The sequence below is a fragment of the Trichosurus vulpecula genome, chromosome 9 (genome assembly GCF_011100635.1).
Source record: "Trichosurus vulpecula isolate mTriVul1 chromosome 9, mTriVul1.pri, whole genome shotgun sequence".
NCBI lineage: Eukaryota > Metazoa > Chordata > Mammalia > Diprotodontia > Phalangeridae > Trichosurus > Trichosurus vulpecula.
In genome coordinates this window covers 28,846,556-28,918,644 of record NC_050581.1, presented here as the reverse complement: position 1 = coordinate 28,918,644, position 72,089 = coordinate 28,846,556, and the positions used below count along the sequence as shown (strand labels likewise).

At 39.1% G+C, this 72,089-nt stretch overlaps 1 protein-coding gene across 1 annotated transcript; it reads left to right on the top strand.

Moving 5' to 3' along the window:
* The first annotated feature begins 11,671 nt into the window (after window positions 1-11,671).
* Window positions 11,672-69,786, top strand: LOC118831978 (methylthioadenosine phosphorylase). Its single transcript, XM_036739460.1, has 8 exons — window positions 11,672-11,793; window positions 26,971-27,057; window positions 28,636-28,694; window positions 31,683-31,850; window positions 56,154-56,256; window positions 62,674-62,913; window positions 65,396-65,518; window positions 69,162-69,786. The coding sequence occupies exons 1-8, from the start codon at window positions 11,761-11,763 to the stop codon at window positions 69,198-69,200; spliced, it is 852 nt and encodes a 283-aa protein (XP_036595355.1). The 5' UTR covers window positions 11,672-11,760; the 3' UTR covers window positions 69,201-69,786.
* The last annotated feature ends 2,303 nt before the right edge of the window (window positions 69,787-72,089 follow it).

The following is a 72,089-nucleotide window of genomic DNA, read 5'->3' as shown; positions in this document are numbered from 1 at the left end:
ATTACATTTCATCACGTGTCTCTCTGCCTTTGCACAGATTAACCTCATTTCTGGAAGTTACTTCCTCTCCACCTCTGCCTTTTAGAATCTCTAGCATAATTTGAAGTTCAACTTCCTACTTGAAGCCTTTATTGATCTCCCTCAATGTTATTACTTTCCCCCATAATTATCTTGCATTTACTACATTGTGCTTACTGAACATAATACTACCTTGTATTAACTTTGTATATATTTTATAATCTACTTAGTACCATGCAGCCCCCTGACCCAAAATACAATACAAGCTTTTCAAAGGTAGAGATTGCACTTATTTTTATCCTTGCACCTCCAGAGCCCAGCAGAGAATCTGGCACAACAGAAGAACTTAATAAGTGCTTGGTGATTGATTTACCTAGAAGAAGGTACCTCATGGTGGCTTAACCATGAAATCCGGGCAATGGAGAGGGGACAATCAGGGCTGATGGTCTGGGATTCATGTGAGGTAGTGGAAGGGAGGTCATTTCAAACGTCGGGGGCTGGAGTACAGGAGCAGTGGGTCAGAGAACCACCAGAGAGAAGACTCATGGTTCCTTGGACATTAGATACCTAATTGACATCAGTTATACTTACTTAAGGAGTACAAGTGTTGTCAGCACTTTCTAAATTTTAGTATATTGGAGCGCATTGGAGCCCCTGTTATCTCACCCTAGTTATATCTCTGGAGGTGAAATTGTTCCAGACACCAGGAAGGTGAAGTCTTGGCTTGCAAGTGAATTGGATTTAAGTGAGTCTGGGCTGTGCAAAGTCATTAGCCTTACTCTCTCCTCCAGTCATCAGAGTCCAGTGGCAAGACATAGGTCAAGACAACTGAAGATTGCTCCTGAAGGTGAAATAGAAAGGAACAGAAGGGTAGAAGACCTTGATTTGAGTGGACTTTTCATGCAGAGGTGAAATAAAATGAGCAGAAGTCTTTAAGGAGGCAGACAGTAACAAAAGGAAAAAAAAGTGATTTTTGCCGTTGTATCTGGATCAATGTTTTATCTGTTTTATGGTTCATAATGGCCAAAGAATTCATCAACTACAGGCCACTGCACACTGATCCTCAGACAACAGATGTTCTGTTGTTGTTGTTGTTTGTCCTTTGTTCTCGAAGATGACCAATGACTTCAGGAAGGTGATGTCTCGACTTGCAAGTGAATTGGATTTAAGTGAGGCAAGGCTGTGAAAAGTCACCAGCGTCACTCTCTCCTCCAAAGCCATCTGGATCCAGTGGTAAGACATAGTTCAAGATGACTGGAGATGGCCCCTGATGCAGCAGGAGACCTTGGGCTTTTTAAGCTAAGGTCTTTCCCAGGTCTCAGTTTGTCTTCAGCTATACCCATTCAGTGATTAAGGCAAAAGAAGGCCTCTTATACCTACTGAAAAAAAATCAATGCAGGGCAGGGAGACCTTCAGGATTTCTGGCCAGACCAGAAACAATTGCTATTTACACTCACTGAGCAAATAAAACCTAAACAATGACCAACAGAGGCTGGGGCTAGGACTTACTGGACAAACTGTGAGATCCAGAGTGACCTGGGTTTAAGGCATACCCAAGTAGCTCCATTTGAATCCCAATGGGCCTTACCAAAGTCTGTTTTTTCAAGAAGTCTACTTTCCTTTAAGCAGAGCACCCACATGTAAGTGTATGATTCCCTGTGTGGACAGAGGGAGGAAAGAAGGGAAAAAAGGAGGAAAGAGCATCACTGCCTGACTGGGTCCCCAGTGGGGCAACTACTACTACTCACGGATTATTGTTTGTCCTTCATTCTGGAGGAGGACCAATGACATCAGGAAGGTGACATCTTGAATTGCCAGTGGATTGGATTTAAGTGAGGCAGGGCTATGCTAAGTCACCAGCCTCACTCTCTACTCCAGAGTCATCTGGGTCCACTGGCAAGACATAGTTCAAGATGAATGAAGATGGTCCCAGATACAGTGGGCTAAGCTAAGGTTTTTTCCAGGTCTCAATTTGTCTAGGGCTACACTACACCCATTCAGTGATTCAGGCTAACTTAAAGCTTTCCATCTTAGTGGAGCCTCCTAGAGTTTATGATCTACTGACATTTCCTTCCAGAACCTGGAGTTCCTTGTGTACCATGGTGAGGCATGATAGCACACAGGGTAGAGAACTTTAAAACCCTGAGGCTAGCAAAAAAATTCAGTCACGAATGTAAGTAAATGAATGAATAAGAAATATTTATCAAGTGCTTACTATTTGTTAGGCACTGTGCTAAGTAGGGGAGACACAAATGCAAGCAATAAAGACATTCCTCGACCTCAAGGAGCTTATATATTGAAGGGGAAAGACAACACATGAAGGAAAGAGAGATGGTGGAATATGTATACACTTTGAAGATGGCCAAGAATTGATGTGGATGCATGGTTCTGGGTCAGATAGGAAAAAAGCTGATTTATCTGAGTCCAGGGAAAGGCCCAGGACCAGAGTCCTGGTTGTAATGGGAGGGAACTGAGGAAGATGGTTAGAGATCAGGCAGCACGGTTAAGAAATGGCCAGGAAGTGAGGTGATACATCCAGAATCAATATTGTTTGTCCTTCATTTTTGAAGAGGACCAATGACATCACAGATGATGTCTTGACTTATGTGAGAATTGGATTCAAGTGAGGCAGTTGCACAAAGTTGTCAGCCTCACTCTTTCTTCCAAAGTCATCAAAGAACAGTGTCAAGACGAAAGTCAAGACTAGCTGTGGCTCAGGATGCAGTGGATGATGTTGGTGTCTGCAAATGTCTGAACGAGCTCTAAACTGTCCACAGCCTCCTTTAGCAGACTTCGTGGCCATTGGAACAAATTGTTCTTGTCTGTTCATTCTGCCAAGAGAATTCTTCTCATGCCTTGGGTAGACACCCTGCCAAGAGAATTCTTCTCACGCCTTGGGTAGACACCCTGCTAACTCACTCACTCATTTGAAGCCCATTAATTACTCTCAACCTAGTTCAGCCTTTCTGCCAAGATGGTTTACCAGGGTGTGGCTGCTGTGCATGCTACAGCTTCTTGGAGTCATAGGTGAGAGTTGAGTGACAAGTGGACACCAAAGGTGGATCATCTCAGAGATGTTAGTCCTCCTTGAATACCCCATACACCTCAATCTGTGGAGAAGGGGCATATCATCCACCAATATCAACTGGCACTACTAGGACACATAAACCAGTTTAGATAAAGCAGTAAGGGATCTTTAGGAAGAGATCAGAGGCATGCCAGGTGGGTCAAACTACTGCCACCATATCCCCTCAGACCTTAGTAGAGACAGCTCAGACCTTAAGTGACCTCTTTGAAACTGAAGACTTTGCTATTTTTTCTGTATGTATTCCTAGCACTTACCACAGTGTATTCAGAGTTATAAGCACTTAACACATATTAAATACCTAAGAAATGCTTTTAAACTCATATATTCATTCATTCAAAAGTGTTGCAGTCTGCCTACTTTATAGAAACTGAGAAAATGTTCTTTATTAGTGATTACAGTCAATGATTGAACTACAGAATGAAGGGGGGGGTAAATGTGTAGATTTAAAGTTTATTATAGAAGTAGAAAATTTGAGAAACAGAATGAAAGTAAGATGATGCTCCAGAGCATTGCTGGTGAAAGTTGCAAAATTATTGTGACCAAGTCCAACATGAAATATGGTGCACTGGAAAGAATGCTGGACTTGGGTTTATAGGTTTAAATCTTCATTTTGCTTCTTACTACCATAGACAAGTCACATAAACTTTCAGTCTCAGTTCCCTTATCTATAAAATTGAGGGGGCTGGTTGTACTAAATGACCACTGAGGTCCCTTCCAGCTCTAACAGCTTGTGAAATTCATTCTATATTAATTTCAGCTGGGTTGATTATTGCTATGCTACGTGCAAGTGTTTTCAAGAAACTTATAACATTCATTGTTGGGTTTACTACTTGTTTATTCCTGCACACTGAAAACCGTCTTCTATTCTACTCTATTGAAATTCCTCTCTCAAAAGTAAAGACCTCCTAATTAACTGTTGTATCTTTTTAAAAATTAATTGCAATTTGACCATTATTAAGAATTTAATACCGTTGACTATTCTCTTCTTCTTAATATTCCTTCTTTCTTCCATGAAACTTCACCCGTCCAGTTTTCCTTTTGTTTCTCTGACTGCTTCTTATCTATCTCTTTTGCTTCCTCCTGAGCCCTAAATGTGGGTCTCCCATAAGTCCTTGTATTTAATCCCTAGTTGAGTGACTCACACAGCAGAAATGCAGCAACCAAGTGGGTTTGATCAGAGTTCCAAGAGAGGAGAAAGGGCCTCGGGGTCTCCTGCCGTACCAGCATTTTGAATTGCCTTGGCCACATGAGTTCCTATTGCCTGTGCCTTACTATCATTGTACCCTAAGATTGGCCTCCCTCTTTCAAAACATGGATACTTTGTATATCCCTGGGAGCATGTGCCCCAGGTTTGTGGAGTACATGTTTTGTAGTTATTACTCTATTTAAATGAATGCTTTGGGCTATTGTACTAGCTGACCATTGATGAGAACCATACCATTGGCATTTTGTGAAACATAGTTTTAGAAGTAACTACCTATAGGGGATAACCTATAAGTTATCCTCCCCTCCCCTACCCTAGAGGAACTCAACTTTGAGTATGAATCGGGAAAATATTCCAGAGAAACTATTATGATTATCTGTACTCTTTTCTTTAGCAATTTCATTTCCCATGGCTTTACCAACTGCTTCATTATAGATGACTCCCAATTCTGTCTTTAGTTTTTCACCTTTCTCCTAAGTTCCAGACACAACTCCAGTTGTATACAGAAGGCTATCCCCAGGATGTTCTGCCAGAAATTCAAACTCAACATGTCCCAAACTATACTAATTATCCTAAGATTGTAGGGGAAGCAAATCCAGGGATCATCTGGTCCCACTCCTTTATTATACACAGGAATTAACTGAGGCCCAGAGAGGATAAGTGACTTGTCTAAGAGAGCACAGGTAATTAAATAACAGAGTCATGTCCCAAGACTTTAAATACAGCCTTTTTCTCAGCTGTACTGTGATCCTCTGTTTCTAAAAATATACTGCTCCTCCTGGCTTCTCTATTTTTGTTCTTGGTACCATCATTCCATCAGTATTCAGACTAACAATTCAGTTAAATTTAAAAAAAATTAGTAATCACTTAATAAGTATGAAAGGCATTGTACTAGGCACTGGGGATTTAAAGACAGGAAAAAAAGTGTCTGCCTTTAAATATATATATATATAAAGTACTGAGGAAGATAAGACATACATAAATAAATATAATACAAGTTAGTAGACTAAGGACTTGGTATTTTCTCCTATAAAAATAACAGGGGAATGACATGGTCACAGCTCTGTCTTGGAGAGATTACTTTGGCAGTTATGTGAAATATAGACAGAAGGCGGCAGAGTGTAGGCTGCTACAATGTGATTAAGGCCAGAGTTAGCGTGGTTGTAATGTTTATGGAGATAAAAGGTATTTATGTTGTCCTGCTTTCACTCAGTCCTCAATACTTTGTAGTTTGGTTTTCAACTTCATTACTCAAATTGAAACTACTCTTTCCAGAATTACCAACAATCTTTTGTTGTTGAAGTTTTTTAATCATGTCTGACCCTTTGTGACCCCATATATCAAAAATCTGGCTAGCAGCTGCTACTGGGCATATAAGACCCAACAAGACCAGCAACAAGAGCTGCCAGCACAGGTTCTTTGATCTTCTTTACCGAGGAAAGTAACTTTAAGAGGTTAACAATCTCTCTTCAATCACACATACAAATACCATTCACTTAGTTCTGGATGAAAAGCCAGCAACCAGAACTCCAGAGCAAACACAAACAAATTAGAGAGACGATATAAACAGACCAGATTACAATTCATAGCTACCAAAAAACCAATGAGTCTGGGTTAGCAAAGCCAGGGGGCAGTTACAACGGCTTGCCCGGAGCTCCACGCTATTCTTCCAGTGACTGAGAGCACCCAAACAAAACATCTGGGTTTCTTCAAAGTGGAGGGGCTCTTTAACAATGGCTTCCCAGAGTCTCCATGTCAATATTCCTCCACTGAGTGAGAGTCCCAGACAAAATGCTAACCTTTGAGTTTTTATATCTTCAGGGCCCAAAGGATTCACACCTAATCAGCAAAAGGATGTGAGCCTGGGGCTTAGTACCTAGTTAGCAAAAGGGCGTGGGCCTGGGGCTTTGCACCTAGTAAGGCTTAATCAAAGGCTTTGATTACTTTAGCATTTCTAAAAGGGAAAACAGTAAAAAAAAAAAAAAGTCCCACCTTAATTACGAATACACCTCATTTGGGGTTTTCTTGGCAATGATGCTGGAGTGGTTCTGTCATTTCCTTTTCCATCTCATCTTATAGATGAGGAAACTGAGGTAAACAGGGTCAAGTGACTTGCCCAGGATCAGATAGCTAGTTGGTATCTAAGGCTAGATTTGAACTTGGAAAGATACGTCTTCCTGACTCCAGGCCCTGCACTTTTATCTAGTACACCATCTAGCTACCAACAATATAATAATACTAAAATCTGAGGGTCCTTTCTCAGTACTCATCCCTTTCTGCTTATTTCCTGCATTTGGTGCCATTGAGAACTCTTTCTTCTTGGCAGCTAGAGGGATCAGAGTGGATAGTGTGCTAGTTCTAGAGTCAGGAAGACCTAAGATGAAATCCTGCTTCACAGACTTAGCAGCTGTATGACCCTGGGTGAGTCAATTAATTTGTTTTTCTCAGTTTTTCATCTATTAAAGGGGCATTATAATAGTACCTACCTTCCATGGTTGTTGTGAGAATAAAATGATATAATATTTGCAAAGTCCTTTGCAGACCTTAAAGTACTATATAAACATTAACTCTTATTTTTAGTTATATTCTTTCCTCTCTGGGATCCTGGAACACTATTATCTCTCCTGGTTTTCCTCCTACCTCTATGATTGTTCCCTCTCAGTTTCCTTTGCTGGCTCACACTCGCAAATTATAGGTGTTCCTCAAGGCTCCATCCTTGAAACTTTTTTTTCTCTTTCTATACTCATGTTTTTTGTGACTTCTTCAGCTCCCATGGACTTAATTGTCATTTTTATGAAGATGCCTCACAGGAATGTATCCAGCCTTTCTCGCTCCTGAACTTCAGGCCTGTATCAACTACTGCCTATTAGAGGCTTCTAACTGGATTTCCCCAGATGACATCTCAAACACAATATGTCCAAAGCAGAAGTAATCTTTTCATCAAAATGCACCCCTCTAAAATGTACCAATTTCTGTCAAAAGGCATCACTATTCTTCCATTCTCCTAAGCTCAGCCTTATCTTCAACTCTGCGTTAACCCTATATGCCCAATCAGTTGCCAAATTTTACAGTTAAATCTTATTTCAACCTCCACATCTTTTGCTTCAGCATCTTTCTCTTTACTCACAAAGCCACAACCTTACTTCTGGCTCCTTATCACTTCTTGCCTAGATTATTGAAAAATCCTCTTAATTGGTCTCCCAGCCAGCAGTCTCTCCTTACTCCAATCCATACACCACACAGCTGCCAAAGTGATTTTCCTTAAGGGAAGATCAGATCACATCACTTCTTGCTATTCAATCAACTCCAGGGACTTCCTGTTGCCTAGAATATAAAATGATAACTTGGCCTTTATCTTTCCAATCTCATTATCAATTCTGCCCTTTCTGCACTTTACATTCCAGCCATGCTGGCTTTCTCTGTGTTCTTCACAGAAGTACTACTGTATTTCCCCACGTATAAGACGCACCTTAATTTGGGGGCCAGAAATTTGAAAAAAAAATGTATTACATAAAGTAATTGAACTCAAGTTTTATTCACCATAAAACTCATACAATAATACGATGAAATTCAAGGACCTTCTGCTCATAGTTTTAAGGGATCTTTTGGGCAAGTCTGGTGCGTGTACGCATGCTTAGTCCATTCCGTTTCATAAACCTGAAGCTCCAATTGTGTCCTCCTTTGAAATCAGTAACTTCCTTTTCATCAACAATTCTTCTTGCCTCATGCTGAACCATCTTTGTGGACACAGGAATTCCTACTACCCTTTGCTCTTCAATCCATATCTTCAATTCCCTCTCTAAATCAGGCCATTTTGCTGACTTGCCTCTCAGGGCCTTCTTCTGCCATGGTGTTTTCAGTAGGGTTTCTTCTTACGTAGCCTGTCTCAGATTGTTTTCTCAGTTGGAGGAGGACCAAACTTACATTCAGCAGCGAGCTTTCCATTCACTTTTGCAAACTGGATCACTTTTAACTTGAATTCAGCACTGTACGAAAATCTTTTCTGAGCCATTTCTGGGCAGAACGTGGCAAAACATAACCTAATATACCGATAACAAATGGGCAACAATGAGCGCAAAGACAACAAGCATGAAAAAGCGGGAAATGCAAGTAAAAAAATCTACAACCACTGTATAAGATGCACCCAGTTTTTAGACCCCAAATTTTTCACCAAAGGGTGCGTCTTATACATGGAGAAATACAGTATATCTTCTGTTTCTGGGCCTTTCTACTGGCCATTCTTAATGTCCGGAACACATTCCCTCCTCATCTCTGCCTCACAGAGCCCCTCTCTTCTTTCAAAATACAGCTTAAGCACCCCCTTCTACACAAAGGCTTTTGATCCCTCTCCCCATTTCCTCCAATAGCAAGTATCTTCCTATAACTAATTTCACTACCTTGTATTTATTCTGTAGATGCTTATATAAGCATGTTTTCCTCCTTGCTGGAAAGTAACTCTTTGAGAGGAGGGACTGTCTATGAGATTTTTTTTTAATGTTTTTTTTTTGGAGGGGGGAAAGCAGAGCAATCGGGGTTAAGTGACTTGCCCAAGGTCACACAGCTAGTAAGTGTGTCAAGTGTCTGAGGCCGCATTTGAACTCAGGTCCTTCTGACTCCAGGGTAGGTGCTCTACTCACTTGGTCACCTAGCTGCCCCTGTCTCATTCTTTATATTTATATCCCCACACTTAGGGTGACTGGAACATAGCAGGTACTTTAATAAATGCTTGTTGAATGATTGATTGCCAGTGGCCTGGATTTAGTTTGGGCTTCTGAGAAACTCTTTCTTGTACAGATTCATAAACATACAAAACAGTGCCAGTGTTTCTTAGACTAAACTTCTGATTTAATCCTTAACTCTACTGAACCAGCCTCCAGTCTTAAAGCATACTGTAATTATAGTAAACAAGGTAACACATACAGTACCTTTTTTTTTTTTGGTACTGCATATATTAGGGTATCTTGCAGCTATAAGATGAGCCAGTAGGTAATTGCCTAGGGCTGAAAAAGGCCTAGCACACTCTTTCTAGAAGCTGAATAATGATTGGGGAGAGATCTAGAATAATAAGTGGAGAGGATGGAAGAATTTTTTTTTTAAGAATGAAAAACTGAGCCTATTTATAGGCAGCGAGGAAGGAATTGGGGGAAAGAAGAGAGAGAGAGAGAAGACAGAGAGAGACAGAGAGAGACAGAGACAGAATGGTCAATGAAGCAAGCTCAAAGGGGAAGTGTGAGGTTCAAGGGCAAAGGGAAGGAGTTAGGTTTGGCAAAGAGAAGGCCCACTTCATCCTGAAACTGAAACAAAGGAGGAGAGGAGAGGGAAAGACATGGATTTTTGGAGTCTGAAGAAGAAGAGATAGAGAATCTTCTCAGCAGAGTACGATAACAGGTCTCCTTCCTGGGAGAGACTTGGACTGAGACTAGAGTTGGGAGCTTGAAGAAATAGGAGTCAGTATGGCTTGAGTGGGGAATATGAAAGAGTGATGATCAAAGGTGAATAAAGGAATTGCTGTCGCACAAGATGGCCAACCTGAATGAGACAGCATGAGTTTGTAGTGGACCTAGAGGCTCTGATTTGGAATAGGTTAGAAGGCTTGAAACAGGTACTGCTAAAAGTCCTAAAGCCAGAGTGAGTAGTTGAAGAAGCACTGCTTAAGTGTGAGTAGTTTAAGAAGCTAGTAATGAAGCAGATAGGCAGCTCAGTGTATAATAGAGTGCTTAGTTCATAATTCTGCTTTAGGCGCTTACATTAAGCCTGGAGAGTCATTTAACCTGTCTGCCTCAGTTTTCTCATCTGTACTACGGGTATAATAATAGTACCAATCTCCCAGGGTTGTTAAGAGGATCAAATGAAATAATATTTGTAAACCTCAAAGTGCTATTTTTATTACTGTCATTATTCCAAGGAACTTACCACAACATAAATCTCATAGGAACCAATGTAAAAACACTTTACTTTCAGGTAATGTAACAGCTATCAGCTGGTTCTGGGTTTGAGATCCCTGTGCTCAGTTCTTAGAGTGGGGATTCTTAACTTTTTTTGTATCACGGATCCCTTAGGCAGTCTGGTGAAATCTAAGGACTCCTCAACATAATTTGTTAAATGCATTTAATAAAATACAAGGAGATCACAAAGAAAACTGATTATTTTGAAATGAGGTTATCAATATATTATCCCCACAAATTCATCCTTTTCTTTAGAGCAATATGACAGTATAGAATGTTAGACTAGAAGGAACCTTAGGGAAATCAACTCCAAACCTTGCATTTTACAGAAGCACACCCAGGCCACAGAAATTAAGAAGTTTGTCTAAAATTATACTGATTAGAAATATGAAATGAAACTCAAACTTTACTTTTTTCCTTGTTCCTGAACAAAGGCTTAACTTTCTTTGAAGACAACACAACCAACCACTTGAATTTATGCCATCTTCAGAGCAAGACTACAAAGAACAGTTCTATTTCTTTTTAATGGGTAAAATGGCTCCTGGTGAGGGAAAGAGAATATTACAGAAGATACTACAGAAAGACTTTTGGAAATTGAAAAGTGTGCTTACTCAGCAAAACAGGAAATTTAAAAACTAACAGGAGGTAAGAAGAGTCAATTGTTCTAGCTTCTGGAAGTAATAAAAAGTAATTTTAGCAAGTTAAAAGCTACGTAGTAACTAAAGATTTCCATTTCTACTGTCTAATCTTAATATTTCCACTCAAATTCTCTTGTCATTTTTTTTTTCAAAGCCCTACTCTTGAATAACAAGTCCTCAATCCAGAAGGGGCACACAACCCACAACATTGAGCTGTCTTTGTATGCATTTGTTTGCATGTGATCGGCTTCTTTAGACCGTAAGCTTCTGGAAGGCATAGACTATCTTTTGCCTGTTTTTGTTATCCCAAGAGATCAGCACGGTGCTTAGCACATGGTAGGCACTTGATAAATGTTTATTGATATGAATTGAATTTTGGCTCTTTTTGTATCCCAGTAGGTACTTAATAAAAAATGTTTAATGATTAATTCTCTTGCTGAGGATGGAAGGGAGGAAGTAAAGAGAGGCTTGGTTTCAAGACTCACTAGGTCTAACTAGGAATACCCTTCCTGGGACAGAGATTTCTGCTTTAATGATTTGGAACAGGAGAAATATGGTGGAAGAGCATAAGGAGAAGGGTCTATTAAAAATTTTATATTTAAAAAACTTAGGGGGGGGTGACGGTGTGGGGAGGCAGGGACAATGGCTCCGAGGTGGGGTGAGGACAATAGCTCGAGAGGGTGGGATCCCACTCAACCAACCAATTCAACTCGGGGCAAGAAATAGGAGGGGCCAGAACCCTCTCCGGCGGTCTCTGCTCTGTTCCACCCTCAGCCGCTAGCGGCGTCGGAACCCCGCCTGCAGTCTCCACTCTGTCTGCGTGTTCCGTGCCTGCCCTCCTCTCTCCCGCCCAGCTCTCCTGCAAACATGGGCCCTGTAGCCGCCGCCCCGCCTGTGAAGGTGAGTAAGAAGCACCATAGGGGCTGTAGCTTAAACTCCCAGAGAGAAGGAGAAGCCCAGCAGAGGATCTGAGATTGGGACCCCCGGGCGATCTCCCCATGCACCCCCGGGAGACTGACGTGAACTATCCTGGGAGGAGGGGAAACTAGACCCTCTATATCGCCTTCCGCGCTGGTGGACCGCGCGTGCTGAAGAAGCCGCCCTGCTTCGGGGCACCTCTGCAGCAGTCCACACCCAGGCCTGGACTCCTGGCCATGAGCCGCGGTCAGGCGTGGGCCCTTCGTATCCACCCTTTTGTTACGGATTGCAGTGAGTGTGGCCTGGGGTTTGGGGGGTGGGCGTGGGTTGGAGGGGGAGGATTTGTAGTTTTCAAGATCTAGAGCACCAAGGGGTCTTAGAGGTCATTTATTCTAGACCAGAGCTCCCATTCTACATTAAAAAAAAAAAAGCACCCCTGGTGGGGATCCGGTAAAATCTTACATATCTCTTGCCCTGCTGGACAAGTTACAGTTACTTCCTTCCTCCTTTTCTCTGCTCCTCTTTTCCGCCCACGTGGGTAGTCGCGTTCACATTTACTATGCAGTTGGCTGAATACGCGGGGGCACCCCCAGTTATCTGGCGTCCCACACAGACTTTTAGATTTGGGGAGCCCAGTGCCTTGCAGCTGCATGAAATCTGTGAAATATGATTTTTTATGCTTTTTTAAATGCTGTTTTTTTTTTTAAATTCTCTCAGTAAAGAGGCTTTTTGCATTAAAGTCTCTTCCTCTAGGCCAGATACTGCCTTGAGATAGTCTGGCTTAAAAGAGGTTTTGTCTGTTATTGGTGCGCACATTTATCACTTGCGTAACTGTGTTTTGTGTAGTGGGAAGTTTTGGCCTCAGAGAAGGTAACTGATCTTTGGCAGGAGTGCAAATGTCTTCCCAAGGGCTTTTAGACATTTATTCCTCTGATGGTATCATTAGAGAATGGAGAATTACGCTGCATATATTTTTAAATTTAAAAAAGTCATGTGGGATTCTGTTTATTATTAGCCAATAGCATAGTTAATGTCCTCCAACCGAAAATGACTTATCAGCACTTCATTCGAGAAAATGTTCTCTTTTTTTTCACAAGTGCTTAATTTTTTTTTTATTTCTATTCACTACAGCCAATCCATATACAGTGGTATTCCTTCCCTTCCATTTTACTCTCTGGAACCCCTTCCCCTCCCACTATATCCACATTTTTTTGCAGTCATGCACTGGCTCCCAGGTGTTCAACCTTCGTTTCCTAGGAATTCAGAACTTGGCTCTTCCTCTTACGGAAATCCCAGTCCTCATGGTTAGGTGGCCCCATAAACACATTGATTTCCCCTTTGAAAAACTGGGAACCCACTGTTTCCCTCAATTTTCATTCCCTGTACTTCCATTCTACCTCAGACACACTCAGGACTTGTCTCATCTATTCTTCATTTTACCATCACCATGATCCAGAATTTTGAAATTCCTTTCTCTGTACACCTTTCATATCCTTCCATTTCTCCAACTGCCTAAATTATTAGACCTATTTTTGTAGTCTGACACTCCTGACCACTCTTACCCCCCTTCTCAGTCTTCACCCTACAATTAACTAATTGGGCTATATTCAGACTATCCCAAAAGTCTTAGTGCAAGTTTAAGAGTTTTAAGCTCAAAACTTAAGTTTTAAGGGCTGTTACCCCAACCACCTACTTATTGTCTCCATACTTGCTTGAGTGCTGCTGAATTCACACTGGAAAAAGACACACAACAGTGCCCATTGGGTACACTACTAATTTATGTTTTCCAATCTCAGCTAGACCATCACTAGTGCAATACTTTTATCCCTTTATTATCTTTATCATTTTTCCCATAGCCATTCCAACCCCTATTTACTCAGCTTGGCATTGTGGATAGACTTGAAGTATATAATTATATGGTGCTAGACTTGAAGGCAGGAAGACCTGGATTCAAATCATACCTCTGCCTCTCTTACTACCTGTGTAACAATGAGCTAGTAGTTTTACCTTTTTGAGCCTCAGTGTCCTTATATTTAAATTGGGGGGGGGCGGATATCTCACAAATTTGTTGTGAGGTTAAAATGAGAGAATATGTGTAAATCACTACGCTCCCTTGAAAGTGCTGTATGAATGCTTCCCATACCAACCCCTTTCTCTCAGCACAATACCTCCATCTCTACTTTATTGAAAAAATAAAGGTCATTGGTCATAAGTTCCTTATTTTACACTTAAAAAAAACCAACTGTCATCTCATTCTTTATTCCTTTGCTTCAATTATTAATGAAGACATAGTCCTCTTTCTTAATTCCACATACCATTTACCTCTAGTGAGCAAGCTTTTCCTCTTATTTTGTCTTTAACTTCAATTTTTTGTGTTTATATTCTCAGCACCTAAGCAGTATTTGGTCCGTAGTAGATGCTTGTAAATGATCCTTCTTAATTTCTCCTCTCTGCTTGATCCTTCCCTGCTCTATGCAAACATACCCAGTTCTCCTTCCTTGACCTCTGAAGCTATCCTGTATCGCTTTCCCTTTCACTGCCAAACTTCCCCCAAAAGCCATCTGCTTGCATTTTATCACCAGCTGTTCATTTCTCAACCACTTAAAATCTGGTATCTGACCTCCACCTTTTAACTAATGTTCTCTCCAAGGATACCTATGATCTCTTAATTGCTCAGTCTGATGACCTTTTCCCAGTTCTCATCCTCAATGACTTCTCTGAAACTTTTGATGCTTTTAACCACTGCCTTCCTCCTGGATGGTTTTCTCCCTTGTTTTACATAGCAGTGCATTTTTCTATTTCTCCTACCTGTCAGATCCTTCTCAGTTTTCTTTGTTAGATCTCTCCATATCCCATTGTCTACGTCCTACTCCCAACCACAGGTTAAACCTGAAGACTATCCTAGGCCCCCTTTTCTATCTCTCTCTTACAGTTCTCTCATCACTTCCCATAAATTCATTTACTGTCAACCTAGTGATCTCATCAACTCTCCTGGATTTATTTATTTGCTGATAGTTTTCAAATCTTATCGAACTCAAACTTCTCTGCTGACCTCAAGGCTCATAACTCCCAACTACATGGGACACTTCAAACCAGATGTCCAGTAGATATGTTAAAACTCAACATGTCCAAAACTGAACTCATTTTCTTTCCTCCTAAACTCATCCCTCTTCCACCATATGATACTGCCATACCCCCAGTCTCAAAACCTACATGCCATCCTTGACTCCTCATATCTCCCTCCATATACCCTCCATGTTTAATCTTTTGCAAAGGCCTGTCAGTTTCTCCTTTGGAACATCTCAAATACACCCCCTTCTCTCTTCTGCCACTACTACCACTCTAGTGTAGACCCTCCCAGACCCTCTGTCTCCTAATGCCTGGACTATTATAATAGCCTGCTGGTGGGTCTGCTTGCCACAAATTTCATTCCCATTCTGGTCCATCCTCCAGTCAACTGCCAAAATAGTTTTTCTAAAGCTGTTTGAACTCGTCACCTCTCTCCCCACTAATTCATTGAACTTTAATGGCTCCCTATAACCTCCAGGATCAAATACAAAATCCTCTCTTTTTGGTCCAAAGCTCTTCAGATATTCCCCCATCCCCCACAATGTAGTAATAGTAATTAGAATAGTAATTCTATCCAGTGACACTGACCTCCTTGCTATTCCTTTCACAAGACAGTTCATCTCCACTGCCGTCTTCCATGCCTAGAACTGTCTCCCTTGTGTCTACAACTGTCTTCCTTCAAGTCCCAGCCAAAAGCTCAACTTTTAATGGAAACCTGCTGAACTCTCCTTAATACTAGGGCCTTCATTATTTGCTTATTGTTTCCTGATTGTGAGCTCCCTGAGGGCAGGGACTATTTTTTTGCCTTTCTTTGTATCCCCAATAAGCATTCATGAAGTGCCTGCTATGTGCTGTGTATTGCACTGTGTCCGGCATTAAGTAGATACTTAATAAATGCTTATCAGCTGAATGATTATCCTCATGCTGATAACTCCTGTCTCCTGGCCTCTAACCTGTGGATGGCTAGAGGCAAACAGAGCAGGAGAAGTTTAATTTAAAGTGAGAGAAAGGGCTTGCAAGCCAGGAGAGGATCTAGACACATATCGGGGCCGGCTCCTAGTGGGGGGACCAGAGGCAGTGTGGCAAAATCTCAGTACTTAGACCAGTGGCTTTGCAGTGAGCTGTAGCTCTGACAATGACAGGTAACAGCAACAGCGAGACAACTTTGATTCATAGCGGGGCTTTATGACCGGAACATGGGTACTTGTCCAGTGCTTATCAGAGCTTAGAGATACTCGGTGCTGGTCAAAGCAGTAGGATAATTGTGTGATTTTGCCAGAGTACAAAGGATTGTTCTTATGCCAAGCATAGGACACAGCTTGATTGCTGGGCCTTAGCTCTGGAAAACAGGGTGTCTCCCAATAGCCTGACACTCCCAAACCTAAATCTAGCCCCAGTTACCCTCCTTACTTCCATTCGGGAACTATTCTGGTCAGTAACTAAGATCAATGACTAATTGCTAGACCTTTCTACCTGGATGACCTAAAGGCATCTCAAATAAAAATATCCCGAACTGAATTTGGCTTCCCTCCATGAACCTATTATTCTTCAAAACTTCCTTATTTATTTTGAGGGCACTGTCATCTTTGACATCTCTAATCTAATCTTCCTTACAGCTGCCAAAATAATCATCCTAAACTATAGGTCTGACCATGTCTCTCTCCTTAAGAAACCTCACTGGTGTCCTCTTTTCTCTAGGATGAAATACAAACTCTCTCTCTGGCTCCCCAAATACTTTCGCATTCATATTTAACTCCCATTCAGGTATTTGATGTTCCAGGCAAATTGCCTAACATCTGTTTTCTAAATTTGGGATTCAATCTCCTGCTTTTTGGATCTTTGCCCAGACTGTCCCCCTCCTCCCGCCGTACCTGGGTTATACTACATTTTCACCCCCATCTCTTGGATCCTTAGCTTTCTTCAGAACTCAGCTCAGGGACCACCTCCTTTCCTGATTTCCTTACTGAAACAAATACTCTTTTTCTCCTCAGATTATCTTGTGCTTATGTGTTTACATATCTTTCCACCACCACCCCCCCCATAGACTGTAAGCTGCTTGAGGGCAGAAACTTTTTTCATTTTTGTTTTAGTATACTCGATCTAGTACAGTCCCTTGTACTTTACTAACTGAATCTTAGTCAATGACTTTATAAGTAATTGTCGTTGTTATTCAATCTTTTTGGTTGTGTCCGACTCTTTGTGATCTGATTTTAGGTTTTCTTGGCAAAGATACTGGAGTGGTTTGCCATTTCCTTCTCCAGTTCATTTTACAGATGAGGAAACTCAGGTAAACAGGGTTAAGTGACTTGCTCAGGGTCACACAGTTAATTAATATATACTTTGTAAGTACCGCTGACTAACCACTCTGCTTACTGATCATATATCTCTTCCTTGCTTTGCTGCAGCTAGGCAGCTAGGTGATAGAATGGATATAGCAAGGGGCCTAAAGTCAGGAAGACTCCGGTTCAATTCCCTGCTCAAATACTTAACTTTGTGATCCTTAGACAAGTCACTTAACCTTTGTCTGTCTCAGTTTCCTCAACTGAAAAATAAAGATAATAGGTTGTTTTGAGTAACAAATGAGATAATATTTGTAAAGTGCTTAGCACAGTGCCTGGCACATAGTAGGTATTTAATAAATGCTTATTTGCAAAGCAAATTGTATTGAAAGCTCTTTGTCTACATTATGGAAACTGGATGCTGCCTTTCCATCTCGGCTAGTCAGTTATACTAGTTCCCAGGATGAGCCATATAGCTCTAGTGTATAATTAACCAGGAATAGTTAGTAACTGTTTTTTTCTCAGTCTCACAGTTCACACTGCTGAGATTCTTGAGCCACATTAAGGTTAATTCTATTTCATTTTTTTTCCAATTATATGTAAAGACAATTTTTAACGTTCATTTTTTTAAAATTTTGAGTTGCAAATTTTTTTACCCTGTCCCCCACGATCCCCTTTTTAAGATGGTAAACAACTTGATATAGGCTATGTATTTGCAATCAAGTAAAACATATTTCCATATTAGTCATGTTGTGAAAAAAGATTCATGAAAACAAATTATGAAAGTGAAATTAGTATATACTTTGATCTCCATTCAGACTTTATCAGTTCTTTCTTTGGATGTGGATAACATTTTCAATCATGAGTACTTAGAAATTGCCTTAGATCATTTGTATTTCTGAGAAGAGCTAAGTCATTCATAGTTGATCATCATGCAGTATTCTCCTGGTTCTGCTCACTTTACTTTGTATCAGTTGATGTAAACCTTTCCAGGTTTCTCTGAAATCTGCCTGCTTATCATTTCTTGTAGCACAGTAGTATTCCATTACATTTATATACCACAACTTGTTGAGCCATTCCCCAATTGATAGGCATCTCTTCAGTTTCCAATTCTTTGCCAAAAACTTTAACCTTATTAATAATCATGGCTGTCAGAAGGATCAAACCTACTTGGCTTCTGTTGTGACTAACATTTAGAAACTTTAGATCACTTTTTAATGTGACTGTAGCAGCTTTGAAAAGGAATAATTTTCATAGATCTCATTTGACTGAGAGGCAGTCTGCCATAGTGGATAGAGACCAGCTGAAAGTCCCACCTCTGATGCATACTGGCTGTGTGACCCCAGGCAAGTCACTCTCAGTCCTCTAGAGACTTCTCTTAAGAGGAAGTTTCAGAGAAGGTGTTTATCTTAATGGAGAAGGTTTACTTGTTGGAATATTCCTCTATCAGTGAAATTGTAGGTTTAGTCCCTCTGCCTATTCTCATTCGGCTGCAGCTTTTGATGGACAAATAGGAAAATGGGCCTTCTTTTTTAGTAGTACTGTGATGCTACTGACATTGATGGAATTGGGTTGGGATTCAGCCACCAAAGTGATCTTCCTAAGGCAGGTCCACCTCTCTACTTAATAAACTCCAATTGCCCCCTATCACCTTCATGATCAAATATAAAATCCTCTGTTTGGCATTTAAAACCCTTCATAACCTAGCCCTTTCCTACCTTTCCAGGTATCCATCTTATTACTTTACGCTCCAACACATACTCTTTGATCCAGTGACACTGGCCTCTTTGCTGTTCCATGAGCAACACACTGAGTGTTTTTTTACAACTGTCCCACATGCTTCTTCCACCTTACCTGGCTTCCTTTAAGTCTCAACTAAAATCCCATCTTCTTCAGGAAGACTCCCTTTTAATTCCTAACCCCCTTTTAATTGTACTGCTTTCTTTAAGTTTTTTTTTCTCTTTTTATCTTGTATATAGCTTAGATGTATATAATTTTTTACATATTGTCTCCTCCATTGGACTGTGAGCTCTTTGAGGGTAAGGCCTATCTTTTGCCAATCTTTGTTTCCACAACACTTAGTACAGTGCAAGGAATATTGTATAAACAATAAATGTTTATTAGCTGACTGATTGGAAGATGAACTGGAGTAGGGAGAGACTTGAAACAGGGAGACAAAACAGCAGACTATTGCTGTAGTCTAGGTGTGAGGGTTTAAAGTATACACCAAGATGGTGGCAGTGTCAGAGGAGATAAGGGGGCACGTTCAAGAGATTATGAAGGTAAACTTGACAGGACTGTTTATCCTGTATGTAGTTTATTTGTTCATGTTTATTTGCTTGTTGTCTCTACCCTGTCATTAGATTGTGAGCTTCTTGAGAGCAGGTACTGTCTTTTCCCACTTTTTGTATCCCCAATGCTTAGCACAGTGCCTGGCACATAGTAGGTACTTAATAAATATTTATTAACTGACTGATTTGACTGCAGTTTGGATATTGGGGATGAGAAAGTGAGGAGACCAGGATGACACTTAAATATAGAGCCTGGATGACTGGGAAGATCATGGTGCTCTTGACAGTAGAGGAGAAGGTTGGAAAGGGGAAGATTTTTTTGTGAGGAAGATAATGAATTCCAGACATGTTGATTTTAAAATGTTTAGGGAATTCAGTTTGAGATGTTTCAGTTGAGATGAGCTATAAATGTGAGTCTAGAAATTATAGAGAGGTTAGGGCTGGATAAGTAGTTAAGAGAACCATAAGCAAAGGAAATGGCTGAATTGATGTTATTATACCTTATACATTGAAATTCATTTAAATGGAAATTACTTGAAAAGTTTTCTTGGTTGTATTGATGTTAAGCTTCTAATAAAACTTTTTTTTAAAAAGATAAACCTTTTCATAGAAAACGATTAGCTAAATAAACTAACATTTCAGTCAGCAGATATTAGTTGAGCACATTCTGTGTGCAAAAGTTTTGGAGGGGGGACCAGGCCCAGAGAGACAGTATAGTATAGTGGGATAGAGTGAGAAGTTTTGAGTCCTGAAGATTCTCACGCCAATCCTCCTTTGGCATATTAGACTTTCAGAACCTCAGGTTTCTGCATAATGGAGGAAATAGTACCTATGTCATCTGTCACTCGCACAGTAGAATCGTAAGGCTCAATTGGGAATGTATGTAAATTGTTTGGCAAGCGTAAAAGTGCAATAGAAATGTCATTTATTATAATTAGACTTGGAGACAAGTGATTCAGATTGTAATCCCAGTTCTACCTCTACTTTTACTTTGAAAGTCACTTTACCTGTCTTCACTTCATTTCTAAAATGACAGGGTTGGGCTAGATGATTTCTAAGGTTCCATCTAGCTCTAACAATCTTAATTCTACAAAGAAGATGTCCCTCCCCAGAGCTTATGTCTTCTAAGGCAAATAAGACACGAATTCAAAATAAACATTCCATGTGGTAAAATATAGTCAAGATATGAGGGTTACAAAGTGCCCTCTCTGTTCTACTAGAAAGTAAGCTTCTTGAAGGCAGGAACTGGGTTTTTGCTGTGTGCCCCCAGCACCTAGGATAGTGCTTGGCATGTTAACCCACTAAATGAATGACTTTAACAAGTTAAAGAAAGGCTGAGGAAAACACTAAACAATGCAGGTGAAGGGAGCAATATATAGCTCTATATGTAATGGGTTTGGCTTTCATTTTCTACTTAGTTAATATTTCTATGGCTTTTGAAAATGTTTTGATAACTTGAACTTCTTTACATGGTTTTAAATTGTACACTGAAGTACATTTTATTTAAGCTTCCAAGGCCGTGCCACAAGGTGGCACCAATGTGCAAGAAATAGCTGTGTCAGCCCTGAAGGGCAGACTACTGTAGCAGTCTGGTCATCCAGCAAAGCCACACAGAGTTTTAGTCAGTTTTAAAAACAGCTGGGTCTGATTAATTTTAATTTTCCATAATGCAGAAGCCATTGAGTTAAATTAGAACTGGTAGAATTTATGACTTCAGTCACAGATAGTAGAATATCAGACATGGAAGGGAACCTTGAAAAATGATGCAGTTCAGAAGTTCTTACCCTGGAGTCTGGAAAATGAGAGAGAGACAGAGACACACAGAGATTAAATATGTCACTAAATTGGTTTCCTTTGTAATCATACTTATTTTATTTCATATATTTAAAAACAATGTTCAGAGAAATTCATAAACTTCACCAGACTGATAGAGGGACCAGACCTTGACATCAAAAAAGTTAATAGCCTCATCTAGTCTAACCTCATCATTTTACTAATGAGAATTAAGTCCAGAGAAGTTAAGGTAGTTGCCTGAATTCATATAGTTCCTTAGTGAAAAGGCCAAGCCAACAGCCTCTGTAATTGGTCCTTCTGAAAAGTCTTTAGTTGATTCACTTTAGATATTCTTTATTTCTTCCATCATCATTTTTGTTGTGCAAGACTGGTACTGAGAGTTCTTTTTTTCCCCTATAAATATTAACTTTTTAAGTTAAAAAGTAATTCCACAAAATTCTAATGACACCCCCTTCCCCCGACCATAATCTGCTTTTAAAATGTTTTTAACCAAGGAAAGATTCTGGAGCTCTTCTTGGATCATTCTAAACCAGGTTATGGGTGCTAAAAATGAAATTAAAAAGACTTTTAGGCACAGTCCTGACGTCCAGGATATCTTAAAGGGCAAATTTGATGGTTCTCTTTTTGTTCTCCTTTTTCTTTTATATTTATCCCCATTTTATTTGCCTTTTAATGCTCTGCTCAAATCCCATCATGACAAGCTTTCCTCAACTTATTTCTGCTTCCTCTGATCTTGTATCCTTGTGCTGTGGGTTGCATTTAGTCCTCATACATTGTAGCAGCACTAAGTGCTTGGGGATGTTGTTTAATTGTACCCTGTGTTACAATCCTTCTCAATGAGGTCCATTTTCTTTTACAATCTGCGTCTATGACACTGTTGGCCACATGGTTCATGATCGTTATTTGTTGTATCAATCAATCCATCAGTATTTATTAAGTGCCTACTTATGGGCCAGGCACTGTGCTAATACACTCTGGAAGATTATAAAGTGCTTTGAGGAAATTTGAATATAAAGATAGATTTGATGGATTTTAAAGTCAAGTTATCAAAAATATTTTAGGAAAGATTTATTTGTTGAGGGGAAAACTTGGGAAGAGGATTGAACTGGGATACTTGAGACCTAGTTTGTAATTCTGAGCTTGCTATTAGCAGCAACACTTTGGGCAAGTCACCCCACCCCTCTGGATAGAAGTTTTCTCATGTGAAAAATGAAGGAATTGAATTCTGTCAAATTAACTTGGATTATGAATATGGGGTGGGGGTAGGGGGAAACTGACTGAGAAGACACCAGCAACCATTGGTCTGCATGTCTGCTTTCTCATTTATATGTATATATGTATGTATATGTGTATATATATCGTGTGTGTGTGTGTGTGTGTGTGTGTGAGAGAGAGAAGATGGGGCACAGTAGAAAGAGACCTGGATTTTAATTGGGAAGACCTGAGGCTACCTATAACAGTCACTGCCCATATGATTGGTGAACTGATGGAGCCTCAGTTTTCTCTTATAAAGGGGAGATAATAGCATCAGAATTACCTCCTACTATTGTGAGGAAAATACTTTCCAAACTTGAAAGGGCTATGTAAATGTGAGTTGTTGTTACCATTATTATAAAAATTGTTAGGAAGGTTATCTGTGCATCTATCAAGTTTATCCTTGATAAAAAAAAAAAAACCTGAGAAGGGAACACAAAGGTTTTTTACAGGTGATTTTTCTGAAGCATATGGCATTCTTTTTATCACACAGCTGACTGAGCTGAGAAGTAGAGAGAAAATAAGATAATACTCTTTGGTTTTTTTTAAAATTTCAAGAAAGTTTCTGAGTAATCAGGGTGTCTCATACAAACATCAAAATTATTCACAATTCCATGATATGTGTCTGTGTAGATCATTCTATTCAATGATCTGATTAATATTAACATTAACATAATGACTTTAGGAGACTGATGAAGTTTGCTTTTTGGCAGATAATTGACAGTTAAGAGGTGCAGAACATGACATTCAGACATGATCATGTGTTGAGTTGACTTCCTGTTCTATATTTATTTGTTATAGGGTTGGGGAGCTTATTTGGAGGGTATAAGTTTAGTGGGTAGTAATAGAGAGACACACCAGGAAGAAATGATAACATTAATAAATATTATAAAATGCACAAAAGAAAACAATGAAGTTCCGAAGGGGACACAAATAGCAATTTTATATACATTTAAATAAACTGTAGCAGACATAGCCTCACATTCAGTGCTTTTTTGATCTGTATATTGAAATGTTTTTGTTCACTGGTAATCTCATAATAAAAAGAAAGAAAGTTAAAATTGACATTAAGTGAGATCTTAATACATGTTCCCCCAAAACCTTCCCCAGTTAAGGGCTAAACAGAAGCAGGGCCTACATGTTTATCCAAAGTGTTCCCCAGTTAAGGGCTAAACAGAAGCAGGGCCTACCATTGATGGTGAGGTCCTCCAACGTCTCCCATTCATAAATGATATGATGCTGATTTCATTGAGTCTTAGAACACTACAAAGTGTTCTTGAGAAAAAATAAAGTATGGAAACTACATATTGGTCAAGTATGGCATGTAACTGGATGAGTAGTGTGTATTTGGGACAAATGCTTACAAGCGGAATAATGAACTAGTCCAGTCCCAGAGCTACAGGAGGCAATCAGGCTGATTGCGTTTGGGAAATCGTGCAGTGTTTCAGACTGCTGCCTGCTGCAAAAACCTACCTCCAACACCAATATTCTTCTGACAGTGTTTAATGGCTGTGAGTCATTGAACACCGCTGCTTCAAAAGAATTAAAACTTCAAATAACCCAAAGACAAGCAAGAAAAAGTGATAAGGTGGATGGAACATGAGCAGGTTATAGCATTTTGCCTGTGACTACTTCCTGTGTTCAGGAAGTGATAAGATACAAGGGTTTATGTGATCAGAAAAGGAAGTGGCCCAGTCATGTAACAATGAAAGAAAATGTATGTGGTATTTTCATACCACAATTTGAGGATGTATGAGTAAGACTCTCGTACCACTTGGAGTAGTATCCTCATCATTCCAAGATAATAAAGTGAAGGCCTCCTATACTTATTATGGCTCTTTACAGAAGATGTATGACAAAATAAGGAAAAGAATCAGGATGAGAAATCAATCCCTAAATATTTATTAGGTACCTGCTGTATGCTGAGTGCTATTTTAGGCACTGGGGAATGCAAAGATCAAACAAAGTATTGTCTTCAGGAATTTCTATTCTATTAGGGAAAATAACATGTATACCTGTAAGTGTATACATATACGTGTATGTATATACAAGGTAACTTCAGGGATGAGAGCAATTAGCAGTTGTAGGGAGGGAGTCATCAGTCAAGCTCTCATGTAGGAGGTATTTGAGGTGAGCTTTGAAGAAAGGTAAGGAATCTAGCAGAGTCAGAGATGAGAGAGTATTCCAGGCATAAAAGATAACTTATGCAAAGATACAGAGAAGGAAAATTATAATGTCAGGTGTGTGGGACTGCAATAGAACAGAATATTATTTTGCCATAACAAATGATGAAAAGGGATGGTTTCAGAGAAACCTGAGAGGACTTTTACAAACTGATACAGTGACGTGAGCAGAACCAGGAAAACAGTTCATATGACTGCAATATCATAAAGAAAAAGAACAGTGAAAGACTTAAAGGACTATTATCAATTCAGTGACCAGTTCCAACTCCAGAATACTGATGTATCATGCTTTCCATCTTTTTTGCATAAAGGTAGTAAGGGCAACTAGGTGGCACAGTGGATAGAGCCCCAGATGTGGAGTCAGGAAGACCTAAATTCAAATCCAGCCTCAGACACTTAGCTGCTGTGTGACCCCGAGTAAGTCATTTAACCCTGTTTGCCTCAGTTTCTTCATCTATAAAATGAGCTGGAGAAGGGAATGGCAAACCACTTCCATGTCTTTGCCAAGAAAACCCCAAATTGGGTCACGGAAGAGTTGGACACAACTGAAATCACTACAGTAGACTAGAGATGTTGAGCCACATATTTTCCAACCCATCCAATACTTGGGATTTGTTTTGCTTCACTGACTTATTCGTTACTGGGGGGAGGGTTCCCTTTTTTAAAGGGGGGAGATTGTTGAGGAGGAACAGTAGTGAAACTAAAAAAAAGGGAAGAAAAGAATGTCAATGAAACATTTAAAGAAACAGAAGAATAGAAGGAAGTTCTGAAGAGGACGCAGGCAATCTGGATAATGCTGGCGCTACCATGTTATAATTGTATTATTTTGAAAGAAAGAAAGAAGGAAAGAAAGAAGTTGTGGGTAGTTGTGAAGGGAAAGCTGAGCATACATAGCAGAAATTTACTTTATTGTAGACAATCTTTTTTTTTTAATTTCTTTGTATATTGAGACATTTGTGTTGATTAGTTTTTACAAAGTTCATAGTAAAAAAATCTTTTAAAAGGACTACTTTAATACCTTATGGATTCCATGCATACCTTATTTAATAGCATGGGAGATGGCCCTGGGTTCTTGATTTCAGTTGAATAGAAGCTCTGACAGGTTTTACAAAGCTGGAAGGTCTTTGAGCATAGGTCCTTTGCTTAGGACCAACATAGCAAAATTTGAAGAAGCTCATCACTGGAAGATTTTACCATAAAGTGGGTTTTGTTTGGGGGCAGGGGTTTGGAGGGGAGGGAGACAAGGCATAACAACTCAGATGGTCAGCTGAGACAGTCTATGCTCTACATCACAGGAGGATACACTGAAGTGACACTGAACCTTGAAGTATAAAAAATAGTGAGCTCTTAAGTAGATTAAGTAAGAGAACAAAACTATCCTAAGGTTTACTTTCTTAAGGGAATAAAAATTGCCCTCCTCCTAGTAATTTAAATATAGGATGTCTCATACTTCTTTAAACATTTAGATTTCCCCATTTCAATTCATTAAACCATTAGCAACAAATTCTGACTTAGCTGCTTTATTCCATATATAGTGTTGGGGCATTTTTTCCCCCAATAGTCACATTAAAAAAAAAAAGAAAAGGTAAGTGTACTTCAGCTATTATCTTCCTAAAAGTTTCAGTCCTTCCAATCCAGTTGAACTTCAGCAGTGTTTATAGAGAGAAAATGGCAGCTTACTCACAAGTTTAAAGGAAGGAAGGAAATAAGCATTTATTAAACAACTGCTATGTGCCAGGCACTGGGTGCTAAGTACCGGGGATACACATACGAGCAAAAAGAAAGATAGCTTCTGTCCTCGAGGAGCTTACATTCTAATAAGAGACAACACACAATAAAAGGGAACTGAAAACGAGGAGTGAGGGGGGTGAAGGGAGAGATGAAGGAAGAAGGCATGGTTTTGAAGTCAAGAATAGGAACAGGCCTGGAAGGAATGAAGACTTAACTTGGGGCTCTCCACGAAATGGAAGCCCCAGGATGAACTCAGCAAGAAGAGAAGGGGGGTGGGCCTTGAGAAGGCAACATGGGTAGAATGAGGAGTCCCTAAGCACTGAGGGAAGTCCTATGATGAGATAGCAGCAGAGGCATGGAAGTCTGGAAATCAATTAAAGGACTAAGAAGGGCAGTAAGGCTCTTCCTCAAAATAGAGGCCCTGGTAGGAACTCAACAATGGAAGAAGAGGACAGGCCTTGCAGAACGATCAAGGAATCACCAATTAATTATTTCTTTTCTTAAGACAGTATTATTAGGGACAAATCACATGCTTCTTTTTTTTCTTTTTTTTCTTAGATTGGGATTATTGGTGGAACTGGTCTGGATGATCCTGAAATTTTAGAAGGAAGAACTGAAAAATATGTTGACACACCATATGGCAAGGTTGATATCCTAAATCAAGTGTTGCTTATTTTTTCTCTTGGATGTTTTGATTTTTTTAAAGTGATGATTACATTTCCTTATAGAACCTTCATAATTATTTACCAAATTTATCGGTTTGTCCCCAAATATGGACCATGCCATTAAGTTGAGATGTTTCTGAAAGCAGAAAAAAATGTATATGCCTTAACAACTATACACCATATTCAGATTGTCCACAAGCTAGATTTGAGGAGAATGTATGGCTTGTATTTCAGAGTGTGAATATGGATGTACCAAAGTTTATATGCCAATGTAGCAATATCATTAGATTTTAGTTAACTTAATCATGTGTGGTGACAGCAAGTAATGAGCAAACAAAATTCCTAACAGAAATGTGAAAGAAACTAATACTTTTCCAGAGATATAAAGTTAGAATTATCATTGAATGAAAAGGAACTCAAAATAAACATGCACAGCTCAAAACCCAAACAAAACAAAAGTTTATTCTGATGAAATACTCCAGAACTAGAATAGATATTAGAATTGAAAGTCAAAACTTCCCAATTCTTGGGTTTACAGAGTAACTGTTATCATCTCCTTTGAACTGTGCAAAGCATATTAACTCCCATTATCAGTAACTCCCCAAACTTCTTTAACCTATAATACTTTAGGCAATAGACCTTACATAAAAAAAAAGTCTTCATTATTTTAAATAAGGAAGTTCAGATGTTACTGTTGGCAAAGTAAGATAAGGACTTAGATGTTGGCATCATAGGAATGCATAGCTTTTATTTCCCCAGAACATACAGAGAGAAGATAGGAAGTGGCAAATAATTGTCGAGAGACCCATCTCACTTAAGTGAAGGCAAAACTGAATTTAATCATGTTGAGTCATTTGTGTGATTAAAATAGTGGCATGATCATAGCATCAGCTCTAGAGCTGAAAAGGACCCCTAGACACCATCTAGTTCTACCCTCTTATATTGTGTTTTTAGGCCATTAGCAAAAAAGTCACAACTTTCCTTTTTCTAGATTTGTTGTTGTCATTACTCCATGCATTTTTTTTCTTCTTATCTCTCATGCTCAACATAAGGGTGAACCCTTGTGGGTTCTCTGAGCATATTTTGACAATTTTTAAAAATCATAACTTGAGCAGTTTTGAAGGATCTTTTTTCCCCTTACCAAAACCTAGTGGTTCTTGGTTAAGTACATTATTCGGTGTCTCGATTGGGTGGCTTAATTAGTTAGAACATGAGTCTAGAAGGAGCTGAGATTACTAGGTTGATACTCCACAGAAGCTGTCTCATTTGGTACTGAAGTACATGTACATGCCTTATAAGACTGAATGTACTCCAGCTCTAGCCAGTAGGCAAAAGAATTTAAACCATCGATCACAAAGATGATCAATGAAAAGACCATGAGTAGCCCGATTAAAATTCCTAGAAAACTCGAATCACCTGCTCACCTGACTAGTGTGAGGGCAGGAATATTTTGTTGTCATGGGTTGTGTCTTCTTGGGATGAATTATTTTCTTAAGAATCGTGATCATTTGATTTCTCACCAGTGTTTTATGTCCTTTTCTTTCTACATCATGTGCAGCCATCAGATGCCTTGATTTTGGGGAAGATAAAAAATGTTGACTGTGTGCTGCTGGCAAGGTAAGGAATCACAGATTTAGAGCTAGAAAAGACCTTAGAGGCCATGGAATCCAACCCTCTCCTTTTACAGATGATGAAACTGAGACCCAGAGAGGTTAAGTGATTTTTTTCCAAGGCAACAGTTAATGAAGTAGCAGCAACAATAGTTTGCAGAGATGGAATTTGAACCTAGGTTCTGTGGCTCCAAATCTGGTCAAATCCTTTTCATTGTACCACACTGCCTCCAGCTGTAACTTTAGGGTTTGTTTTATTTTAAGGAGGATTTGACCTTTTAAAAAATCTTTTTTGTCAAGGAGGGAAGTAATGATCTTGCCTTCTAAAGTATTATCAGTGTTTTCTTTTGAACCACAGCTAGATTTCAGATTAAAATTACCTCTCAATGTTGCCCAAAATCTTTTGCAGAATGGCAAATGTTATAATGTCACAGAGCTAGTGAAGCCATGGTCCTATGGCTTACTACCTTAAAATTAAAGATTTTCAAAATGAAGGCACTTAACTCTGGGACGCCAAAAATAAGCCTTGTTTTGTTTAGATTGAAAAATTGGTGATGAGCACTTTACTGAAAAGATCACTGAATGGAGTCAGAAGTGGATGGCTCCTCAGATTTCAGTTAAAAGAGCTGATTTCTTGTAGTCTCGCCCCTTTTGACTTTTCTGCCACAGAATGGTCAGTTTGGAAAGCATTTTTTGATTATTTAATCAGTGCCCTCTTTTGTGATATTGGTATATTCTGTTGGTGGTAGTTGAAGCTTAAACTCATGAATTGATGAGGGTTTTATTTCTCCTTCTCCCATTTTATGATTGTATAACTAGTTTGGATTGAGAAGGTTATTGGTTCCCCTGAAACCTTATTAATATTTTGTTTCTAAAACTAGACCAGAGCTGTCCTTGTTTATAGAACATGAATGTCTCAGCTGTGGGATTTATATACAGCTTTAGGCTCATTTGTTGTACTGAAGTCCTTTATTCTCACCCATCTACTATATGTTTTCCATTAGTCTGGCTTCCTTTTATTACAATTTTTTTTCTTTCAGTTACATAATAGGTATAAAATTTCTGTCTCCTCAAAGGAAAAAAAAAATGATATGGCCAAAAATGAGTCAAACTGCATTTCTGTAAAGGAACCACTTCCCTTAGTGGAATAAACCTATTTTAAAATTACCAGTGGGCCTGTGGTTTTATTTGAGTAAACCTATGTTCCTTTTGCCAGAGATTGAGTTTTGCATTTTTACACCATGAGAAATCACATGATGTAGTTTTTCTCTCTTTGAGTGTTAGTAATCAAGATGAATGCAAACTGGGTTTAAATTTATCAGATAGTCCTAAACAAGTGACTCTAATTGTATGCAGATTCTTTTACTTTTTCAAATACCATCCAAAATAAATGCTAGAAAGAAAAGCATATCAATAGAACATTTAAAAATGCAGAATCAAAAGAAGTTAAAGTGGTACAAACAAGGCGGTTTTGTTACTGCATCACTAAATGTATGATACACTTTAAAAATGTACAAGCCTTTTTTGTTCTTTGTATTTTGAAATAACTTGTGGTTGTTGGTAATTGAAAAGTTGATAGAAAATTTTTTAAAATAAATGCTAAATTTTATAGGCACTGTCATTAGCTAATTATAGATAGTCAATCATTCATGGTGCTTTTAAAAACAATTTGGCACATAAAAATTAAGTTGGGTTTGCAATAGTAGCATGCAAAAGAGATTTGGCTTTTGTTTTTTCTAATGGTGAGCACTTAAGGCTCTTTGTGATTCTTCCAACAGTCTGGCATAGTACCAAGGGCAGGATGTTAATGTCTGTTATGTGCAAGGGGGTGAATGTATTTCCTTTAGTAAAACACCCACTAGGCAAAAGTAGGATTGTTAGTACAGTTATCCCTTCCGCATCACAACTTTTCCCATCCTGGTTTCAGTATATCTAGGATCAGCATAAGAAATTAAATGGGAATTTGTAGGGAGTTTTGCGGAAGCTGCAGCTGACACATGAAGGCCAGTAGCCAACACAGATCCTATGACCGAATACTTAACCCAAATTTTACAATAAGGTACTGTAAACAATCCATAAAAGAAAAAGAAAAAAATTCAGACTTACTCTATGGTACAAACAGAGGACCAAAAAATTTTTACATGGATTTTCCAGATCGCAGGAGGGCCTTGTCCCTAACTCCCAAATGTGGAAGGGATAACTGTACTGATAAAATTTGCCTGGCATATGTAGATGCTTTTAAAAATTTTACCTCTGGGAGCAGGTAAGTGGTGCAGTGGATAGAGCACTGACTCTGAAGTCAAGAGGGCCTGAGTTCAAATCCAGGCTCAAGACATTTAACTAGCTATGTGACCCTGGACAAGTCTCTTATCCCAAATTGCCTCCAAAAATAAAACAGAAAACTTCAGCTCAGATGCTTTTTTTCTTTTCCAGCTGTATCAATGCCCCATGGGATTGGAGGTTTGAAGTAGTTATAATACTTTTGACGATTACCTCTTAGGTGATGACCTAAATAGAGTGCTGACATTTAAAGGTTAAGGAACCCTGCAATACCATGTGCCTTTTATACAGAAAGGAATGAAGGGTCCTACCCTCTACCTTGAGCAAGTCTGCCTTTAAGAAAGCAGAAATATCAGAAAATCTATATGCTTCACAAACCTTGAAGTACCATATAAATGCCAGATATACTGCTATTTCCATCTTGTATTGTTCTTTATGGGAAAATCAATTTTATTTAAAAATTAATAAAGTCTTCATAAGAATATAATAATAATACATAGTAATGGACTTTTTACTTTTATAATTTAATAAAAGATCCTAGGGGCAGCTAGGTGGCAGTGTGGATCAAGCACTGGCCTTGGAGTCGTAGGACCTGCGTACAAATTTGACCTCAAACACTAGCTGTGTGACTCTGGGCAAGTTATTTAACCCCAAGCTGGTTTCCCTACCCCCCCAAAAAAGCCTGTGCTTTCTTCCTCTTGTCTCTTTCCTGTAGACATGGAAGGCAGCATACCATCATGCCTTCAAATATCAACTTCCAAGCAAATATCTGGGCCTTGAAGGAGGAGGGCTGCACTCACATTATAGTGACTACTGCTTGTGGCTCTTTAAGAGAAGAAATTCAGCCTGGAGACATAGTCATAATTGACCAGTTTATTGACAGGTAAGGAGTCATTTTTTTGTTGTCTTTTTTTTTTTTAAGAAGTTTCAAACTCTTATAAGATCATGAGCCCTTAGTGAAGAGGTAGATGATGTTTGGAGTTGGGTTGTCTGGAAAGAATTCAGGGGGCAGAGGTTCTCTTAAACGAGAGAGCTTTATTGTTGCAAAAGTGGTGGGCTAGTCCTTAGGAGCACTAGCAACCTGAGATAAGATAGGGGCTTACTTTTATACTGAAGTTTTCAGCTCTCAGCTAAGGTGGTGGTGGGGGTGGTGGTATGCGCCTGCATGGGCAGTTAACCACAGGGAAGGATGTCAGGAAAGGGGAAGCAGGTGTATTACAAAACAGTTCATGGATGTGGTCACAAGGCAGGGAACTTAACTTGCAACATTCTAGGATATGGGCACAAACATGAGAGATAGTCACATACACAAAAAATAACAAGGTTTTCTTGTCAACAGATAGAGCCCCCTGTTACTGGGCGTATTTAGATTTAGGCAAGGCTCTCGTTGTTCCACAGAAGTTAGCCACATCACTTAGGTGGTATGTGAAAAAATTCCTTTCCTCTCCTGGATGGGTGTAATCAGGCTTGAGTAGTCATGTTTAAAATGCAGGTGTGGGGCAAGGAACATTTTAGGGTGTTAAAAAAAATAGTGCCGAGAATTCAGGTGCAACTGTTATGACCTCGTGCCCTGGCAGTAGGCAAAGTCCTGAGGCTCTACTGGATTCCCAGAAAGGGTGGGGAGGAATTGGAGGACCAAATGTAGACAATAATGGTGACTTCAGGACATAAAAGCATTGGGTGTTAGGTAAATTGGATAAGGAATGAGCTTGATTAAGCTCAATTCTAGAACTGGGATAGATATTGATCGTTTAGCTATAAATAATTACCGACCTATGTCCCAAACCCTTTTGTCCTCTTTAGTTAAAGTAGATTTGGCAGGACTTTTGCTGGGCTCTATTTAATGACTTTTTAAGGGGTGGTTCAGAAAGATGGGTGTCTTGAGGTGCCTGGGAAGAAAACAACAAGAACCTGGAACAGTTTCTAAGATTCCTGAGCACAAAGGGCCCTTGACTCCCTTCAATTCCAAAATGACCGTTTTCATTGTTATAATTTAAAAACCTAGCTGCCTAACTAGCTGACTGGTTCCTTTTTCATTGATCTTGTCAGACTTAGAGTGTAGAAAGTTTTCTAGGTGAGTCTTGTAGCTTCTCAAAACCATGTTTTTAATTTATTTCTACAGTGTCTGGCTAATGGTGGAGGGCTTAATAAATGCTTGATAATTGATTGACTATTGAAAAGTTTGCAAAGCCAGAAGTCTCATGCTCTTGCCAGGCCCCATGTGGCCTTGAGGCCACAAGTTCCCCGACCCCTGTCTTAGCCCAACCTTTTTGTAATCCATGCTGTCATCAAATTTGAAATGGGGAGATATAAAGGGTCCTTCAGACATCTACTTCCTGCCTGCTACTCCTTGATTTCCATCTTTCTTGAGACAGAAGACCTAGATTCAAATCTTGACTGTATGATTAGGAACAAGTTTGGAAGGGACCTCTTCTGTTTTCCCAATACCACTGTATTAATATCCGTCCTTATTATCATCTGCCTCAACTTTTGCAATGCAGTCGCTTCCTTATAGGTATTTTTTTCCCCTTCAATCTATTCTTTATATTGCTGCTGGAAAATCTTTTTTATTTATCTTTCTTGTCACCTCACTGTTGAAAATCTCCTAGGTTCAACTTGATCATACCACTCCTGTCTTCTATTCAATAAACTCTATTAATTTCAAGATAAAAAAATAAAATGCTTTGTTTGGCAATCTCCTAAGGAATGAGATTGGATCAGGACATTCCACCTCTTGAAAAGGATAGTTATTGATACATCCCTTGAAGAATATAGAAACTCTTTTACCTCAGAGTCAAGGGAGGAGCCTGTGTCTTAGGAAAGGTGAGTAAGAGAGGAGATCACAGAGCATATGTTTAGCATGGCATAGTAGATGGAGTGATGAAATTGGAGTTAGGAAGATTTGGGTTCAAATTCTTCCTGAGAAGACTTGCTCTGTGACCATGGGCAAAATACTTAACTCTCTGAGTCTCATTTCCATCTTTTTTAAAAATTGTATTTTATTTTTAATTTAAGAAATAAAACAAGCATTTCCATAACATAGTAGAATTTTTTAAAAAGATAATTGCAGATGAAACTGTAAATCTGTTTATTTACAACTTGCTATTCCTTTTGAATATATCATAAAGTTATCATGTAACTTTTTTCTTCCCTCCCACTCCTCCCCCCACCCCCCCAGCCCCAGAAAAGCTACCATTAGCCACAAATACACACACATGTAAAAGCTTTCTATACATACTTCAATTTATCAGTTCTTTCTCTGGATGTAGATAACATCTTCATAGGTCCTTCATAGTTAATTTGGTTATTTTTAGTAGTCAAAATGACTTAGTTGCTCAAAGCAATATTGCTGTTACTGTATATAGTGTTCCCTTGGTTCTGTTCATTTCACTGTTAATTATTTCATACGAGTCTTTCCATGCCCTTCTAAGATCATTATAATTATATAGCCTTCAGTTTGGTGGGGGGGTTGGAGGGTGGGTGGGTGGGTGTGCCAGAATTACGGTCAGGAATACTTAGTACTTACATATCTTGAGGCTCTGGGCAAGATTTTTCTGTCTTCTTAGAGAAACAAAACTTTCTTAGAGTGACAAAAATCAGAGGACTTGAAATATTGATACACATTTTAGGATTTTATCCCCAGAGTACTGTGATATATAAAGATGAAGAGATTTTGTCTTAGTCCCACAGAAGGGGATGAAAACAGATCTGTATTCTCAAGATGCCCATTTCACAGGAATGAGCATTGTGTATGCCCTTCCATGTAGAAGCTTTCAGAAAGAGAGTGGCCACATCAGATTTATATGACCTCAAAAACATTGAAGTCTCACAGCCTATGTTGAGAGTTTTTATATTTTGAACATCGGTCCTCCATCTCATTCAACATTCCAAATTATAAAATGCTAAAAGAGTGTGTGTGTGTGTGTGTGTGTGTGTGTGTGTGTGTGTGTGTGTGTGAGAAATAGAGCTAGATGAATGAGGGTGTGGCTATCATAAATTTGAAGTTATGGAAAAATTTCTTAACTGATATTTTCAAATGAGATTAACCATTTCTCGTTTCTAATTATGATTGATGAAGCAGGATTAGGTAAAGCATATACGTGTCAGAAACTCAGATAACAAAGGACTGTGTTGTCTTTTCATCCTCCTACTGTCCTCTCTGCACCCCTCCCCCCCAAAAAAGAAAAAAAAGCCTTCATAAAGTTGCTAATTTCACAGTAGCAAATTTCTTGAATTGTTCCAGTTCCTAGCATTCCTTTGCTCCAGTTCCTAGCATTTTGGAATCACCATAATCCAGCATATTCCTTTTAAATGGTAGTGACTTTTTTCCCCTGGCTAGAGCTACGTATGAATACTACTTGGTCATGGAGGGTTATAATTCATTTATTTTTTTAAAAAATTTATTTAGTATATTTAGTTTTCAGCATTGATTTTCACAAGAGTTTGAATTACAAATTTTTTCCCCATTTCTACCCTCCCCGCACTCCAAGATAGCATACACTCTGGTTGCCCCATTCCCCAGTCAGCCCTCCCATCTGTCACCCCACTCGCCTCCCATCCCCCTTTCCCTTCTTCTCTTATAGGGCAAGATAAATTTCTATGCCCTATTGCCTGTGTATCTTATTTCCTAGTTGCATGCAAAAACTTTTTTTGTTGTTTTTGAGCATCTGTTTTTAAAACTTTGAGTTCCAAATTCTCTCTCCTCTTCCCTCCCCACCCACCCTCCCTAAGAAGGCAAGCAATTCAACATAGGCCATAGGCCACATGCGTATCATTATGTAAAACCCTTCCACAATACTCATGTTGTGAAAGATTAACTATGTTTTGCTCCTTCCTAACCTATCCCCCTTTATTGAATTTTCTCCCTTGACCCTGTCCCTTTTTGCAAGTGTTTGTTTTTGATTACCTCCTCCCTCTGTCTGCCCTCCCTTCTATCATCCCCCCTTTTTTATCTTCTTCCTCCTTCTTTCCTGTGCGGTAAGATACCCAATTGAGTGTGTATGGTATTCCCTCCTCAGGTCAAATCCAATGAGAGCAAGATTTACTTATTCCCCCTCACCTGCCCCCTCTTCGCTTCCTGCAGAACCACTTTTTCTTGCCACTTTTATGCGAGATAATTGACCCCATTCTATCTCTCCCTTTCTCCCTCTCTCAATATATTCCTCTCTTATCCCTTAAATTGATTTTATTTTTTTAGATATCATCCCTTCATATTCAACTCACCCTGTGCCCTTTGTCTGTGTGTGTGTGTGTATACCTACATATATACGTACATAGACACACATGTGTGTGCGTATATATATATGTATACACATATATATGCATATTCCTTTCAGCTACTATGATATTGAGGTCTCATGAATCATATACATCATCTTTCTATGTAGGAATGTAAACAAAACAGTTCAACTTTAGTAAGTCCCTTATGATTTCTCTTTCTTGTTTACCTTTTCATGCTTCTCTTGATTCTTGTGTTTGAAAGTCAAATTTTCTATTCAGCTCTGGTCTTTTCACTGAGAAAGCTTGAAAGTCCTCTATTTTATTGAAAATCCATGTTTTGCCTTGGAGCATGATGCTCAGTTTTGCTGGGTAGGTGATCTTTGGTTTTAATCCTAGCTCCATTGACCTCCAGAATATCTATTCCAAGCCCTTCGGTCCCTTAATGTGGAAGCTCCCAGATCCTGTGTTATCCTGATTGTTTTTCCACAATATTCAAATTGTTTCTTTCTGGCTGCTTGCAGTATTTTCTCCTTGACCTGGGAGCTCTGGAATTTGGCGACAATGTTCCTAGGAGTTTTCTTTTTGGGATCTATTTGAGGAGGCGATTTGTGGATTCTTTCAATTCTCCTTGATAATTTCTTGAAAGATGATATCTAGGCTCTTTTTTTGATCGTGGCTTTCAGGTAGTCCAATAATTTTTAAATTATCTCTCCTGGATCTATTTTCTAGGTCAGTGGTTTTTCCAATGAGATATTTCACATTGTCTTCCATTTTTTCATTCCTTTGGTTCTGTTTTATAATATCTTGATTTCTCATCAAGTCACTAGCTTCCACTTGCTCCAATCTCATTTTTAAGGTAGTGTTTTCTTCAGTGGTGTTTTGGACCTCCTTTTCCATTTGGCTAATTCTGCCTTTCAAGGCATTCTTCTCCTCATTGGCTTTTTGGAGCTCTTTTGCCATTTGAGTTAGTCTATTTTGTAAAGTGTTGTTTTCTTCGATATTTTTTTCAGTATTTTTTTGGGTCTCCTTTAGCAAGTCATTGACTTGTTCTTCATGGTTTTCTTGCATCATTCTCATTTCTCGTCCCAGTTTTTCCTCTACTTCTCTAACTTGCTTTTCCACATCCTTTTTGAGCTCTTCCATGGCCCGAGACTAGTTCATGTTTTTCTTGGAGGCTTTTGGTGTAGGCTCTTACACTTTGTTGACGTCTTCAGGCCGTATGTTTTGGTCTTCTTTGTCACCAGAGAAAGATTGCAAAGTCTGAGACTGAATCTGAGTGCGTTTACGCTGCCTGGCCATGTTCCCAGCCAAGTTACTTGACCCTTGAGTTTTTCGTCGGGGTATGACTGCTTGTAGAGCAAAGAGTACTTTGTTCCAAGCTTGAGGGGATGTGCCGTTGATTTCAGAGCTATTTCCATATAGCCTGCTCTGCCACCCCAGCACTCCTCCTTCCTCAAGACCCACCAACCCAGACCTGATGCAAATCTTCAGCAGGCTCTGCACTCCTGCTCTGATCCGCCACTTAATTCCTCCCAACAGGTGGGCCTGGGGCCGGAAGTAACTGCAGCTGTAGTTCTGTAGCTGCACCTCCCCACTGCGCTGCCCCTGGGGTGGTGGCCGAACCCGAACTCTGTCCCCTGCTGCTTTTCCCACTAACCTTCTCTGTTGTCTTTGGTGTTTGTGGGTTGAGAAGTCTGGTAACTGCCACAGCTCACTGATTCAGTGTGCTAGGGCCTGTTCTGCCCGGCTCCTGTTCTGGCTGGTCCTGCTGCCTCCCATGCTGAGCTCCCCTCCACTCCGTGCGCGATAGACCTCATCCAGCGACCATCCAGGCTGTCCTGGGCTGGATCCTTGCTTCCCTCTGCTATTTTGTGTGTTCTGCCGTTCTAGAATTTGTTCAGAGCCATTTTTTATAGGTTTTTGGAGGGACGTGGTGGGGAGCTCACTGCTTTCCCGCCGCCATCTATAATTCATTCATTTAACAAGCATCTATTAAGTGGCTACTTCCACAAGGCACAAAATATTCCCTGCACTAAAGAAGCTTACATTTTAGCATGTATATATAGAGGAGAGGAACGGAAGAGAATAATAGATACCAAAAAAAGGTAATTTTTTGAGAGGTTCCAGAAACACTTAACAGCTGGTTTGAATCAGGACAGGTCTGTGAGTAGAGGTGACATTTGAGCTGAACCTTTAAGGATATTAGCAATTCTGAGAGGCAGATATAAGTAAGGAGTTTATTTCAAGCACAGGCAACAATTCTGAGAGGCAGAATTTGTGTACAGGCACTAGCAAGGAGGTCAGTCTGAGTAAAATACAGAGATCATACAGGAAAGTAATACGTAATCTATCTGGAAGAAGAATGTTAAACGAGAATATAAAGCAATTTAAAAGATACAGAGGAGTTTGTATTTTATCCTGGTGGTAGTAGGAGGACTTAGAAGCTTCTTAAGGAGGGCAGTTGGAACTGTACCCAAAGAATATCAGTTTGGCAGCTGTGTGGAAAATACCCATAGACTGCTATCCCAAGGCAAGGCCAGACTCTTCTCTCTCCTTCAGTTCTAGATGAGCTGGCCTGAATATGATGCTCTAGTGAGGCAAGGGCCTGCCCTCCCACCCCACCACAGTCCACAAGGGTTTGAGAAGCTAATAATTAATGTCTCCTACAAGGAGCTCTTGTGGTCCCAAGAATCTTCTTCTCCTTTTTCAGTTTACTGGGCTAGATTTGCCCCTTATAGCATAGTTCTTTATTGTTATATCATTCCTTTCTCATTTTTTGGTAGAGACGACCTTAGTAGTACTTTGCCCTAGTTCGTTACTTCTTTTTTTGGGGGGGGGGGGAGTGGGGAGAAAGGTTATTTCCAAGATTATTTTCCTTTTCTAAATAGGGATTTTAAGCCCAGTGGGATTAGTAAACGTGTTTTACAGGGATTTTCCCCACTACCTTCATGCCTTTGCTAACAAAAATGCCAGAGTATTTGTGTGTACAAGTTCAGCCACTATTAGGAATTTCCATAAGTACAGAGACTGGTTTTTCTTTCACTTACCTATTGGACTTCAAGTGAAGATGATATGTACATGCTTGTTTTGTTTCCAAAGTTTGACTCAACTTTGAAAGAATTACCTCTCCAGGATGATTACCAGCGTTTATTAAGTGCCCGAAAAGCACAGTTATGTCCTGAAAGCACAGTGATAGGTTCTGGGAATGTAAAGAAAATCAGAAATAGTCCCTGCCCTTAAGAAACTCACAGTCTAATAATAAGACCATGTTTCTGAACCTATTCTCTAAGCAAAGATTTATCCTGTAATTCTTCTCTTACTTCTTTTCTTCACCACAGCATGGCCCTGTATTAAGATGTTTGTCGATGCTTCTGAACTTTCTTTGACATTTAATTATTGGTCAAGAAGAAGCTGTGTGAATGATTTGTTTTTGCCAGCTGAGGAGTTCTGGTTCTTGAGTTTCTCATAATGGCCTCACAACCTGCCAAAAAATTCATCCTGATAGCTTCCTCATGTCAATCATACTTTTGTCCTCTGAGCCAAATGAGTCCACTCTCTTCTACAAGATAACTTTTAAATATTTGAAAACAAAATTCATGTCGCATGTGCCTCTTCTTCTATATTATTTGCCCAGTTCCTTTGACTTATGCTAATATAGCATGATTTTAAAATTTAGGTGTCACCAGCTGCTAGTACTAGCTTCAAAAGTCCCACTTCTGATACTTAGCGGCTTTATGACCCTTGGAAAGCTACTAACCTGCCAGTGCCCCAAACTGTCTTAAGACTATAAATTGCAATGAAAGTATTGACCTGAGTTGGTAAAGGAAATTCCTTACTGGGAGTGCACTATATGGAAGAAATCACAGGTCTAGCCACTGCCCCCCCCCCCAAAAAAAAATCCTTCATAAAATATGGCACCCCACACTGAACATACCTAATCCTCAGTTTCCTCACCTGTTAAATGAAGAACATTTTATCTTACTTAGGCTGTGAAGACAGTATTTTGTAAATTTAAAGCACTTCTCCAATCTTCTCTGACTCCCTGTGCCACCAAAGGTACTCCCCAACTTGGGGATGAAATGGTCTGAAATCATGAGTTAAATCTGGATAATAACTCCGGGTAGTGGTCAAGGATCCCAGTTTCTGTCCCCTGTGATGAGTGTCTCTCCTCTTCACCATACTGCCTAGATTTTTCTCTTAAAGAAATAAATCAGTAACAAGGTACTCTCTGAAGCCAAAGGGTAATAGGAAAGATTTTAGTGTTAACTCTGACATATACTACTGCATCTTACCCTTTTACAGTTGGTTTGTGGCCTCTGAAATATATCTTCCGTGTCCCCAGTGCTCAACACTGCCTTGTGTGTAGTGAGTGAATGCTTGGTGACACTCATTGAATTAGATTTAGTTTCTTTTGTTGATGTTCTTTCCATTGTGTGTTGGAGATGAGTTGGGGTATATGTGAATTTGGGAGCTTTACTCAAAAATATCTAATAATTCTGGCCATTGCTTCCCCACTACCACCAGTACACCATCCTCTCAGTTGAAATCCTACCTCTTACACTTACTACCTGTATTACTTTGGACAAATCATTTAGCTGTCATGGGGCTCAATTTCCTTATCTGTAAAAATGAAGTGGTTGAACCAGAATTCCTCTGAGGTACCTTCTGACTTTGGTTCTGTTATCTCATCATCCTTTGAAACTTTTCTGTCCAAGGTTACCAAGGATTTCTTCATTGTTAAAATTGTCCTTTTCTCAATCCTCATCTTCTTTTACTTCTCTGAGGCCTTTGACACTCTGAACCTTCTTCTTCCTAGATACTCTGTGCTCCCTTGGCTTTCGTAACATGCGCCTACTTGTCTGACTGTTACTTCTCTGTCTCCCTTGCTGGGTCGTTCCTTTGGCCTACTTTCTAATCATAAATGAGCTGTTCAGCAGTAGAATAAACCAGCTTCATGATGTGGTGAGTTTCTTGTCACTGCAGATGTTCAAATACAGTCTGAGTGTTAAATTTGGGGGGATTTTGCATAGGAGATTCTTGTCCAGGGTGTGATTTGGACTAGCTGACAATTTCTGAGGTATTTTCTGACTCAGATTTTATCTGAAGGTGTGACTAACATGTTTTTTGCTTAGGAGTATGAGGAGTAAGAGTTCCTTTTTACATTGTACTTTTACTACTCCATCCCTTCAGAAGTAAGACGTTTTTGTTTAAAGTTAAGAAAAGCTTTTTAATTTGCCTTATCAGAGTTTATAGGTTATAATTCATTGATTTTTTTCCACAGGCTGGTAGAATACCTTCTAATCCTTAAAAAGTCGTAGGATAATAGATTTGAAATTGGACAGTACTTAGAGACCATCTTATTCAAATGTACAGTTTTACAGATGAATAAACTGAGGCCCAGGAAATAGCCTGTTTATAATTCTTTTTTCAATTAGTGAAAATTTTGTTTCACTCATATTCCCCTTAACAAGTCTCCAAAGAAAATTGTCCATGAGAGAGAGAGAGAGAGAGAGAGAGAGAGAGAGAGAGAGAGAGAGAGAGTGTGTGTGTGTGTGTGTGTGTGTGTGTGTGTGTGTGTGTGTGTGTTTGTGTTTGTGAATCTGCACTGAAGTCTCCTACAGGAAGTGGGTAGCAAGTTTTCAGGAGTCCTCTAGAAATGTAGTTACTTTTTTCGTTGACCAGAGTTCACAAGTCTTTCAAAGTTGTTTGTCTTCACAATATTGCTGTTACTGCATAAACTGTTCTGGTTCTGATCAGTTCTTTCTGCATCAGTTCATACAAGTTAGAGATGTGTTGGAATCGGTTCAAATTTGCTCAAAAGCTGATTTTAAAATTTTCATTGTGAATATTTACACTGGAAAATCAGCCAGTGATACAACTCAGACCTGATTTATTGTTTTGCTGATTGTCTAAACTTAAGAAAGGGATGAATAACATGTTAAAAATGTAGATTAACATTGTGTGTCATACATACATTTTTTCCCCAGAAGAGCCAGTTGTTAAACATAAAGTAGCTTACCCTGACATAATTCTTCCCAGTTTTCTTTAAAACTATGGTAGATACCATCTGAGTTTCAGTTCTTTGCCACTGTTAGGAATATTTCTGTGCATATGAGTACTTTTCCTCTTTTTTTGCTCTCTGGGGTATAGACTGTTATGTTGAAACATATGCACAGTTTTTTTAATTTTTGAGGCATAGTTCTAAAATGCTTTCCAGAATGGCTGGACCGGCTCACACCTCTACCCACTGTGCACCAGTGTTCCCATTTTCTCACAGAATTCAGGACAAATGTTGAAAGAAATGAGGTGGGATACTGGAAAAAGCACTTAGAAGGACCGGGTTTTTTTAAACCCAATTCTTCCACTAATTAGCTCTATGACCTTGAACAGTTCACCTAATCTACAGGAGTTAGTGTCCTTGGCTTTGAAACAAAGGGTTTGGGCAAGATTACTCACACATACAGATTTGTCTGTTTTGAATTTATCTCCTCTTCAAAGAATGTGACTTCTTAAAAGTATTAATTATTAAATGAATGGTTTGGGTGATCTATTTTTGTTTAAAAATTCTTTTTAGTATACTTACTAAAAAGTCCCTCTTTGTAAATGTTTAATACTGGAGAACTATGTCATTCTCTGCTCTTTTCCCAATTGTGTCATAAGCTTTTGAAAACACTTCCCACTAATACCCTCTGAATAGCATCACAAACAACACATATACTATTAATAGTCTGGACTTTAATTGGTGGCAAGGGGAGGGAATCAAAGCCCAAATCACTTTTTTCTATGTTCTTTTCTTCCTCTACTCCCTTAGCTTCCTCTTCTCCCACCTCACACAATTATTTCATTAATTCACACTTAAACTTTCTTGATTTAGAAAAATGTTTCTTGGGTTGGGGGGAGGGGTGCGTATGTGAGATTTCTGGTTGTCTGAGTTTTCCAGTTCATTGAAAGGCAAACCTCTTTTGTGTTGACCTTGCAATAGGAAATTTTTATAGAATGTCATGTTAGATTTTCTTAATTTCATTGGTGTAGGGAATCCAAATGAGTAAAGTCCTATATTAGTGATCAGTGAGGTTAAAGTTAATCCAGAGTTTACTGCCCTACAGTCAGATGCGGTTAAGAAAAAGGACAAAGAGGTAATTGCTAGGTCAGAAAGGCCAACATTGGTTAAAATTCAGATGCTCCCATTTAGTGAAAAGAGTATTGGACTAAGCCCTAGGCTTAGACCTGTGTACTAAGGAGTACCATCTCAACCAATTGTAATGGGCTGAACTTAGAATCAGGAAGACCTGGGTTCAGATAACCTTCGGTATTTACTAGCTGTATAACCATTGGCAAGTAACTTAGCATCTCATGTCTTCCAGCCTCAGTTTCCTCATCTGTTAAATCCTGACAATAATAACTGTAGTACCTGGATTTTAAAGCATTATATGAATGTCAGGTACTGTCATCAACACCTCTCCCCTTCCTTCCTCTTATCCTCCAGTGTAGATTCTGTAGAGAGTAGGTATACTGGAGGAAGAATATCGATAGATACCCAGTTTGTCAAAACCCAGAAAGGTGCCACCAACAAAACAGTGGTCTCAGGTGTCTATATACAAATAGAATAAAGTATGACAGACAACGTGGGTTAGTAGTAGTGCTTACCCCTGTGGTTTTCAGGTTCCCTTTCATTCATTCTGCTGCAATAGCACTCCTTTATTGAGGACTTTCTTACACTCATTAAATCTAGCAGCCCTTCTTCAGACCTTGTTCTTCTTGATCTCGGTAATATTAACCATGTCAGCTATCCTGTCTTTGCTACTCTGTTCTCTTACTATTTTGGTACATTTAATTACAAGTTCTTCTGTTTCACTGATTATCTCTTTTGGGACTCTTCCCCCCACCCACTAAAAATAGGCTTTCTCCAGAGTTTTAGTTCCACATTTCCAAATGCTTGCAGAATACCTCCATCTAGATGTCTACTCTACCTTCCCCATAACATCCAAAGCTGCTTCTCTGCCTGCTATATTAGCAGTATCCCACATTTACGTTTTAAGACTAGGTAAGTATGATCTTTGAGTCCTCCTTCCCTTTCCCCACATCCTGTTATTCTTCCCTCGATAATAGCTCTCAAATGGGAATGGAAAAGACACCACCCTTGTCCAGTCTCCTCCATTATTACCTCATGCCTGGACTATTTTCAGAGCCTCGCATCTCATCTTTCCCTTCCTCCGCCCCCCATTTAATCATTACTGCTGCATGTATTGCCACTTTCTGCCTAGACTACTTCCCCCACCATTTCTCTTTGTTTAAATGCTACCCATCACTTAAGGCCCAGCTCAGAAGCATTCCTTGGTCATTCTAAGTAGAAGCAACTTCTCTCTTCTAAGAATTTCTTTAGCATATGCTACCTTATATTCTATATGTGTGTGTGTGTGTGTGTGTGTGTGTGTGTGGATATGTATTTGTACATCTGTTTAATATATATGTGTAAATGAATGTGTGTTTGTGTGCCTATGTCTGTGTGTATCCATCTTTGTATCTCTAATGATGCTTAATTCATTTTCTTGCAGCTAAGATACATTTGTTAGATGAGTGAATAACATAACCTGTTGCCTATTTGGTACTCTCCAAGTAAAAAAACTCAACAAACATTTATTAAATTACTACTATGTGGAAAGCACTGTGTTAGGTACTGGGGATACTGAGACAAAAAAAGAGACATATCTTGCCCTCATGTATGGAGTGGGGGTCGGGAACAGTTGGGCCACAGCTACTACAAGCATACCACTAAGTACAAAGTAATTTGAGGAGAGAGAAAGTATTAGCAACTGGGAGGATCTTGGAAGACTTCACAGATGAAGTGGTAGGTCCCTGAGTTGATATCACCTTAAAGAAAGACAGTGATTCTGAGAGGCAGGATCAAGAACTGAGTTTATCCCAGGCCTGGTGGACAACTTGGGTAAATGCAAACAGCTAGTAATCAGCTGGGCTGGAGTACTGAGTCTTTGAAGGAGGATGATAAGGAAATAAGTCTAGAAAGGTAGATTAGATTAGGCTTTAAATGCCAAGCTGAGGAATTTGTATTTTATCATGGAGGAAATTGGGAGTAACTGAAGGTTTTTTAGTAGGAAAGTAGCATTAAGTCTTGCCCTTGTGCATTTTAAATTACTGTGATAGAAACTGTGCCAGTGGTGAGGCGCTGTGTTAGGTTCTAGGGACACGAGGTTTTGTTTTTTTTTTTAATGGTAGTAAGCATCATCTTTTATCAACAACAGCACTTACTGCAGGTTTCCACATAGCAGGTTCTTAATGTTTTGGGAATGAATGAAACACGACTGGGGGTAGAATTATCTTCTACCTAACTGTCATCTCCCTACCCATATTACTGTTTCTTTCCTTGGACACTAATGGAAGAAGAGACCACAGTCCCTTCCCATCTGGTTCTTAAGCTCTCCTTATGAGTAGCAATTGTTTCATACTTCCTACTTGTATCCACAGTGCCTGGCATATAGCAGGCACTTTGAAAATACTCGTTGGTTGACACACTCTGCACCCTTGTCTGTTCTGGAAATTGTAGACGCCTAGAGCTTTGGCCATTTAAAGTGTAGAAGAAAGGGGGGGAGAAAGAGAAATGAAGAAAATAATTTCCTAGTGGTTTGATTTTATAAACTTGGACAAGAAGGCAGTAAGGATGGACATGCTACCTTCAGAATAATTCCACAAAAGCACATGTAATGCTTTTGAATAATAATCTTTCACTTAGTATTTCATGCTGGCTCTTTTTAATGTCTTATGAAAATTTTATCCTCCTTTTAGTTCTTCTATTTATTAGATGAGACAAGGAATGAAGAATAAAATTATTTTTGGAATGGGGAGCTCTTAGAAGGTATCTTCCATATAGTCCCATAGATTAAAAAGCAAACATTTCTGTGTCACTTTACAATTTATCAAGTTCTTTCATATTAGTTTTGTCCAATTCTCATGAGCAACCCTATAAACAGAATAGATATTATTAACCTCATTTTACAGATTAAGAAATTAAGGCTCAGAGATTCACAGAATCTTAGCCTCAGAAAGGATCCCAGAAGCCTAGATTTAGGCCATACCATTCCTGATGAAGGCGCTACCACATACCCTTGACCATCCAACCTTTAGTTTAAGAGCTGTGGAGAAGGGGAAACCCACTGCCTCCTGAGACAGCCTCTTTTACTTACAAATAACTTAATATGTTTTTTCTTACATAGAGCTTTTTTGGTAATTTTCCTATATTCTTCAAACAAAAAACCAAACAGATATAGTAATATGTGGCACAGTGAAAATTATGTGGAACTTGGAGTCCTAGAACCTGAGTTCAGATCCTAGCCTGGCCATGTACTACTGGTATGATGTTGGGCTAGTCATCTTAACCTTTCCGAGTCAGTTTGCTCAGCTGTAAAAGGAAGGGGTTGCATTAGATGACCTCAGAGTACCCTTCCACCTCTAGATCTGTAATCTTAGTTATTCTTCTGAGACCAAGCAAGAAAAGTCTGTCTAATCCCTCTTTCACATTTTTTAAAATCTTTAAAGCACTTGAGGACAGATATCAGTGCTCCTCCACCCCTCACCCTCTTAAATCTCATCCTGGCAAGCATTCCTTGTTCCTTATATGGCATAATCTCAAGAACCTTCACTACCCTGTTCTATCTCCAGTTTATCAATATGTTTCTTGTGGTCTAGCCAAGGTGGAGTATAACTGGCCCCTCGAAATGGAGGGAGCTAAGACCACATTAACTTTTGTGGGTGCCATATCGCCCTGATGACTCATTGACTTTCCATGCCCTCCAGTCCTTCAACTCTTTTTTTTTTTAAAAAACTGCTTTCTAGCTGCACCTTTCCGATCTTATGCTGGGAAAATTGAATTTTTTTGAGTATCAAGTATAAGACTTTATAGTTATGCTCACTGAATCTCATCTACTTCCGTTCAACTCCCCATGCCAGCCAATCTGATCTTTTTAGATCCCAGCTCTTCCATCAGATAGTTAGCTTTTCCTCCTCTTAACTTTTGAGTTATCCCCAGCCCTTTGCATCTCTAACTTAGGCCCTTCCGACAACTTCCCCTTTTGTGCTTCTCTTTCATTATTTCTTGCTTTGTCAAGAATTTTATTCTTAAGAGCTTCCCATCCCTCTTGGGTTTACTTCCCCTCGAGAATTTTAGTCATAGAGATCCTACTTCCTCTCTCTGAACCCCCTGACATCTCTTCTCTTGCATCGTCATCACAGTCGTCATCATCATCACAGCTTTAGGGTTTGCAAAGCATTTGACAATATCTTATTTTACCCTCTCAAGAACCCTGAGAGGTGGATACTATTATTGTCCCAATTTTGCAGATGAAAAAACTGACGCAAAGAGAAGTTGAGTAACCTCTTCAGGGTCACACAGCTAATGAGTGACTTAGGCTAGAACTGAACCCGGGTCTTTCTCACTCTGGGTCCAGTTTTGTATCCGTTGCACTACCCAGTTGCCTCTAGGCCTCTGCCTAGTTTCGCTTTACTTTATAAATTCTAAAATAGAATAGTCATTTCACCCCCTGTTCTTCACCATGCGTTTCCTTCTAGAGTCAGCTAGGTGGCATAGTGGATAGAGCTATGAGTTCAGATTCTAACTACCTTTGAACCCTGGGCAAGTCACTGAACTTCTGTTTGCCTCAGTTTCCTCAGCTGCAAAGTGTGGATAACAAAAGTACCTACCTCCCAGGGTGATGAGGATTAAATGAGGTAATATTTACAAAGTGCTAGCATGTAGTAGACACTAAGTAAATGCTTATTTCATCCTTCTTCCTTGTTGGTAAGAATCTGATCCATAAAATAGTTCCCCCTAACCTTTTCTTCCACGTTTTTGAAGGTTGAAATGATCTTTAGGGTAATCCAAGAATCTATTAGCTATTCTGGTTTTTGGTTTAAGCAAGCTTCAGTAGATGTTACTATACTCCTGGATCTTGCCATGGTACTAGGTTTGTGACTTATTTTCCAAACTCATCCGTCCCTTTGCTATTTCAGTAAACTGTTGTTGGTATAATCCCACAACATTATGACTGGGTTTTCTCCTTCCTTTGACCTTAGACCAGTTTGTTTCCCCCTTTCTGGTTCCTGGATTTTCTTATACAGTATGACCTTTTTTTCCCACTGTACAGTGCTAGTCCAACCAACCACCTCCATCTCCTCCACTTTTACCTAGCCTATATAACAAGGTATACAGCTCCAGAGCCATATTTCAGTCTACCCTACTAGGTCTCAGAGATTTCCTGTGAAGACAAATTGGGCTCCCTCTGTTAGGATCTCTGGAATTCCTTGTTTTTAGGTTTAGTGGAAAACGAAGGTGAGGTATAGGATAGTATCTAAAGAAAGGTACCAAGATCCAGTGAAAGCTTTTCAAGCTAAGGGGGCGAAGAGGAAGCCCCTGCTCTCAAGCAACCCAGTCTACTGGAAGAAAGGACAAAGTGGGGAGGAGCCAGTGGAACAGTGGAAAGAATGGGATTGAAGATTCTGAGAGAGTAAAACTCACTGGAAAACCAGAAGGTACAAAGGGAGATAGGAGAGGATTCAATAGGAGGTAGGATGCAGTGGAGAGGACATTCGATTTGGAGCAAGAGACCTGGGTCTTGACTCCATTACTTGCCTATGTGACCTTGGGCTAGCAGTGATGTTTGCTAAACATTGCAATGGAGAGGTTATATGCTATTACGGAAAATTGCATTGGACCAGATTATCATAAGCCATTCTTAGTGGCAGTGAGGAATATGGACAAGGGTAAGTTAGGGTACTTCTGGGCTTCTTTGCAAATCTACAAATACATTCTCACACACAGCAATTATCCTGAAGGTCTAGGGGTTCAGCTTATTTTTTTTTTCCTTTTATGTCTCTTAAGTCTTAGTTGAGACCACTAGAGGGAGATATCCTCACATTTTAAAATCTTTCTTTGTCTACTCTGGTAAGTAAATATAAGCATGCCTTGTCACAAAAATTTTTTAAGGAGAGGGTGTAATAGGTGACTAACCTTAACCTTTATAGTCTGAAAAGATGTGTAAAAAGGCTTCTTGTTGTCCAGGCCAAATACTGACATGATTATGGCTCTGTGTTGGCATCTGGAGTAGTTTTTTTTTCCTCTCTAGCAAAATATCATCTTATGTGTGGGGAGCAAGCAAGGAGAGCAAAAAACTTTTTCTTTTTTTTTTTTAAGTTTATTTTTTTCACTTGAGAATGATTATAATAGTTATTTAAAATTTTAATTCATATTATCTGTTTTTACCATTACCTTCATTTTCACGGAAAGAAAGACATAGGTTCGAATTCCACGTCAGACAGATTTTGGTTTTGTGATGCTTGGCAAGTCACTTAAATTCTCAGTGGTCTAGGCAATTTTATAAGACTATAAGTTGCAGAAAAGTTGCCAACCTGTGCTGATAGGTGAATTTTTCTCACTTGGCACCTCCCCATACCTGTGAAATCACAAGTCTAGTCCTTATTTCTCTCTTTTTCTTACCCAAAGAACCATGCCTTGTAACAAAGAATTTTTAAAAAGAGTAGTTCAAAAAAAAATCTGTCAACCCATTTTTCCATATGTAACAGACCACACCCATACTACCCCCATCTCAGCAAAATAATGAGGGGTGGTATTTCAGTCTCACTTCAATCGCTCCAATCTCACTTCACCCCCTAGGTCCTCAGCAGATGGTCTTACTAAGAGGAAATGGGAACTTCAGAGTCAGTCAAGTCATCAAACAATGATTAAACACTTATACTGCCAGGCCCTAATCTAAGCACTGGGAATGCAAAGAAACGCCAAAGACAGCCTGCTTTCAAGGAGCTCTCAGTCTAATTGGGGAAGACAGCACGCATGCAAACAACTGTGTTCTAATGAGCTATAGAAGGGAAATAATCATTTTCACATTTTCCTAACTTCGGCATTACAGTTATTTAGTGCTCAGTTGAGCCTTATTGTTATTTTTATTTTCATTGTTCTAGATATTGAACATTTGGTTGTTCTTTCTTTTCCTGGTCTAATTAATAATAGGTCATTTTAAAACTGAAATTCTTTTAGGATTATGAAATAGTCTGTTTCTGTTTTTAAACAACAACTAAGCTAATTGTCAGTTGGGGATTACCAAATATTCATCAGGAGCAACACCCAGTACAGTTGTTTGGATGACTAGTATGCGATGGGAGTCCATGAGTGCATTACTGTCAAATTGTTTGCATTTTGTTAGTTATGCCTGTAGTGCCAGAACTGCATTCCTTATTTTCACGTGACTTTTTTTCCTTCCCTTGGATGAAGCCATGCCTCTTGATTTTCCTTCTGTTTTGCTTCCCATGGAAGTGGATCTGAATTTGTAACCTTATAAATTTGACAAGCCTTTGGCTGTATAGGGAGTTTAGCAGCGGGTGAACCGAATGACCTCTGATGTCCTTCCCAGTACGTAGACTCAGAAGCCATTTAGTAGTCTAACCCATACCTGACCAATCATCCCCTCTACAACATTCATCCTTGGCTTAAATTCTTCCTGCTTTCAGACTCCCCGCCAGAGAACTTCAGCATCTCCCAGGTGTTGCAATATGCCTTAGGTTGACATTTAATGAAATAACAAATAAAATTTGTTCTTTTCCAGAATGAGGGAAAAGCTGCTACATCCATCCTATGGCAGCCTATTCCGTTTTTGTCAGGCACCGGTCAACAAGCTCTTAGTCTGTGCCAGGCACTGTGCTAAGCTCTGGGGATACAAAGAAAGGCTGAAGCAGTCCCTGCCATCACAGAGCTCACAGTCTAAACAACATGTAAACAGCTATGGATATATATAAGACATATACAGGGTAAACTGGAAGTAATTTCAAAGGGTAACTGTCGTTTAGCAAGGTTTTCCTTATATTAATTCTGCAGTTGCCACTCTGTACTTTCCATCCTTTTGGCACCAAGCAGAACAGTCACTTGAAGACCACTTCCTAAGTTTTCTCTTCTTCATTTAGGTATCCCTAAGTCCTGTGGCTGATCTTCATATTTCACATTCTGCAATTAGTTATTGTTTGTCCAGGATCCAGTTTGGAGCAATACCTTTCCATTTTAGCATTCTGTCAGTGCTGTATCTATATAGGGTACTGTTTTTCCAAACTTTGGTATTGGGATAGTTGCAGAAGAGGACATTCCCTCTGCTTCTGGGAAATACTGTGAATGAGAAGAATTATCTATTTAACCTTCTTTCAGTTCCTCTGGCCCAGCCTGCCTTCCAAGTCTTACGAGAGAAAACAATTATTTCTCCCTCTGGCAACTTAATTCTTACCTTCTCAGAGCTGCACCTGGATTCTGAGTGATTTGCCTTCTCCCTCCCCCTCCCCCCGAAATGGAGCTGAATCATAGAGCCTTTAGGAGGCTTTCTAGCTTAAGATTAGGAAAAGAAACATTTATGTGTAGTATTAAGATTAGTGGAAACATTATTGTATAGTAGGAGAATGAGTAAAAAGAACTTTCTGAAAAATGACTTCGATTTCTGCTAAAATTTTCTTAATGACCCTCCTAGATCAATTCTGCTTTTCTTCACCTCTTCAGCCTTTCTTCCAGCTTTCTTCCAAATTGTATGGTTTTTTTTCCTAGTTTTGCTGCTCCTTTGCTTTCACCAGCACCTGAAAACCTACCCTATTTTGTCTGTTTAAAACTGAGGCTGAGAAAGTACCCTCAGGAAATGGGAAAAGGAAGACATAAAACCAGAGCAGAGGAGGAAACAATACGGGGCATGTAAAAAGGCCAAAGTGGCATTGGCTGGACCCTGCCCATCCATTTGAGTCAAAGAGATTTAGTGGATGGGCCCTCAAGAAATTTTGGAAAGTATCTTTCTTCCAGTTGACTCGGTTTTTATTAGGATTGAGACCTAAATTTGTTTGGGCTTGTGTATTGTCGTGAAGTACACTCAAAGTTGCCACATATAAAAATGTTTGTAAGATTTCCAATTTTTTTTGAAGCCATATATAGTTTATATAATCTTAGAGATATCTTTTGTTTTTACGTTGCCTACAATTCACAACATATTCTTCTCCCATCCCATCCCATAAAACCATCTCTCGTAACAAAATGGTTTTTTTTTTCATAAAAGGGAAAAAAACAGTAATAGAGATCAGCAAAACTAGCCACTTTATCTAATGTTTGACATTATATGATACCCAGAGTGTCTCTTCCACTTCATATATTTCTCTTGTGGGGCCAGGCATAGATGGTATTTATAATTTCACAGCATTTAGTTTTGATTATTTAACTGTTGCATTTTTCTATTTATGTTGCTGTTTTCTTGACATCTCTAGTAAATATGTTTGTTAAAAGGACTTTTTATTTTGTAAAACTGAGCTTACATTTGCTAAACTTGTGTGTTACAAGGGAAAAATATATGGTAGAGAATTATTTCATACCAGTCTTCTTAACATAGACAGTTGTCCTGCTTTGCTAATGAGTTTGAGTAATAGTCCTCGCGTGTCTTGTCTTGTTCGGGACATGTCTGCTGTTTTGAAGCAACTATTTGATCATGGGCTTTTTGGTGTTCTTTATGGTTTTGCCATCTTCTAAGCTCCTGCCTTACAAACAAGTTGTGTTTTGAAAGTTTGTTTTTAATTCAGCCATTTGGAACTCAGAACACAACTTTTCATATGTGGGAAGGTGAATGAGAATGAATGGACAGAGAATCCCAGTGGGCCCATTAGAGAGAAAAACTGATATTGATGTCCGATGCTGTTTGTTTAAAGAAAATTAATTTAGTTGTCAACTGTTGTCTTTACGTTAGAGACATTTTAACCCCCACTCCCAGAGTTAACTCTCCTTTGTTAAAAAGAAAGGCAATTAAATAAGAAGCTTCCAATGGAGCCACCATATCTACCAATTATGAGCCATCCTAGTTGTCTTTCACTTCTCAATGTGGTTCATTATCCCTTCATTAATTTCTCAGTACTCAGAATTTTACTTCCTTTGGACAGTCTGTTCATTTAATTAGTAGTCATTGGAGACAACTGTTCTCTTGCTTCTACTTATTTTATTCTTCATCTTCTGATGCAACTTTTCTCTCATGTTTCCTCTGAGTTCTTTTTATCTGTCTGTTCTTACTTTACCATAAAATTCCTATATGTCGAACAGTATTTTAATGACTGTTTTCCAGTTTTGACTCTTAGAGGTTTTTTTTTTCCCTCTACTTTTGCCAGTTTGTATGATCTAAGGTAAAACCTCAAAAGTAGTTTTGGCCTAGTGCAAGGGGCAGCTTTCTTGAGGTGAATAAAACCTTGAGTAGTTTTAATTTGCATTCTCTTACTATTAGTGATTTGGAATATGTTTTTATGTAGTCACAAATAGGCTGCAGTTCTTTTGAAAACTCTTTGTATACTTTGACCACATAACTATTAGGACATGCTTGTGATTTCATATATTTGTGTCAATTTTCTGTATGTTTTATATATCAGACTTTGATACTGTGACACAAACATTTTCTTTATCCCACTTGTTTCTCTGATAGTTCAGCATTGACTTTAGCCTTTAAAAATCTTATCTATGTATTTCCAATTACTCTTATTTTACATTATGTTATCCTCTATCCATTTTTTAGTTAAGAATTTTCCCTCAGCAGTAGTTGGGAAAGGTCCCTGACCTTATTTTATTTCTTTTTTCTTTTTTCTTTTTTTTTTTTTGTACTGTGTGACATTTTATTGTCAGCTCAGATCTCCATTGCTTAAAGCATTGGTCTTGACCTAATTTCTGCTCAACTCTTTTTCAGCTTTTCTGGTAGTTTTTATTTCTGAAAAGTTAAACTTCTAATAAAATATAGGATAAGAATGAAAAAAATGTTTATACATGGCTCTTTGGCTGCAAAAGCCTTAATGTTGTCAAAATACAAATTTGTTGTAGAAAAATAAGTCTCAGGACTATAATTTTGGATGGTCCCGTCTCATTGTTAATGATTAAATAGGGATAAGGACTAAATTTGTGATTTCTTGGGAATAAGGAATTCCAGGGAGACAGGAAGGTCCAACTTAAAGTCTTAGAAAGTTAAAGTTGCCCATGGTAATGAGAAATTAAGTGACTTATCCAGGGTCACCTTGGTAATATTTGTCAGTATTGAGACTTGAACTCAAATCTTCCTAGGTCTGAGGCCAGCTCTTTTAACCACTACTTTGAACTCCAATTCAATCAAATATAACATTGAATAAGTAGAATGCTGGTGCTTAAAGAAAGGCAGCTTTCATTCAGGAAAAGGTAAAATGGAAATTTGTAGACATTCACAGACCTGCAGAAATTAAAAATCAGAAGAGATCCCAAGGGACTACCTAGTCTAACCTATGCCTAAACAGGAGTCTCCTCTGTTATTTTCCCAACAAGTGGTTGTCCTGTACAGCTGAGCCCAGAAGGGTTTGGAAATAATGCTGGATTTAATCTGAAGAAAAGTTAGAAAATTTAGGTACCAAGATAGATAAAAGGGAAACAGTTGGATAAGGATTTAGGTTTTGTTTGGTTTTTTTAAGGTAGAGGATTAACTGCTTACATAGTGCTTTATATCAGTTACTTTACTGAATCCTCATAACAGTTTTCTGAAGTGGGTAATATAGATAATAGGACTCCTTTGATAGATGAAGAAATTAGTGTTTAGAAAGAGAAAGTGATTTTTATTCATGGTCACCTGGTTAATAAGTAATGAAATAGAACCTAAACCAATGTCTTCTGACCCTGTGTTGGGTATTCTTCCTGTGTTATGATAAAAAAAAAGGGTAAAAGAGAGGGAGAGAAAGAAGGAAAAGGGGAATTAAGTGGGGTAGCTTGGACAGAAGTAGTCATGAGGAGAGGAAAAAAAAGATTATAATGGAGTAACTTTTCTACCAAGGATTTTTAAAGCTATATTTTATTTTTACAACTATAGGCATACCTAGGGATGTAACCCTGGACACTGGTTCTGTGAGACTTGTGAAACAATGCCCTAGACTAGTGACCCACAAGTGACAGAAATATTGTTATCTATTGCAAAAGGGAAAAAAATATCTTTTGGAGGCATACATACATACATACACACATACATACACACACATACATGTGTATGTGTAAGAGAGAGAAATCTTAAAATTAGGTATTTTTGTACGTCATTTTTCAGCTCTACCTGGCATTGTTTTGAGATTGTTATAACTTTCCCTTTAAAGTACCCCAGAATAGCATGGGGGCTGGAAGATTTGCTGAAGAAAGTCTTTATTCTTTTAATTTCAATTGCACTCTTAGTTGCTTAAGTTTCTGTTTTGGTATGTGATTAAATGGCAATAATGCATTATTTCTGGTAGGCAAATTTTCCTTTTGAGCTTTGGATCCGGAAAAACTGTTCCTTTTAGAGTCCTGCACCTTGGGAACAGGAAATTAAATGATGTTTTACTTTGCAGCAGCTATTTTAAACTCGTGATTTCGGTTTCTCCATAACCGAAAGGAAAGATCAGATAGTTCTGTTTCCTGGCTCATTCATGAATTCAAGCATTACTAGATTAACAGAACTTGACTGATGAGTAGATCTGTTTCTGATTGCCACCGGGGGAAGGAACTAAGAGATTGGATATTTTATGATTCAAGAAGTCAATTATTTCAGGGAGCCTCAGAGATGTTTCTTTAAATAAGTCTTCTAGATCTGGCTCAGTATACAGCTTTAGCTCCTTCTTTATTAGCTGCGGCATTGAGAATTGGGGATAACAAACTGAAATCCACATAAATTATGAAACTCATCTTACAGCTGCTGGCATCAAACTCCCATCTTCCTTTAGGCCAGAAATTACACTTTAAAAACAAACAATAACAAACTACCAATTCTAACTTATAAATTGCTAATGAGAAGGCTAACGGAGGCAGGACATTAGAAGAAGTAAAGAAAAAGAGGGTCGGTGTAATCCATAATTTGACACCTCAGTAGATGAATAATTGAGATTTGACTGAGTTTTACTTTGCATTTTATTTTTATAGGACAACCAAAAGACCTCAAACCTTCTATGATGGAAGCCATGCCTGCTCTGGAGGAGTGTGTCACATTCCAATGGCTGAGCCATTTTGTTCTAAAACCAGAGAGGTTAGTAAAGTATCTGAAAACTCAATCCAAATTTGTGATGTACAGACTTCATTGATGTGATAGGGAAAAGACATTTGTCACCTCACTGATTTTCAGAATTGATTTGGTAACTCCCGTTGATTAGGCTTTTTTCCCTTTTCCCCCTTCACTCTTTCACATACATCTCTCTGAAAGTAGGTCAAAAGGAGTACATTTATTGGTCATAGACATGAAAGTAGCTGTGTTTCCCTGTGAAGACTTCAAATCCCTGATCGGCAAACACCTCAGAATATATTGGAAATTTCTTCTTTACAGAAATCTCTTTAAGCCTCTTGTCCATTTTGCGAGGGTTAGTTTCATTAAAACTAGATAATCTTATGACCTGTGAATCCACTTTCCTGGGCACCTATAAACTATAATACTTCACAACATCTTGAAAGCAAATGTGCACACGAGGGTACTACTGTTAACCCCTCCACATTCTGGCACTCTTCTTCCCTCAGGATACTTGTTGCATTGTACATGACATTAAGTGACAGTACCAGTATCAGTTGGCATCCCAGTGGTACAGTGGGTAAAAGGGCTGGGCATGGAATTGGAAAGCCTGAGTTCAAATCCATCCTCAGACAGTTACTAGCTATGTAACCTTGGGCAAGTCACTTAACTTCTATTTGCTTCAGTTTCCTCAACTATAAAATGGGGTTAATGATTACACTTACCTTCCAAAGTTGTTGCCAGTATCAGATGGAATAATATTGTAAAGCATTTAGCACAGTTCTTGGCACTTAGTAGGTGCTATATAAATGCTCGTTTTCATTATTGTTATCTTTATGGTTGTTATTTTCCACATCGCTAACATCATCATCATCATCATCATTGATTTATATGTATATGAGTTCTAATATTTTTTTTTCCTGCAGTTCAAGAGATCATCCTAAAAATTCTGGTTTTGAGACCACTGCTGTAAAGTATATTAAAAATATGGAAACATGGCCAGATTTTGCATCCACATTTCTGTCCATGCATTCAGGAATTCAGGTCTGCTGACCTTATCTAGCAGTGCTCCTTTAAAGAAATATCAAAGATATTGAATTTTCTTTTCAGAATTGGAATATGAAGAGTGGAATTAGGAGAAGGGCAAATGGGAGTTCAAAATATACAAGTCATTACTGTATCAGTGTAACTGGTACAGGCAGGGAACTAAGTTTCTGAATCATTTAGGGAACGTAGTGAGGACTAGTGTGTATGTATAGATATGTGAACATAAAGTTTTTGCTGCAACCAAAGGCCTTGGCACTGTCCGTAATTCAACATCAAGAACTGTGTTCTGTTCCCCAAGGAAACCCTGTCTGAGGATCATGTTGTTCAGCTTTCTGCTACAGCTCAAACCAGTTGACTGGGTAGATGTGGCTGCTGAGGGAACTTAGTCACACACCTGCTTCCAACTCATGTCTAAGATGGCCCTATCCTTATTACTGGTGTCCACTTCAGAGGGGAAGCAGCACCTTCTTCATTTGTTGATGCTGAGGAATATATCAAGAAGAGGCCTGACACACAGCAGAGTGTTTTTATTGCAGGGAGGGGCAAAGTGAGAAGGAAGAGAGTTGGGAGCACTCTAGCAGCATGGACCCTGGGTTTGGAGGAGTGCTCAAATGCTGGGTTTTCAGGGGGTTGAGTTACAGAGTTTTCTTGGCTGGGTGCTAGCTTGTCATGAACCAGATGGAGGCACAAGTGCAGCTCTTATTTCAGTTATCAAGCAAGGGTAGAGATTTGGCCTGGGCAGGGGATACCGCCTCAGGGTGTGGGGTATAGTTCTGAGTGTCACAGTGTGCCTTAATGTTAGCTTTTAAAAAGCCAGAGTGACTCCATGAAGGCATAATCAGCAAGATCGCCAGACCCAACTTATTGCAAACTGAAGTTTTCAGTGGAAATGACATTTTAAAAGAGGCCTTACTACCTCCTTTGCTGCTTTACCCTAAGAATGACAGGAACTTTCCATTTGACTTGCAGCCAGAACCTTTAGTGTAGTGGTGTTGTTTCCTCCATTAGAATGTGAGCTTCTTGAGAGCAGAGACTATCTGACTTTTCTGCTTGTATCTCTGGTTCCTTGCCCATAGTAGGCACTTAATGTTTTATTCATTCATTTATTCATATGTCTATATATTATGTGTGCACCTGTATAGCATATATATATATACATATGCATACATATGTACACATAGAAAGATATAGATAAGTGCAGACTTCTATGTGAGTGAGAATTTGGTCATCTTCTACAGATTGATGCACATGAGACCACAAAGGACTGGGCAGGAAACTTGGAACTCAGTAGGTTGCATCATTTGTACTGCTCTATGAACAGAAATGAAAATGGCAACTTTCCAATGTTCAGCTTAGTTTTTTGGTAGGTCAGCTGTTCCTTTTCCAGATCATATTCTGGAAGGTATGTGTGTCCCTCATGGTTCTGTCTTAGGCTCTCTGTTTCTCTTTTGGCCAGCACTCCTGTGGGTCTTCCCCTCCCAGTTTGATTTTTTTTTTTTTATTAAAGCGGTCATCCCTTGATTCACTTCTTAAAGAGGCCTGTTCACTGAATGGGCATTGCCTCAACCAACTCAAAGTGAGAACCTGAAAAAGCCTTAGCCTAAAAGGGCCAGGGTCTCCCATTACATCCTGGGCCATCTCCAGTCGTCCTGATGAATATCAGGCCACTGGACCCAGATGGCTCTGGAGGAGAAAGTGAGGCTGGTGACCTTGCACAGCCCTACCTCAAATCAAAGTCAACTGCAAGTCCTGTCACCGTCTCCCTGAAGTCAGGGTCCTCTTCCAGAACAAAGGACAAACCACACAATTTTACTTAGTAATCTCATCAGCTGTTGTAGATTTAATTACAGTCTCTATGCTAATGATTCTGAAATCTACTTATTCTGTCCCAATCTCTCTGCTGACCTCTGATATTGCATTTCCAACTGCTGTTCAGACATATCAAACTAGATATCATCAGGTAGACATCTTAAACTCACTATGTCTAAAACAGAAGTCATTATCTTTTCCCCTAACTCCCTCTCTGTCACCTTTCCAATTACTGTAGAGGGTAATTCCATCCTCCCAGTCCCTCAAATCTACAACTTCTAGGAGTCAATGACTCCTCACTGTTTCACACCACCCATATCCAAGCTGTTGTCAAAGCCTTTTGATTTCACCTTTGCAGCATCTTTCCTGTATGCTCTCTTCTCTGACACTGCCACCATTCTGGCGTAGGCCCTTATCACCTCACCGCTTGATTACTGCATTAGCCAGCTGGAGGGTTTGCCTGCCTCAAGTCTCCCCTCATTCCGGTTCATCTTCTATATCAGCCGCTATCAACCATTTCTTGAAGTGCAGGTCTAACCACGTCACTCCCCCACTCAAAAAACTCTATCCCTATTGCCTTCAGGATCAAATACAGAATGCTCTGCTTGGCGTTCAAAGCCCTTCACAACCTAACTCCCTCCTACTTTTCCAGTATTTGTGTCTTACTTCCTGACTTGTATTCTTCAACCCGATGACACTGGCCTCCTGGCTATTCCACAAACAAGATACTGGCTCAAGGCATTCTCTCTGGCTGTCCCCCATGCCTGGAATGACCTCTGTCCTCAACATCACCTACTGATTTTCCTGCCTTCCTTTAAATCCCAATTAAAATCTCATGTTTTACTGGAAGCCTTTCCTAACCCCTCTTAATTTTTGTGTCTTCCCTCTGCCACTTATTTCCTACTTGTCCTGTGTATAACTTGCTTTGGTATATATTTGAACATTCTCCTTCCCATGGTAAAGCACTTTGAGGACAAGGACTTTCTTTTACCCCTTTGTATCCTCAGCACCCTGGCACAGTGCCTAGCTCATAGTAGGAGCTTAATAAATATTGACTGATTGATTCCTCTAACCTTACTTCAAGGCTGAGCTGTATACCTATGATTACACTGCAGTGCTTGATGTTGTTTCAGCTGCTTCAGAGGACTTCAGCAAGAATGGAAATGATGAAAAGGCATTCTTTCATGCAGGAAAAATGGGCAGTTAAACAGGACTTCCTTTTATTCACTAAGTGTAATAGAGCTTTAATAATAATCTCAAAATGATCAAGGCAACTAGATGTCACAGGGGATGGAGTGTTAGACTCGGTGTCAGGAAGATCTTAATTCAAATCCTTCCTCAGACGTTTACTAAGAGTGTGACCCTGCATGAGTCACTTAACCTCTCTCTGAACCTCAGTTTCATCGTCTGTAAAATGGGGAAAATAATGAAATCTACCTAACAATTGTTGTGAGAATTAGATAAGGTAATATATATAGATAGACAGATAGATAAATATAGATATAGATAAAATGCTTTGCAAACTTTAAAGCATTCTATAAATTTCTGATAATAATAAAGTATTTAGAGGCATGAATACACAGCACTTCCTCTCCAACTTCAACTTAAGTTATCTTTCCCTGTAGGCATTTTAAATATCTGGGCAAAATGATCCTGAGCTATGACACATTTAGTAGTAATCCAGTGTTGCTTCCATATTTCAAAGAAGGAAAGGGTAGAGGTATAAAGGTGTTCTTTAATGTGACTTGAAGATACTTCACTGGGTGTGTGGTCTCCTCTGTATGCCTACTCTATTCAGGAGGGCATATTGCAGTCCATCTGTCTTTGTGTCCTGTACAGGCCTATGTCCTCCCATAAATACTCTGAAGAGTTGGAGATATACCTCTGGGTCTTGATGCATTGTTTCATGTGCACCAGTGAGTGTGCCACTCAGGCTCTCTTTCCATTTGTTAACCCTCTTGCTTGTTACATGATCAACAGGATACCTCCTCCTTTTCCATTCATTCATTTCCAAGCGCAGATGTCAAAATCCTGGCCACAAGTGTCACCCCAGCGGGGCTGGAACCAGATTAAAATGTAATTTGGAAATGTTTAACAAAATAAACATACATTTCAGTGTAGATAATGTTAATTTTTGTGGTTTTCTAAGTAATTATGTAGCCCATAGGAACCTGTTTTGATTTGAGTCAGACATCATTGTCCTAGAGGGTACTTACTAGCTGTGTGACCCTGGGTGAGTCATTTGACCTCTGTCTCCCTCTGTTTCCTGAACTATGGGGATGATAATAATAGCACCTATCTTCAAAAGTTACTGGGAGGACTGAATGACATAATATTTGTAAAGTGCTTAGGATGCCTGGCATATCATAGGTGCTTGATAAATGCTTGTTTCTTTTTGTGAAGTAAGGACCATAAAAGAAGTCACCTTATGTTCAGATACATTTTCATAGATTCGAAAATTCAGAGCCTGGACATTTAATCCAGATATTATATACTAGGGTAATTCAACATGTATCCATTGACAGTTTAGGATTATAGATTTTGAAAGTAGAAAGGACTGGGATTTTACCAGTCAATCCCTTTATTTTAAAGAGAAGGACACAAACATAAAAACAAGGATCAGGAGTAGAATTTGTTTGGGAAAATATATGTCTCCATATATATATACATATGTATATGTGTATGTTTATATCTGTAGCTATAGAGAAATATATCCACACTTAATTGTAGCCTTCTGGAGGGCAGGGGGAGAACGAAGTAAAAATGTGCACAGCCGCGAAGAGAAAAAAGCTAACAAGGGAGCAATGAAAGATGGATGGCTCTCAACACAATGTGTAGTATTTATCATACAGGCTTTCTTGAAATGAAAATTTTATTGTTAACAATATTTTGAATCCTCTCTTATGTTCTGCTATGCACATTGCATGCTTTTTTCCCTTTCTTTGTATTTAAGTTCCAGTATTTAAGTTTATGATATGTTTTTGTTTCTTTTCTCTGTTCTGTATTTGTGTTCTGGTGTTTGAGTCTAAAATTTAAAAAAAAAAGTAAAGAGAAAGAAAGTCAAGTCAGTAGGTTAAGCAGATTGCCCAAAATGGCAAATTTCCCAGTGGCAAAACCTGAATTTGTTCTTGATTCCAAATCACTGCCTCTCCTGCTATAACATGATGCTTTAATTACATATGCATCATACTGGAACTCATTATGCTGTTGTCAAGCTGAATTTCACCCCTCCTCCCATCTCTTATCCTACTCTCCCTTCCTCATTCATTTTTTACTTCTAGGTCAGTAATTCCTGAGCATTTTTTAAATACAAGCATCTTTCTTTAATGTCAGATGTCACAGTCCCATACATGAAATTCTCAAACATTAGAAATTACAGAATAACATTGATAATACATGGTGAACATACGGATTTGAAAGGTCTCATCACCAATAACTCCATCCCATACAGTCCAGCGGTATGCAAGATTAAGAGCCACTGCCTTAGATTACTGACATTGTTTTTCTGATGTACCTTTAAGAAACCCTCGATAGTTTTGGTATGTATAAAATGGCTATGGGGTTTTTTCATTTGTCGGTTTCTTTTAGGTTCTCATAGAGACTGCTAAGAAACTTGGACTCAAGTGTCACTCAAAGGGAACGATGGTAACTGTGGAGGGACCCCGTTTTAGTTCTCGGGCAGAAAGCCTGATGTTCCGTGTTTGGGGAGGAGATCTGATCAACATGACAACGGTGCCAGAGGTGGTGCTTGCCAAAGAAGCTGGAATTTGCTATGCAACCATTGCTATGGCGACGGATTATGACTGCTGGAAAGAGCATGAGGAGGCGGTGGGTGGAATTTCTTTCCTTACAAAAGTCCCTTCTTTGGTAAAAAAAAATTGTAATAGAGCTAAGTCCATTCAGAGAAAGTTTTCTATGATCCTTAGAACTGGTTTTATGTTTAAACAATACCTTAGAGCTCACTATGTTTTGAAATCTGCTTTTGAAAAATGGAAACACCACAGAGACACCACATTGTAGAATAATTTACCTTTTTCAGTTTTTAGGAGAAACTTATCTTGAGATCTGTCTTTGGCAGGGAGTAAAGGACAAACTAACTTCTAAATGATCCATTATATTGCAAAGCTGTCTACATTTTCAGAATCTGAAAGCAGTTTTGTGGTTGTGGCTTTACTATAAATGGGAACAGTTCTGGTTCAGTGTGAAATTTTTTTTTTTTTTAGTTTTTTGTTTTCTTTCTCCCTCCACACCCTAAAAGGGGGGCTTTACTACTGTTTGCTTTTTAAGAAGTTAATTCCTGGAATGGATAATTCACAGTGCTCAGCTTGACCCCAAGCTGTCACTGGCCCTTTAATGGGAAATTTCAAATCTGACTGTTCTTCACTGGGAAGCCATTGAGTTCAGAAGTTTAAAAGTATTAAGGTGAAATGGAAAGAACACTGAAAGTCTTTAGAACTAGTTGTGTCACTAACTCTGTGACCCTGGGCTGATTTGCCTTCACCTCTCTAGGCCTCAGTTTCCTTATCTATGGAATGTTGAGATTGGGTGAGGTGATCTCTAAAGTCCCTTCTATTTCTAAACCCCTGTGATGGTAGAATAGGGCAACAAATCTGCTCTTTGCTGACTGTGATACTTGCAGGTTGCTCTGGGGAAATAACCAGCCACATAATACTTTACAATTTAAAAACCACTTTCCTCACAACAGCCCTATGGGGTAGGTAGAATTATCACTCCTGTTTTACAAATGAGGAGACTTAGGTTAAGTAATTTGCTTATGATCACATAGCTAGTAAGTAGCTGGGCCTAGAGTCAGGAACTCTCATCTTACTGAGTTCAAATCTGGCTTCATATACTTATTAGCTGTGTGACCCTGGGCAAGTCACTTGACCCTGTTGGCCTCAGTTCCTCGTCTGCAAAATGAATTGGAGAAGGAAGTGGCAAACAACTCCAGCATCTTTGCCAAGGAAATCCCCAATGGGATCACAGGGAGTCAGACATGACTGAACAGCAACCTAATTCCAGGTCTTCCTATTTCATGTCCAGTATTTTTTCCACCACACTATACTCCCTCCTTGGCTATAGGCGTTCTCGAGAAGTATGTAAAGGGGCCAGGGCTAAATTGGGGAGAATGCAGCTTCCTGAGATAGGTCACTTCTGAAAGGTGGTAGAGAGCATGAATGAATGAGATGTTTGAGTGCAGGTACTGTACAAATGAGGAGAGATGCTTAGACCCATATCACTGTTGTATGAGGCCAGTATGTCCCAGCACTCTCATGGATATGTCTAAGGAAAAAGAAAAAGGCCTGGAAAACACTTCTCTGAGAGACTCCATTGGCAACATGCTTTTTATATCTTGTCAGAAAAGTTGGCTATGGAACTTACAGAAATTCAGAAAATGACATGTGGTAACTTTAATTACATTCGGATTTAGCCATGAAGAAACCCAAACTTAGTTTTAAAAACTGCAGGTCCTAGCCTTTTCCCTGCCTTTTTTTTCTTGACTGAAGCCTTGCTATTTATAAGAAGTGGGGAAGTGCTGGGAGTATATTTCTACTGCTGAAAACACAGATCCATCAGATCCCTCTGGAATTTGTTTTGTGGCTATAACTTACCCCAGGGGTACAAGAAGAGCAAGAGTTTCACAATTCAGAGGTCCCAGCCCCCGATTGACCACTTAGGGATCCCTGTGTTACGTCAACCAGAATCACACATGCCCCAGTGATAATCTGTTTTATTTTGTTTTTAATTTATATTATCTGTGGTTTAAAACACGGTTTCTCAGGCCTTGTTGGAGGAGTTGGAAGACAGGGATTCTTCACTCCCTTTTTTGTTTCCTTCTGCTCAGAGTAAAAGGAGTGTCTTTTCTGAGAGTTTTTAATTTTTGTTCTTAGGACACTGCATTTTTCTTTGAAATTGAAAATTATTTTAAAATTATATTAAAGTGGTCTTTTCTTTTGATAAGTGAACAGTTCCTAATTCTAACCCTAACCCTTAATCCTGGAAGGAATCTTAGTGGTTATCTCATCCAGTTCCTTGGGAAATTGAGGTTCAGAGAGGTCACTTATCCAGTCATAGTGGAAGTAAATAAAAGATCCAGGATTTAAATATGAAGGTTCTCTGATTCCAAATCCAGCATTCTTTTCATTGCCTGCTTATCTCTTTTAGAAAATTGGATATTTAGTGTAAGCAGTGATAAGTCATTTTACATAAACTAAGATGTCTCTTCATGAAAAGTGTTGGTAATCACAAAATGTAAAAGTGTGAATTGAAAAGCATCAGGGCTTTTAATGTCACTTGCTTTTTCATCTAGGTTTCAGTTGATAATGTCATGAAGACTCTGAAAGAAAATTCAAATAAGGCCACCAGTCTGCTTCTCACTGCAATACCACAGATCGGATCTATGGAATGGACAGAAACCCTACATAGCACGAAAGTAAGTCTCTTAAAAATGAACTTGCAGCAGATGACAAATAGTCAACTAATCAACTGCTTGACCGCGTTCAGCCCTTTCCGCCCCCACCTCTCCCCATTTTTCACTTCATTTGTAATTTTTCTTGCCTAGGTTGCCCTGTTGTACTGCTTCCTATAATTTACAAACCTGGGGTTGGAAGAAATGTCAAAGGCCACTTAGCCCATAATGACCCTGATCAAGAATCTCCATTTTACAAATGTCCAGCGAGAGGTTATCCAACTTCTGCTTGGAAATAGAAAACTCACTACTTTGCAAGGCAGCCTAATTCACATTGGAACACCTCTAATGCTAATACTTTTTTAGCACGATGAATGCTTTCCAATGAGAGATACTTAATGTAAATAAAGCCTGAAGCTGAAAGTATTAAATGAATCTGATATTTAGTCTGGTTTAGTCTGGCACATTAGAAAAAGTAACAGTTGCTGAAAGCAAAAGTCCACCTCCCCCAAAAATAAAAAAGATTGGGAATACCATTTCTTTACTTCTGGCGATATTCTAATAATAATAATGATAATAACTGCAATGAGAAAAAGATTATGTGAAATTTCCTTGGTTTATCTTTTTTGTCTCCCTTCCTCCACCCCAGTTAGAAAGGAGCATACTACTGTTTTCATACACACACACACACACACACACACACACACACACACACACACACACACACACACACAGTTACTATGCTAGAAAGGTTCTTTTGAAATACTACAGAACCCAGAGAATACTCTCTTCTTTTTTTTAATTTCCACATTAGTCATGTTATGAGAGAAAAATCAGATCAAAAGGGAAAAACCACAATAAAGAAAAAAAAGAGAAAGTAGTGTGTTCAATCTGCATTCAGACTCCATAGTTCTTTCTCTGGATGTGGATAGCATTTTCCATCCTGAGTCTTTTGGAATTGTCTTAGACCATTGTATTGCTGAGAAGAGCTAAGTCTATCAAAGTTGGTTTTAAGTTTTTACTTAGAAAAATGCAAGAGATTTTCATCATCATCAATTGGAAGTGTTTTGTGAATACCTCTTACAGTAGAGTATGGCTGTGATCACAGCCAATGAGGAATTTTTTTTTAAAGACCTGGGTTTTCCAGATCATCTTTCTCCAAAAATCCCTTCTAAATGTGAAGATTATAAGCAAAACTGCTAATTGATTGCTTAATAAATTTTTACTCTAGCCACATATTAGTTTAGGTCATATTTATGGTACAATAGAGCTATATTTTTTTTAATGTGCTCTCTGCACTTGTATTCAATTAATGAGGCATTGAGGTAACACTCTTCTCCCTACCCTCTAGCCCTGCCATTTCTGCCAATCCAGTTCTCCCCCATGAAGCTTTTTCTCCTCTCCTTAAGTAACTCTCCCTTCTCTTAGTTAACAGTCTTTTATTCCTCCATTTCTTCTCTTTCAAATTCTGCCTTGTACTAAAATTATTTTAAGGCAATAAACTTTGCCTTTATTAGGTGCCTACCATGTGCACTTGATAGGCGTCATAGTAAACAGAGAGAAGAAGACCTCTGTTCAAATCTGCCTAGATCACATACAGCCTTTGTGACCCTGGGCAAAACAGTTAACCCTCTCATGTAAAGTCAGAAGTAGGAAGTGGATTGTCACACATGGGGAAGAACAGTTAGTCCAGTTTGTGTAGATCCTAGAATGTGTAAGGGAGAATACTGTTTAATCAGCTTGGAAAGATAGGCTACAGCCAGATTATCAAGGGTTTTAAATGCTAAATAGAGCAGTTTGCATTTTATCCTAAAGGCCAGGGGAAGCCATTGAAGTTTCTTAAGCAGGAGATTGAACTCTGCTTTAAAAACATTGGTTTAATAGTTGGGGGTGGGGAGTAGCTATGTGGCACAGTAGGGTGCCAGACTTGAAGTCAGGAAGACACATCTTCCAAATATGGCCTCAGACACTTACTAGCTGGGCAGGTCACTTAACTGTGTTTGCCTCAGTTTCCTCATCTATAAAATGAGCTGGAGATGGAAATGACAAACCACTCCAGTATCGTTGCCAAGAAAACCCCAAATGGGGTCGTGAAAGTTAGTCATGACTGAACAGCAACAACAAAAACAAAAGTTATATAGAGCAATGTTATCAAGCTCTAAGGAAAAAAATGGGCCACTAAACCCATAGTTAAGTCTCCCTGTGGAGACTTATTAACCTCATTTATGTTCTATTATATTTTTTAAGTTTTGTCAGTAGTTCCCAATTACATTTTAATCTGGTTTGAGAGGCATTAGGGAGTTTGCTGGGGCATTTGGCCCTAGGGCAACACGTTGACACCTGGTGTAAAGAAAGAATTGGAGAGGGGAAAAGGCGCTCTGTGTGTGTGTGTGTACGTACTGGAAGGGATCTTGGAGATCACTTAGTCCAAGCTTCTTATTTCATAGATGAGGAACCTGAGGCCTAGGGAAGTTATTTGAATTGTCCATGATCAAACAGCTAGTAAGTAGCAGAATGGAATTTAAGCCCATATCCTGACCCTAATCCCGTGCTATTCCTGTTGTACCCCACTGTCTCCATAATAGACTTTTGGTTGTATCTCTGATCTTGTGAACTAGATAAGTAGTGAATAGAGGCTGCGTTATCTACTTGGAAGTGGGAAGCACCTTAAGAATTAGGGCCGGTTTATGATATAACCAGCCTCATTCCCAAATGAAATGAATCATCATAAATATTAAACAGAGGAATTATTTTGCTAACAATAGGAAAATAAATTGCAAGAATGGGGAATACCAACTTAGAGTGGAAATGAAAGCCTTGTTTTAGTTGCCATGTTTTTAAGTTAAGTAGAATTTCCAGGGGCAGTGAGTATATCACCGGCCCTGGAGTCAGGAGGACCTGAGTTCAAATCCAGCCTCAGACACTTGACACATGTACTAGCTGTGTGACCTTGGGCAAGTCGCTTAACCCTGATTGCCCTGCCCAAAAACAAAAAACAATTTCCATGTGCAGGTGTAAATTATTTCTATATGAACTGCTAAGGGGCTTACAAAATTGTAAGAGCACAATTGAATAGAGTTTGTGACAAGCTCTTCCTAAGGATCATCAGGAAGGCATCAGGGTGTAATAAATGTAAAGAGCACTGGATTTAGGGTCAAAAGACCTGCCTCCTAAACATGGCTGATCTAGGCATCATAACACGTATAGTGGGAAGAATGCTAGACTTGGATCTAAGAGAACCCTAGGTTTAAGTCCCATTGCTGCTTATTAATAGTTGTGTGACCTTGGGGATGTCACTTAATCTCTCTTGAGACTTTCTTCTTCTGTAAAATAATGATATTGATAATAAACTATAGTACCTACCTCAGAGGGTCATTGTGAAGAGCAAATAAGATCATATGTTTCCAATGCATCAGTATTAAAATTTTCTGTCAGTGGGTTTATAATTTTGTTGATGTGGGCCCTCCTATTCTAGAAATAAGGAACCTGGGGCCCTAAAAGATAAAGTAACTTGCCTGAGGGTCATACAGTGGCTTTCCTCTTCCCCTCAGAAATTATGCCATATGCCATTTTCTAGTAAAGAAAACCCAATAAATACCTTCAGTTCTTATTACTTGTTTATAGTGACTTAGTAGAATTCATTAATTTGTTGATATCTTTATTTCAGCACATGGTCCAATTTTCCATTATTTTACCAAGACACTGAAATGGTGTGGATACTCAGGAGCAGAAGAGGTCCCTTCTCCAGGAACTCCAGGATGTATAATCACAGCAAATAATAGAGAATCACATGTTCTGTATTACTTGTGAAATAGTTGTGGTGATAAAAGGCTGTATTTACTCAAGAGTTTACTTCTGCTAGGTCTTGGCAACCTCAGAAGTAAGTGAACCTGAAGATTTCTAAAGGTACTTGGAAACAGGCTGCCATTCCAGTATCTCTAATATTTACAAGTTTAAAGAAAGAAAATACCATACTGAAGTGGATCATTTCTCCCAACATTAAATGCTGACAGTGTATTTGCTCTTAAAAGGAGGTAGTTTGTTGAGTCTTTTCTGTTACAAGAATGCTTGACATTCATTTCATTGCCTGTCTTTCCAAGAAGAGTTATATTTGTCTAGAAATGAGGACATAATTCAAGAAAAAAATATGACTTTTAGTATTGTAGGCATTTTATTGTTGATATTTTATCTATTTTTTTAAATTGTTGCTGCTTTTATGGACCGTGAATTCCTTTATATATGGTTTATTAATTTGAGCTTTCTGATTTTTTAATAAATCATTTTCTTGCCTACTGTAAAGTTAAGCTTTTTTTTTTTAAATTTATGATTGATATGGAACAGAATTTCTCAGAATGATCATTTGGATTTGACATCTCTGGTGTATCAAAAGATACAAGGAGTTGTTCCAGGACAGCTTTACCTTGAAATAGTGTGTTTGCTTTTCCTTCTCTGTGGTCTACAACAAAACATTTTTTAACACGTAGTAAGCCTTTGTTTCAAATGTCTGTGATCATGTTTCAGTTCTGTGCTATGTTGTATACAGAACATATAAAAGCTTGCCTTTCAGATATTCTGTTTCTCTACAAATAAATTGTATATCCTCCTGCAGTCAACTTGTTCACATTGTTAGGGAAAAAAAAAAAACAAGAGATGACAGCTTCAAGAGAGTGTCTCCCTATTTAATCTGAGAAAATGGAGACTGAGTAACCAACAGAAATCTTCCCCAAATCAATGGTGAATTTGATAAGCATCCTGCTGAAAATATGGAAGAGGAGCAGACCTTCAAAAGATCCAGAAACACTGAGATGGTTTAAACTATGCATTTTGCTTCAAAGTGAGAATGCTGGAGCATTGATTGAGAAAGGTGGCAAAAATATTATAGCTTACAGTGCCACTCCTAAACAGCAGTAACCCTGAGCTTATATAAAGTATCAATGCAGATATTGAAAGAACTGGAGAAATTCCGAATTCTCGAGTTTAAAGGAACCTCTGCAGTGATCTACTGCAACCTATACCCAAAAAGTTTGCCTTTAGTTTGGGGTTTTTTTAAACACTTTATTTTTTTTCAATTAATAAATATTTGTTAAGCATCTGTGTGTCAAGGTGGGCAACTAGGTGGTACAGTGAATAGAGCACCAGGTCTGGAGTCAGGAAGATCTGAGTTCAAATGTGACTTCAGATACTTAGTAGCTGTGTGGGCAAATAATTTAAACTCTTTGCCTCAGTTCCTCATCTGTAAAATACACTGGAGAAGGAAATGGCAAGCCACTACAGTATCTTTGCCAAGAAAACCCTGTGGATTAAAGTTCATAAGGTCACATAGAATAAGGCACAACTGAACAGCAACAATGTGCCCACCACTGTTCTAGGCACTGAAGATGCAAAAGGAGGCAAAAGGCAGTCCTTGCCCTCAAGGAGCTTACAATTTACTAGAGAGACAACATGCAAACAATATTATATACAAAGCAAGCTACATCCAGGACAAATAGGAAATAATAGAGGGAAGGCAATTGTATTAGCAAGGCAATAAATACAACATAGACGATAATTGTCAATATGCCTGTGTGGTTTTGCATTGCAAATATAAGAGAATGTCCACGTAGAAGATAGAAAAAGAAAATCATTTATTCAGACATCAAAGAACCAGATCCCAAAACTAATAATCCCAATCCATCACAGCAACAAAAAATTCAATACACCATGTCGCAGCATGGTGCCTCACCATCTCAAAACCATCCACCCCCCCCCACCCCCACCCCCGTTGGGGCCTTCCCGCAAATACGCTCAAAGCACAGCACCCGCATCTACTCTTTCCCTCAGCTCTAACTACTCTATTTCCTGTGACACACTTTCCTTTTCCTCTCAGAAAGCCCCTCCCTCTATGTGTGACTTAGGCTTCCTGTGATGTAAGCAGGTCACATGGCCTATTAATGGGTGGGAAAGATCTTCAAATCTAATTTAATTCATTTGGCCCCCAAATCGTTCTTATGCATTACATAGGTCAATAGGGCAATCGATACGAGTTTGGGGATAACTAGTCTCAACAGAACTTTACAACAATATCTGTACACAGAGCTTGTCCTCCATAGCTTCTTCCTGCTGAAACTGGATGTAGAGCTGTCCCTGCCCCAACAGGTAAAGAGGCCTATTCAAGAGGTCAGTCCTTTAACTGGCATCTGGAACTCAGTTGACGCCAGGTCTAGGGAGGACATGTCACACTTGTAAACATCCGAACACATCAAGAGGGTGATATCTGACTTAAGTAATCAAGCATCTGCAGGTGGATGGTACTAAGCTTGCAGGAAACAAATTTTAACAGACAAAAGCCAGTAAGAAACAAGTAAACAATCATAGCCTTGTTCACGATAGAATACGTGAGTCAAGGATACAATTTGATAATCATTTTCTCCTGGATGAACAACTGTTACAGTATTATCTTTCCCATATGCTATAATTTCTGCAGCCTTTGGAACATCCTCTGGCTTCCATTTTACCCATACTTTAACGCCCAATTTTATTCTATAAATAGAATCAAACCCTTCTGTTCCTTGGCTAGTAATTTTGGAGGGAAGATCAATTTTCCCAAGAGGTATTA

Coding starts and splice junctions, on each gene's coding strand:
- LOC118831978 (XM_036739460.1), top strand. CDS start 11,761: ATGGGCCCTGTAGCCGCCGCCCCGCCTGTGAAG. Junction 56,257..62,673: donor TTTGTTCTAAAACCAGAGAG/GTTAGTAAAGTA, acceptor GGTTTCTTTTAG/GTTCTCATAGAGACTGCTAA. Junction 62,914..65,395: donor GGAAAGAGCATGAGGAGGCG/GTGGGTGGAATT, acceptor TTTTTCATCTAG/GTTTCAGTTGATAATGTCAT.